At 36.2% G+C, this 70,800-nt stretch overlaps 7 protein-coding genes and 2 long non-coding RNA genes across 23 annotated transcripts; 3 read left to right on the top strand and 6 right to left on the bottom strand.

The window, feature by feature from the left end:
• Window positions 1-6,860: 6,860 nt before the first annotated feature.
• On the bottom strand, window positions 6,861-9,552 carry LOC112274644 (2-dehydro-3-deoxyphosphooctonate aldolase 1). Of its 2 annotated transcripts, none has more exons than XM_024504298.3 (2): window positions 7,366-9,552; window positions 6,861-6,972 (listed from the first exon to the last, which is right to left on the bottom strand). In XM_024504298.3, exon 1 carries the CDS (start codon window positions 8,449-8,451, stop codon window positions 7,567-7,569), a length of 885 nt encoding a protein of 294 aa, XP_024360066.1. In that variant the 5' UTR covers window positions 8,452-9,552; the 3' UTR covers window positions 6,861-6,972; window positions 7,366-7,566. The 2 variants fall into 2 exon arrangements, with proteins under 2 accessions (XP_024360066.1, XP_024360065.1); XM_024504297.3 differs by lacking the exon at window positions 6,861-6,972 and adding an exon at window positions 7,050-7,191.
• A 576-nt stretch (window positions 9,553-10,128) lies between these two features.
• Window positions 10,129-11,057, bottom strand: LOC112274645 (ribulose bisphosphate carboxylase small subunit, chloroplastic). Its single transcript, XM_024504299.2, has 2 exons — window positions 10,691-11,057; window positions 10,129-10,471 (listed from the first exon to the last, which is right to left on the bottom strand). Exons 1-2 carry the CDS (start codon window positions 11,009-11,011, stop codon window positions 10,244-10,246), a joined length of 549 nt encoding a protein of 182 aa, XP_024360067.1. The 5' UTR covers window positions 11,012-11,057; the 3' UTR covers window positions 10,129-10,243.
• Window positions 11,058-13,764: 2,707 nt separating this feature from the next.
• On the bottom strand, window positions 13,765-14,462 carry LOC112274646 (uncharacterized). Its single transcript, XM_024504300.3, has one exon. The coding sequence runs from the start codon at window positions 14,280-14,282 to the stop codon at window positions 14,076-14,078; it is 207 nt and encodes a 68-aa protein (XP_024360068.1). The 5' UTR covers window positions 14,283-14,462; the 3' UTR covers window positions 13,765-14,075.
• A 4,180-nt stretch (window positions 14,463-18,642) lies between these two features.
• On the bottom strand, window positions 18,643-20,693 carry LOC112275172 (uncharacterized). Its single transcript, XM_024505287.3, has one exon. It carries the CDS (start codon window positions 20,538-20,540, stop codon window positions 19,164-19,166), a length of 1,377 nt encoding a protein of 458 aa, XP_024361055.1. The 5' UTR covers window positions 20,541-20,693; the 3' UTR covers window positions 18,643-19,163.
• Window positions 20,694-20,754: 61 nt separating this feature from the next.
• On the top strand, window positions 20,755-28,322 carry LOC112275171 (DNA repair protein RAD4). Its single transcript, XM_024505286.3, has 17 exons — window positions 20,755-20,929; window positions 21,644-21,694; window positions 21,858-21,932; window positions 22,112-22,212; window positions 22,348-22,506; window positions 22,778-22,981; window positions 23,265-23,357; window positions 23,712-23,804; window positions 23,966-24,091; window positions 24,336-24,385; window positions 24,652-25,443; window positions 25,688-25,822; window positions 26,023-26,299; window positions 26,451-26,645; window positions 26,767-26,925; window positions 27,138-27,347; window positions 27,620-28,322. Exons 2-17 carry the CDS (start codon window positions 21,652-21,654, stop codon window positions 28,010-28,012), a joined length of 3,105 nt encoding a protein of 1,034 aa, XP_024361054.1. The 5' UTR covers window positions 20,755-20,929; window positions 21,644-21,651; the 3' UTR covers window positions 28,013-28,322.
• Window positions 28,323-29,577: 1,255 nt separating this feature from the next.
• LOC149986614 (uncharacterized) lies at window positions 29,578-30,129 on the bottom strand. Its single transcript, XR_016500126.1, has 2 exons — window positions 29,971-30,129; window positions 29,578-29,710 (listed from the first exon to the last, which is right to left on the bottom strand). It is a non-coding gene; the product is annotated as an uncharacterized LOC149986614 (long non-coding RNA).
• On the top strand, window positions 30,072-34,214 carry LOC112275327 (uncharacterized). 3 transcript variants are annotated; one of them, XM_090246284.1, is made up of 6 exons: window positions 30,072-30,249; window positions 30,651-30,736; window positions 31,117-31,894; window positions 32,123-32,942; window positions 33,048-33,658; window positions 33,773-34,214. In XM_090246284.1, the coding sequence occupies exons 3-6, from the start codon at window positions 31,306-31,308 to the stop codon at window positions 33,874-33,876; spliced, it is 2,124 nt and encodes a 707-aa protein (XP_090102410.1). In that variant the 5' UTR covers window positions 30,072-30,249; window positions 30,651-30,736; window positions 31,117-31,305; the 3' UTR covers window positions 33,877-34,214. The 3 variants fall into 3 exon arrangements, with proteins under 3 accessions (XP_090102410.1, XP_024361377.1, XP_090102411.1); XM_024505609.3 differs by having other exon boundaries at window positions 30,117-30,301; XM_090246285.1 differs by lacking the exon at window positions 30,072-30,249 and having other exon boundaries at window positions 30,421-30,736.
• Window positions 34,215-36,297: 2,083 nt separating this feature from the next.
• Window positions 36,298-38,897, bottom strand: LOC112274900 (uncharacterized). The gene is made up of 3 exons (XR_002967559.3): window positions 37,934-38,897; window positions 37,621-37,709; window positions 36,298-37,461 (listed from the first exon to the last, which is right to left on the bottom strand). It is a non-coding gene; the product is annotated as an uncharacterized LOC112274900 (long non-coding RNA).
• Window positions 38,898-39,165: 268 nt separating this feature from the next.
• Window positions 39,166-47,327, top strand: LOC112274897 (RNA-binding protein BRN1). Of its 12 annotated transcripts, none has more exons than XR_016500125.1 (14): window positions 39,166-39,546; window positions 40,834-41,007; window positions 41,579-41,661; window positions 42,016-42,067; window positions 42,387-42,512; window positions 42,912-42,991; window positions 43,182-43,364; window positions 43,587-43,866; window positions 44,174-44,317; window positions 44,666-44,925; window positions 45,719-45,820; window positions 46,109-46,222; window positions 46,538-46,589; window positions 46,760-47,327. XR_016500125.1 is itself a non-coding variant. In XM_090246287.1 (11 exons), exons 3-11 carry the CDS (start codon window positions 40,836-40,838, stop codon window positions 44,791-44,793), a joined length of 1,248 nt encoding a protein of 415 aa, XP_090102413.1. In that variant the 5' UTR covers window positions 39,166-39,546; window positions 40,117-40,617; window positions 40,834-40,835; the 3' UTR covers window positions 44,794-45,235. The 12 variants fall into 12 exon arrangements, 2 of the variants coding, with proteins under 2 accessions (XP_090102413.1, XP_073386234.1); XR_016500118.1 differs by having other exon boundaries at window positions 46,538-46,629; XR_016500123.1 differs by having other exon boundaries at window positions 46,507-46,629.
• Window positions 47,328-70,800: the final 23,473 nt, after the last annotated feature.

Genomic DNA, 70,800 nt, shown 5'->3' with positions numbered 1-70,800 from the left:
CCTCAAAATTTTGATCTTGTTCTATCAAACTTCTCAGGCATACTAATCCTTATCTCTGCCATATTTGTAGAAGCAAAACTCCCTAGATTTGGTTGTGAGGTTGATCTACTTGCTTCCTTCAATTGCACAATTTCTTGTCACAGACTCTAAACTTCTTCCATAGGCTTAGGCATAGCACCTTCATAATTCATATTAGAAGTACGTGAGATTTCTACTCTAAGAGTATTCAGAAGTTTGTGATGATCTACAATAGCTACAAATCTATTCTCACTTCTGCTTGGAATAGCATCTATAATCTTTTCTTTTATAAGCAACTAAAACAAATCCAAATAGTTAAATTAAAAGAGGGTAATGTACAACCTCTAATAAAAATTTGCACAAAGAAGGATAATCTACTGTCTTTAAAGAAAGATCAGTGTTAAAAAATAAGATTTTTTTTTTGTTTAAAAGGTGGATAATTTGTAACCTTTAAAATATAATAATAGAAGTAACATAATTCATTTACTTCTAAAATAAGACAAAAATAGTATATTAACACTCTTATCAAACTGTCAGGGATATGAATCTCAAAGAAAGAGAATCTTCAATATACTCTTGTCTCAGTGAAGAGAACTAAAAAGTCACTCAAAAGGTAATGTAATATTAACTAGAATGGCTATTGTCAAAAATATAAAGACTTGAAAGTCTTGAAAGAAGTATAGTGATTAGAACATTGACAAAAATGAAGAAGGCTTTACTTTTGCTTCTATATGTACTCTTAACTAGGAGCTATGTTGCGATGTCATATAGGACCTCCAAAACGTATTAACTTTGTTAGGCACATGTCTTAACTTGCAAGGAAAATTATCTATGTATGTACTACATGGTTAGTTTGTTCCACAAGCTATTATATAGAGTTAACTTGTTCTACAAGCTACTATACAGAGTTAACTTGTTCCACAAGCTGCCAGCACATGATTAACTTGTTGGCTAAGTTTTTAACTTACAAACACATTTAAAGTCAAAAGTGCATCTATTAAGATTCTAAGAAGCTTGTCTAGAAGATTTTATGAAATTAAGTTATATTTACCTAATTCTACTTAATCATATGAATAATTATTGAGGTAAATATACATGTCCAAGATAGGATATTATGAATGAAGATGACTACATACTTGTCCAAAAGGTCTCGAAACAATCTGTTCATCTGACCCATGAAAGAGGTTGGAACATTGGTGAGGCCAAAAGATAAATCCAGTCATTCAAAATGTCCATAGTGCATATGAAATGCCATCTTTTTCACATCTTTTCATGCAATAGGTGTTTGCCAATATCTACTCTAAAGATCTAATTTACTAAAGGTGGTTGCATTTCAAAGTTGATCAAAAAGATCATCCACACAAACAAGTGGATATGCATTTTTAACAGTCTGCTTATTGAGACCTCGATAGTTGATGCAAAGGCAAAGTCTACCATCTTTCTTAGGTGCAAAGAGTATAGGTGCTCTCTATGGTGATGTACTTTCTTAAATGAGGCCTTTTTCTAAGAGTTTGTCTAATGTCTTTTACAGCTCTTCAAGTTCTTTTGGTGCTAGTTAATAAATTGATTGACTTGCTGGTTTCACTCCAAGCAATAGTTCTATTTGAAAGAAGGCACCTCGATAAAGAGGTATGCTACTATGTAGGTTGATTAAAAAGACATCTAAATATTCTCATATAAGTTGCTCCATCCATTCTTCCCTTTCAGTTATCTTTTCCACTATTGATGCAAAATTTGGAACTACCATGTATACTTATTGCTCATGTTGTAGTTGCTTCTTCATTAAGATCATCCCTTCAAGTAAGTATTTTATTACAAATTGTCTTTCTTCTTTATTTGATGTGGACGTGCAAAGAATCACCTTGCATCTTCCATTTTTAAAAGAGATTGTCCTTGCTATACAATCACTTGCTTATTTTCCATCTCTAGTCATGGCATACTAAGGGTAACAACATACCTTAGCTTTGTTACCTTGAATCTTTCTCTTAAAATGTAGGTGTCTATCAATCTCAAGGTTTTTTCTTCACATCTCTCACTCAATATGTTCTTTCGCTCATTTACAAGATATATACTTCTTTTTTTGATTTCATTAGTTGTAATTCCAAGCCAGTTGGTAATTTTACTTGAGATGTAATTTTTTGTAGAACCACAATCTACAAGCACTCGACATGGTTGTCCTCTTGATAGTTCTGTTAAAAGTACTAGTCGACTCTTTTTATAGTTATCTGAGGCTATGTCATTTGTCTCTAAAAGACAATAGCTATCCTCAATACTTGTCTCTAGCATCTTTATTAAGGAGCCTCATTTTCTTACTTTCATTCATTATTAACTTGATGAATTTTGAGACTATGAACTCACCTTATGTTGCTAATACTTGCAATTTGACATTTTAGACAACCTCCAATTTGATGGCCTTGCTCTCAACAACAGAAATATAATCCTTTTTATACCAATATTTGTCATTTTTGTGATGTTAATAATCCTTGTAAGGCATCAATCTCCATTGGCATTGGTTGTTGTGCCATAATATTAGATAGTGGCATAAGACTTTGTACTATAGGTTGTGCTCCACAATTTTTGAAATTTATAGCATCGATCTTCTCTGTAATCTGAATTGCTTCTTCAAATGTTTGTGGATCTTTTAGTTCCACCTCTCATTGGACTCCATGTTTCAAACCTTGTAAGAATTAATCCATCATCTTCGCCTCCAAAACATTACCAATTTTGAGATATAAAGACTTGAATTGGAAGACAGAATCTTGCACTGATCTAGCTTCAATAAGATTTGTCAAGTGATCACGTGCTATCTTCTCCACATTGATGGGCCAAAATTAATTCCTAAATTTGGTCTCAAATTCCTCCCAATCACAAAATCCACCTTGAGCTTCATAACTTTGAACTTGATATCGCTGCTAAAAGGTTGTCACATCTCTCAAATAGTTGGTTGCTTAAGTAATTCCTTCAATGGTATTGGCCTCAGATAGTTGGAGGTATTTTTGCATATTGAAAAACCATTGACATACATCTTCTTGTCTTGAAGTTCCAGAGTATGTAATAGGCTTACTCAATTTAAACTTAATAGATGTCGACTCTCTTGTCGTCAAGGCTTTTATTTGTCTTTGCAAAGTAGCTATCTAGCCTAAGAGATATAGTATTTGAGCCTCCATCTGGGATTGCTCTGCCATATCTCTCATACTATAATTTCTCTATTAGACTCCATTATTGTAATGCCTTTCCATCTCCCAATTTATTTTTTAAGAGTAGCTTGTGATAGCCTCAACACAGTACCTAGTATGACCACAACAACTAACCTTGGACTAAATTATGACTATTGACATGCTACCAAAAGTAGACATTCTAATACTCGCTCTGATACCAATAAAACAAGACTAGACTAACTCAAAAAATCCAAGATCCTTCCAATCTAGAACAACATAAAGCCTCCTTACAAAATAAGACAAAACAAACCAAAACAAAACTAAAAAAAACTAAATAGAATAGGACATGAAAGACAAAATTGAGCAAACAAAAACAAAATAGAATAGATTTGAATAGAAAGATGCAAAACCAAACTTTATTAAGAAAAAGGATCCAAAGCCATATTTGACTAGATGTCCCAAAAGGCCCTAGTTAGTCCTATTTATACCTTGTTCTATCATCCTAAACTTTCTAGAATGTTCTAGGTGGTGGGCTCTATCTAAATAACCACCTTAAATTCTTATTTTAGAAGGTTTTATGGTGGACCTCACCTAAATAACCACCCCAAATCTTTTCTAGAATGTTCTATGGTAGATCCTACCTAGTTCACTAATCTAATCCTAATTCTAGAAACTTCCATAGTTGTAATTATTTATATAATTATCTTATCCATACCATGTTATAGATATATTGTTATATTTACAAGAAGCCAAATTATATGACAAAAGATTGCAAGTTCAAGAAGTTACCTCCAATTAGTAATAACTTTTCAGCAAGTATTATTATAAAAAATAATAATTCATTTAATTTTGAACAAAAAAAAATTAAAAATAAAAGTTAAACTTATCGAAATAATTAAGGAAAGAAAAAATTAATCCAAATGGCATTTCAAGACTAAAGCTTCATAATATGTGACAAGCAACAAGTTAACACTAAATTGCTTCAAACCAAGAAGCCAAATTCATAAGATAAGAATAGTAGGTCGAAAATCACATGTTGCAACTAAATAAGAAGAAATTCATATAAAAAATAATAATAAAAAATTAAAGAAAATAAGTAATATTCTATTTGTATTATTCATAAAAAAGAATTCATAATTAATTGATTTATTTGTAGACAAAAGAAACATAGTTATTTTTTCAATTGACAAATACTAGATCATTGATTAGAAAGAAAAGCAAAATATAATTACCACAAGATCTTAAGATCCAAATAATAGACTATTTTGTATAAATTAATATACATCAAAAGTTAATTCTATTGTTATAAAAAAGATTAAGCTATATCATTAAAGATTTGAACACCTTACTTAAATTAGTTTAAAACAACTTCATACAAATTTATTTTCTATTGAAAATATACTTAAAGAAATTTGTGGAGCATACAATATAAATCAATAATATAGAATTATTATTTTTTAAAATAAAGCATTAACAAATCAAATAAGTTATTCCAATTGATACATACAAAATATGTTGGACCAATTTCAAAATCCTTGTTAAGCAGAACCATGTAATTTACATTTTTTATTCATGATTTTTTTCAAAATAATTGAATTATCTTCTAAAAATGAAGGAAGAAAATTTTTCTAAGTTCTGCATATTCAAAAATCAAATAGAAAATGAAACAAGTGAAAAATTACTTATGTTAAGAATAAATAAAAGATGTGATTTTTTATTTGAAGAATTTGAAGAATTTTGTCATAACATGGAATAGCTAGGCAATTGACACAATTGTTAATTTCTCAATAAAGTAGAATGGCAAAAAATATAATAGAATAATAGTCAAGAAATCAAGCAGCATGATTTATTAAAAATAAATTATTTAGCTTATGGCCTTTAAGCTTATGGCTAGAAGCAATAAGTACAAAAAACTATTTGATAAATATATATTCAGCTAATGCCAATAATGAAAAGACTTTTGTAGAATTTTACTATAAAAGAAAACTAGAAGTGCAACATCTAAGAATATTTGGATGTATAACTATTTACATGTGTTAAAGAAGTAATAATTAAAATTTGATAGTAAAACAAGAAAGTGCATCTTTGTTGAATACCAACAACAAAGCCTATTGTATTTATAAATATATAAGAAAAAGAATAATTATAAGTAGTGATGTTATCTTTGATGAAACTAAGATAAATAATTGCTTACACTTGTAAGTCCCACTAATGCATCTTAATTAGTGGATTAATTTAAAACATAGTTTTAAATAATTTTATTATATAAATAATAAGATTATAGAGTCTTTTTGATTATTTAATTATTTATGAGAATTTAGAAGCATTTATAAATTATAAAAGTCTTATTGAAAGAAAAGTCATAAAAATAGAATCTTAATAAGTCTTTGAAGCAATTATCTTAGTTAGTTTAATATTTTTATTTATTATTAAATATTAAGAATTAGTTATTGAGACCAATGTCTTCATTGGCCTCCTATTTATAATTATTACTTATAAAAATCCTACCAAAGATTAGTTAGTAGTTACAAGAAGCATGAAGAGAACTTCATATCTTTTTAGTTAATTATATAAAAAATAAGATTTTTAATAGATGTAAATTAATTTTATTAATATAAAAAATAAAAAAGATAAAAATGGCTTTAAATAGATATTATCATTATGAAAATATTTGGAATTTATTTAGAATTTTTTAGGAGTTTTTATAGAAGATTTCAAGACCTTGATAAAATTGAGTTTTATCAACTTGGGAACCATTATGAAGAAATGAAGCAAGATTTAGAAGTCATACTAAGTTTCTAGGTTAATAACGTGTTTTTAAATACTATCGTGAAGTCAAAAATGTAAAAAAGTAAATAAATAAAGTTTTACTAGTAGAAATCATCTCCACCTCCTCCACTGAACAAGTCAACTCCTCCTCCATACGTGAAGAGCTCCCCTCCTCCTCCTCCAGTGTACAAGTCTCCACCTCCATCTTATTAGAAGAAATCCCCGCCTCCTCCAGCGCCCATGTCATCTCCTCCACCGTACGTGAAGTCGTTACCACTAACTTATTGATTTCGAGACGAATGCAAAGTCGAGACGAATGCAAAGTCGAGACGAATGCAAAGTCGAGACAAATGCGAGTAAGGATGTCTTGCCCATAATCTCATGCTCCATTTAGAATGTTGCAATTCTGTTCACTGGAAGAAGCAACGAGTTGGCCATCAGTTTTCGATTAGTCCATCGGAGTGTCTGATTTCATCGTCACTCTGAACGCTGACAGTATCTATCGGAAAATGAACTGTCTTCGAATGTGAGCATGTGACTTGTTTTTTGAGAGATGGGCTGTTGGTGTAGAATTTTTAGAACAAGGTCGGTGTGTTGTAGTAATTGGCCTGTACATGGTCAGTTGGCTAGAGTGCACATGTAGCTTGATCTGTTGCCACTACTAATCGGTTGAAGCATCTGTGCATTCAGGTTGAAGGACTTTGGGCTCGACGAAATGCATGCTCAGCGTCTGTGGAAGAGTGATGCCATTTCCAAAGTGGATCGCGCATAGAAATGTTCGACATTTCCGTTTGTGTAGGGTGCATTTACGATTATTTTCCGAAGGACTGAACTGGATGCTTCGGTGGTTTCAACTGAGAGATACGTACAGGAGATTTTGTGGCGTAGCTGCAGCTTACAAATACACTGTTCAAGTGCCTCAAAGGGACTTGCTAGAATTGTTCCTTGATTGATTTTTATCCAATAAAGACATGTATGATGATTTTCATCATGCACCTTCTCGTCCTTTCCGAAGCTCAATAGTCACCTGCTTACGATTTCGGAGAGCAGCGTATTACACTCATGAGACAAAAACAGTTCACTCATTCGATTTGGGCATGGAAGTAAACATTATCGCACGCACATCTATTCTTGTGAACTGTTTTCATGGCTACTGACAGTGAACTTCCAGATAGTTGCGCTAAAGATGGTGTTTTGGGTGAAGTTGATACAACAATGTGAGCAGTCGCTTCCAATGCAGACGATTCTGACAACCTCACGTTGAAGCAAAAGTTAGGACTATAATTTACCGTCTAATAGAGAGCTCTCAGAAGAAATAACTTCGGACTAGATTGTAGAAGTAACTCAATGTAACAAGTTCAGTTTCTCTTGACTGATGTAAACAGAAGTCTGAAGGGAAAGTAAGGTGAGGAGATGATACCACGCTACGTTCCGAAGTCTTTGAACCTGAGGGCAGGGGATGTGCAGCAACAACCCTAATTCGTCGCAAAATTCTGCAGATGTTGCTCAATGGCTGCACTCAAGACTCCAAATCGAGTGGAATGCATATGTGGAGTAAACCTTGCAAGTGCCACCTCCAAGTGTGATTGCAAAGCTGAGAACTCAATTGGGTTCGTAGAAGCTAGAAGTCTTCGTCGACAGGAGTGAGGTCAATCGCCATCCTCTCCTTCCCCTTGGTAACCTTGGCGATAGCGATGAGCTCCTCCAGCAGGTTCTTAAGGTTACGCAAGGGCCATTGCGTAGGGCCATCGCAGGGCGCCTGCCTGGGGTTGTCGTGCACCTCCATGAAGATGCCGTCTACTCCTACGGCCACACAAGCCCGGGCAATGCAGGGGATGAGCTCGCGCAGGCCACCGCTCGCAACGCCTCCTCCCTCCAGCTGTTGCCCAGCCGGCTGTTGTAGAGAATGAGTGATATCTGCAACAACGGGAGCACCCGCTTCTCGCATCCACTCCAAGTTCCGGGGATCCACAATTAGGTCATTGTAGCCGAACATGGTGCCTCTCTCGCACACCATTACATTGGGGTTTCCTGCGAGCCGAACCTTGTCGGCAGAGTTTCGCATCACAGAGGAAGCACAAAACTGGCCCTTCTTTATGTTGATGACTTTCCCGGTCTTGGCAGCTGCTACCAAGAGGTCCGTCTGCCGGCACAGAAATGCAGGAATCTGGATGATGTCCGCCACTTTAGCCACCGTCTCGCACTGACTCGGATCGTGCACGTCCGTCAAAACAGGAACGCCACAGGTCTCCTTCACCAGCTGCAAAACCTTCAGCCCTTCCTCCATCCCCGGCCCTCGAAACGACTTCGCCGAGGTCCGATTAGCCTTGTCGAAGCTAGACTTGAAAATCAGCTTCAATCCCAGCTCGTCTGTCACAGTTTTGATCTGGCGCGCCATCTTCAAACAGTGCTCCGCTGACTCTATCACATTCGGCCCTGCCATCACGAAGAACGGCTCGGACGACTGCAGCTCCATGAAGAAGGCAGAATAAGTTGAAGCCGCCATAGCTCCAACTTCTACCCACAACAAACTCTTTAAATCTAAGACTAGCCACTAAACTTCGACACCCAGTTCGCACACAACATTTTTCCAAGTGCGCTCAAATACGAAAAACCTCGCAGAGCACTCCCTGTCCCCCACAATCTGCAAGGGAGTGTCAGTTACAAAAGACAATTCAAAGCATCAAGCTGGAGAAACGACTCGAGGCAGGAAAAAGAGTCACAGAGAAGTACATTTCATCAGTACAGTGCAATCTATGGACTCCATCCACTGAGTAGGTAAAAAAACTGGCGTCTATTTCGCACTAAGTTACAAGACAAGGTCTCAAGTGGCACAACACGTCGATACTGAGTAGCACTAAGTAATAAGCAGCGCATCTCATTCTTTCATTGTTCCAGACCTAATTGTTCATCACACTGCAATGCTTCTGTAAATTGCGTCACCATTTGTGAAACTGTTGCCTGCATTTGTTGCAGGAAATTCGTTCTTTACGCGTATGATACCTGGAATTTTTCCAGTTCCAGACCCAAATTTTGAGCCTGTCCTAGTCAGTTCTTCGCTTGAAGATTTCCATTTTCGAGTTAGTTGTCCAGAAAATGAGGGTATACATAAACGACACTTTCAAGCAACTTATGAAAACGTTTATTAACGTAGAATTGGTTAAGCAAGAAAAAGAAAAGGAAATGTAATGCAATAATATCGCTGCGAAGGGTTCGTGAATTTATCCAATAAACTGGTGTGAGAGAACCTATGACAATAACGAGCAAAATCTGAAATTTCCTCAGAACATTTGCGGACATGGACAGCATAAGTAATACCGATCAACATTCTCGTCTTATAATATCACTGTAAATGCACATCATGCGTAATCAAATCATACTCACAAATACCAATCGCTTCTTGCACACCTGTCAACATCATCCTTGACAATCGGACAATGCAGACTGTAATGCCCACATTCACACGGTGAAAACTTCGGTAACATCCTCAGAAGCAAAATTGCGAAGAACGATTGCATCAGACATCTCACGAAATGTGAGGAGATGAGAGGGCAGAGAACTTCTCCTTTTGAAAGGATCATGTTCATCGATGGATATGACAATGTTCTCTGAGAACACCGCTGATTTAACTATGTGGAGAGGTTGAAGGTATGTCAGAAGAGCCGTTGTGAACAAGTGATCTTATTGTCACGGTGATGAGTCCATACTATGATGCCACATTGCTTCGGTAGCAGTTGCGTTTGGATGTGATGCACTACCACTGGGAATTGAGTAGAGGTTTTTTTTCTTTCTTTTAGACAATTATGACCATGTACCTGTCCAGAAATTGTTTTTTCATCACGGATGATAGAGGTAGAAATTGCAAGCTAATCAGTGTAATTATAAAGAAAGTGTTCCCGATCTGGACTGCCAACATCGGCGCTGCTGCAAAATTCACATCTTTCTTCGACTGTCTCACATATGGGAATAATGCGCGGTAGCTTCACACGTGCTGACACTACCCTCATGGACTGGATTGATTTCGGTGTCTCTATGATTCAGTCACATTCTACAGGCTCACGGCACACCATGACAATCGAGAGAGATACATTGGCCGATATATACACATTGACTGGATCTGTAAAACAAAGTGCACCCGATTCTCCCCAAAACAGTAACCACAGTTTAGCAAGAAGGCCCTGTATGAACTTGATGAAGCACAATTTCGTATTTCAAGGCCAATGGCTTATTATACAACACGATTCACCGGAACCCCAGTTGACGAACTGAACCTACGATTGAAAATTTCGGTGAATAACTTAGTTGGGCCTGGCAACCAAGAACCCGCAGATCTGCACCTGCTTCACGTTGTCGAAGCCCAACACGCGCACGAAGCAGCCCGGGAAGGTTTTCTTGCACTCCTCGATCTCCCTCAACACCTGGGCGGAGTCCTGGCACCCGAACATGGGCAACTTCCACATGGTCCAGTAACGACCATCGTAGTACCCTGGGGATGAGTTGTTGGTGCGGGACACACCGTTGGCGTTCTGTTCTCCAACATGGCCACTCGTCAGGAAAATGGTTCCACGATTTCCTCCTCTTGAGGCAATTACCATAACATCTACTCCACACTCTACAAAAGCGACATAGAAACCAAATCCTAGAAGTCCAGTTGTCCACACACTTCCCTAAGTCTGAGACATATCTCAAAAGTCGTATATGGCAGCTAACGAAATCAGGGAGGGTTCACAAAGCAGGAAGCTTACCACGTCGAATTCCAGGCAGGGGATGAGCTTCTGCTGAATCATGTACTCCACCTGCTTGGCGATGGCGTCGTCGGATAGAGGGGGCAAGTAGGAGAAAGTCTCGAACTTGGTCATGCCAATGGGGTTCCACACCTGCATGCACTGCACGCGGCTGCCATTCTGGACGGAGCTCGAGTTCTGGGCCTTGCCGGAGAATACAGTGGCGCTCTTGAGACCAGAGAAAGCCTTGACGGTGGTCGACCCGGAGGTAGACGCAGCGGGTGAGGCAGCGGCGAATGCAGTTGGTGCCACAACGGCGGATGCAGCGACGGTGGAAGCCATAGCTAAAGTTTGGTCCCGACACAATAACAACACAAAGCCTCTGATAGTACGCTGTGAGTGTGTCCGAGAGCCGTGAAGTGGTGCTTTTGTAGGAAACGATGCGGACCACGGAAGCCACAGATTTGCTTGCAGGGAGATAGGCGAGAGTCACAGAAGATGGCCATTGAATTCTATCCACAAATCCCGTTTGGGCATCTGATCTTGCCATGAATGGCGATGGCACCACAGAGGGTGTATGTGGGTGGTCTTCCTCCCCCCCCCCCCCCCCTTCGCTCTCTTTTTTACTTTCAGAACTTTTGTTTCCGATGTTTGCTGACCTTTCCTAAATCTTTCGGTAGATGATACTGATGGAACACATGATTTCGCCTCTTCGTCAGTGTTTGTCAAGGTGAAGACGAATTGCGGCGAAACTGTGAATTTTCATGCAGTGATGTGCAGGAAAGGGCATTTTAATTCTTCGAAATTGCGCATGTAGGCGATGAATTGAACTTTTGGTTGATAGAAGAATGAATAAATGAAACTAGGCAAATGTGAACGAAGAACAATTCGTCTCACAGCAAATTGATTGATCACTTCTAGTGTTGTGCAAATTTGTGGGGAATCGTGAAATTTTAGTTTTTACATGATTAGATGTAGTCGTTTTGAAATAGGATTGTACAGAACATTGTGTTGAATCGTTTTTATTGTAGAAATATGTACCTTGAGAAAAAAGGAAATGAGAAAGCACCAATCATCACAAAAGTGATAGCCTATGAACTAATGGTGTAGCGGATCAAATCGTTTATTATAATGAATGTTTGTAAAAGTTTAAGAGAAATACAATACAGGTGTTATCAGTGTTTAGAATGTAGAGTAGTTCATGATGTGATTTTTTTTTGAGTTATATGATCATGATCATGTTATTTACTGGAAGAATTTTGATGGCTTTCAATACTTTCTTATCAATCTAAATTTACTCCAATTTTTATTATCCAACTCCAGTGTGCACATTAAACAACTTTGTACATAACTAATGACATGATTTCAGCGGAAATTGATGGTAAATCTCTTGGTGAGCAGTGTTATCGTGCTTATAAGAAGCTGGGGGAGATGTACCGTGTACAAATATTGCATTTGGTTGCAAGCCAGTACATACGAAGTGGTTAGCCAGACTGGATCATGATCTAACACAAAACATTCCGCTTATAGTACTGAAGTAGGAAATCTAAACTTCATTTTTTTGGAATTCTTCCATTCATTATTATATATATACAGTGAAGACCATGTATTACAGCTGAAGCAGCGTCGACATACGTATCGGCACTTATTTCAACATGTCAGCAACAAAACGTTCTAAGACACGTTGTCTAGAACGTATTTTTGAGTAGGTAAGGGATTTGTGCCAGGTTGTGGTGGATTGAGGATGGTAATTTTTTTTTCTCAAAGATGTAAGAAATATTTCTGATACACTGATATGTAACATCTAGAGGTGAAATAACGTCACTTGAAGTCACAGTAAATGATATTATTATCGTGAGCACAAGTATAACCACGGGATTCTCGAGGGCAAACTGCAATGCGCATTTCATCATCAAAAGATAGACACAGATGGCATCAGCACAAATCATGTAGTGTCGTCGTATGAATGTGCCATTTGTAAATGTTTCTTAGCCATGTGCAATGAGTTAACGAAATAGTAGAAACAAGCTTCAATCGAATTAAGGAATCCACAATTCTCACAATCAGACCAAGATCCCAAGCTGAAGAGCCAAACGATTTTCTTCACTTGAGAATCGTGGGTAAGCATACTCCTACCGAATCAACTTCGATTGATGGATTGATAAGCGAAGAGAAATCTACATGTCTTCTTTTCTTTTTCTAAATAGGCTGCACAGGTTACTGTATGAGTTAATCATTACCGAGGTACTGATCCAATTCTACAGATCCTCAATTGTTTGTTTTAGAACACGGGTGTGCAAGATACTTGAAGAGCCATGAACCTGCCATGATCAGTAAATGCACCTCCCTAGGAATATTCGTCAACATCTCCACTGCAGGTGGACCAAGAAATGAAAGTTGTGGAGCCTGTAAACGACATTTCACAACCTGGACAACAATGTTTTTCAATAATCAACCCAGTCGGTAGATTTGTAACCTAGAGCATACACGTGCGATACACTACAGCACATTTACTAAGTACTGAATATCGAAAGATTCTGTTCATGCAGTATCTACCATAGCCACAATCAGCGCGTTTGAAAACAGTAAGTATGCTCTGAAGGGCAGTTTTACACAGATCCACATTCTACAGAGTTCGCAAACTACTTCCCGGTACAGTTAGCGACGAGATTTTCCATTTCTAGAGATTTTTTTTTAGCATTTCCACTGCACGCATTGGTTACACATCAATCAAAGGTCGTTTTGACGGACAACAGAAATAAAATCTCACTTACTTGTAACATCTCCAAGAGCAAATGCCATTTTTCACATCAGCAACTACTCACAGATTAAGCACATGTGCCACGAAGAAGCGCAATAAGCAACCGATTTCCACAAAGTTCAGCAGAATGATAAGTATATATCATTGTTAGTCATTCCCAGAGAATGAGATCACGTCTGTGTTGATCAACTGCAAAAACTAGTAAAATTACGCCAGTCCTTGAACTCAATTCTCCATAATCCGCTAGGACAAACATAAATTATGATCAACAGAGCCTCTCGAGTCCCCAGAGTCTCGCAGACACATCACCTCCCACGACATATTACAACTCACATAGAACAAGGCACAACTTGAGAAACGTGACGTGGGAGAAAGATACCCATCCAATCACGCACACTCAGTCCACTTTTATAAAGAAAACCAGTTCAGCGTCACAAATAAATTACCATAAAGAAGTATCAACCTTAGATCGAAAGCATCGAAATGTACAAGAGCCTCGCGCCAGCACCTCAGCAATGTGATACAAACGATCGATCACTCCGACGGAACCCTCTACTGCCATGCCGTGAGGGTCCCCTCAAGGACGGTCCAGAGAACTGATACATCCGTATGTTCTACGCTACCCAGTGAACCGTTCGCGCGCGCTCAAGCCATGCCGCCGCTAGTGGCAGTCCTGAAGATCTGAATAATGGAAGACCCAACAACGACGAAGACAAACAAGCCGAGAACCATCGGTCCGACGGGGTACTGGTTCTTCTTCTTCAACGTCGTCTCGGGCACGTTGCCCCTCCTGTGCACGTTCTTCTGGAACTTGGCACTCTTCTTCTCTGCGAGCCTCTTGGAAGTCGTCATCTCCGATGGAATCAATCACACCCCAAATCCTCGCAAACCTGTGCCACCTCCCACAACTTCTTTCTACACCCAAAGCTCCACAACACGCTTCAAGCGAACACAGAACGACGCTTGGTAGACCAACAAGCGTCACACAGATGGCCGACGTAGCGACCCACCGCAACGCCGCTGTGTAAACAAACCAATGGACACACCGAGCGAATGCAGGCAAGGGGGCTGATATAACAAGTGCGGGGATGACGACGACGTGAAGCAAGCGATGCCGCGTGCCGCATTGCACGAGGACGATTTAAGGACGTGCAGCTGAAACCGACGTGGCCAAGCCAATCAGTTGGGGTCTTGACGAATCAGGAGAAGGTGGCCAATGGCACGAGATTCATGCTTTAGTTACGGCATTCATCCTGGCGACAATTCTGCGCGCTACAGGTCCTCCTGCGACGAGCCTCGCGTCCACACGCGTATTGCGTTGCTAGGTTCCACCTGGGCCTGATTTTTGTCACCCCGTCCGCACACCTACCGACAAATTGTGCTCACGACGCGATCCGCTCTACCATCCCGACATTTATCTAATACATGCACCCGGAAATTTGCATCTGGGGCTTGTGTGCTCAGGTAGAATGGAGAATCTGGCGCAGTGGACCATAACCCACGAGATGGATGCTGTTCAATAGAAATCGGGTTCATCCGCAGTGCGAGTTGGCGTTGTGATTTCGCCATGGGCTCATCCTTGCTTGCTTGCCCCTTGTTGCGTCACGGATTGTATTTGACGCCATCGCCAAGGCTTGGCAACTAAACTCGACGCACAGTCTTGTATTGCGGTGTCGCGTAGTCTTGTGGTTGCTCTTACAACAGCCTTGTGCCGGAATGATGGAAAGTTGGTGGTGGGTGGATCGATTAGCAATGGATGAAAAATGGTTCAATTTCATGTGGTTTTATTAAATTTGTGATTTAGAAGACTTTTTGAAGAATATTTGGTGGTGCCAATGCTTTGGTTGTGATGTTATGCATTTGTGATGGACTACACAAAGGTTGGATGTTTTTAGGGTTTTGAATTTTAGATGATGTGCTCAAAAAAAATAAAAATAAAAATAAAAATGTTAGATACTACTATTTTTAAAACCTTTGGGTTGTATTTTTAAATGGTTTTAAAATTGAAATGCTTAAGGTGCCTTGTTTTGTAATATAGTGTGTGTTGGTAATATTGTAAAAAAATCACTTTGTATGTAAAAAAAAATTAAAAATAATAGCAATAATTTTGATCATTGGATGAATTTATGACACTATTTTTATTAATTTTATTTCATGGAGTGTGTTAGCTATTGTGTGATTGTAAAACAGATTCAATTTTTTTATATTCTATGATTCAAAATTTTAGATTTTATTTGCAAATTGGAATATCTCTTATGAATTCATGTAGACTTATAAAGCTGTACAAAAATTGTAAAATAAGATCTAATATGTACATTTACTCCAACTTCATAGATATAAATTAAAATGTATAGACAAATACAATAAGAATTATATAAAACTATTCATGTATTTTCCCAAAATAAATTGTATTGAATACAATTGAAATAGTTAAGTTTTATGATAGCACACAAAACAACATACAATTATATCTATGAATAATAATATAAATAAATAAATAAATAAACAACTTTCAGATTTGGAATTTTTCAAATATATATATAGGAAATTGTTAATGCTACATCCCTAATTGATATTGCAACACCCTAATTAATACTTACCACAATTGCAAGGGGAGCTATGCCCCTCCTCCCTCCCTTGAAGTGTTCAAGCTAATCGATCAATGGACAGGGTCGAGAGACATCAACTCTGCAGGAATCTCCAAGCAACTCAAAAATAGGTCTTGGGAATTGGCCTTCCTAACATGGTGAGAAAAACATATAGGGAAGTGAAAAAAAAAAAACAAATAATGTGTAAGAGACAATTCTGGAGACTAGGGTTACAAAAATTAAAATTAAAAAAATTAAAACCACCTCAATTCAAAATAAAGTTTTACAAAAAGTCCAAAAATAATTTCTTTTAAGGGGCTCCACCCTTAGAGAACCATTCAAAGCTTGCAATTGTGGTAGGTATTAATTAGGGCATAGCAACATCAATAAGGGATGTAGCATTAACAATTCTCTTTAAATATAATATGTTTTATGCTTGGGAATCTCTTACACAAGTTTCTTAATACATTACTACACAAATTGTAATTATTTTAAAAAATATAAATGGTATTAAAAAAAACCTAAATATTTATTGATCTATGTTAGAATTCAAAAAAATAAAATAAATTATGATATTTATTTCTTCTCCTTTTTATTTCTTATATTTTATTATTATTGAAAATTTTGACATGCCAACATTGGATACTTGCAAATTACTACTAGAAGATGTATTCAGTTTTCATTGAATAATTTAGTAACAGAAAAAGCAAAAACTTACCAAAAAAAAAAAAAAAAAAAACTAAAACTAAAAACTAAAAACTAAAAAAAAAACTAAATAGTAGTATAATTATACACAATAGATATACTGTGTAAAGACAGCATGTTCAGAAGTATTCACCGACAATTTGTTATTTTTTAGAAACATAATACATTAGAAAGCAGTAAAAATCCATATTTGGTGTATTTCCAAGACATAGATTTAAAAACTGATAACTGCAAAACATTTTTAAAAAGTACACCTAAAAAACCACATGCTCTTACTTAACTCTTTTTAATAAAATTACATCAGTTTTTTTTTCAAAGTATCGCAAAATTTCAAAATTTGTTTGAAAGATAATTAGATTTAACTTTTAACGTTACTTGTAATAGTTTGTAATATATATATATATATATTTATATTTATATTTAAATATACACATTGTATGGATAATTATTTTTATAAGTAAAATATTTACATGAAAAAATGAACTCAATTTGAAGAAAATAAAATGATATTAGAACTTTATAATGGATATCCAAGTCAATTGCAATGTATCATAGCTATTACTTGTATGTGTGTATGTATGTGTGTATATACATATTGTTTGTGTTTGCAATATACTTCAGAAGTTACAACATTATATAAAAATACATAAATATCACAAAACATATAATATTAATTAGTTATTATTATTATTATTATTTTATTTCAGAATAATTGATACAGTTTGTAGCAAAGATAATTGAGTGATATTAACTTAAAAAAATGAAATTTAGAAAAAGTGAATGTTGATTTTAAATATTGTTTAACCCAAGCTATTTGTTCATTGAAAATTTGAAGATTGCTTTTCCTATAAAATTCCAACATCATTTATCAATAGTTTTAAACCTTCTTACTTTTCTAAATTTGAAGCAATTAGATTTGAGTTTTTCAAATTTGCAAAGAGTCATGTCAATAACGAGCGCTGCAATTAGAATCAGATTACGTTTCTGATAAACTCGATAGGAAATACTAACTATCTTCAACTTATTGAAATATAATACTAATTTCAAAGAAATATAAAATTTACTAAGAATTCATGTGTTATCAGAATTAATGCGTATCATTGACAGAAATGTATTATAACCAAGTATTGGTTTGTATTCGTCTGATAGCTCAAAAAAATTGTTCACAAATGCTTAAAAACAGTTCAAATTTTAAAACATATATTCTAAAATATGATACAAATTCATCTATTTATTTGACCTTCCTTCTTACTATTGTTATTAATCTCAATATTTGACAATTAGACTCAGTTTTTTCTTGTGTTTGTGTCTTAGGCAAGGATTTTCATACTTCATTCTTCTTATTCAACAAGATAGCAGCAGAAATAATAGTAATAAGATAGTAACAATTTCTTGATAACATTAGCTTTGTTTGGAGAGTATTTTACATAAATTATTTATTACAGCAATAATGTTTGTTATTAAATATTGGGAGAAAATAGATCATCATCACCTAACGACCATTTCATCATGCCTCAGAGGCCTACACTACATTCAAATAATTTACTAAATTACTATTACTAATAGTATTATTTTCAATCAATCACTGTAAACATATGCCTCGTCCTAGTTCATAATTTAGTTCATTCTCTTGATTGGAATTTATATCGAATGCTCACATCTTTTATCCAATTTAAGAGCCCTTTGTTTCTTTTTCTTCCTCTCCACTAAGTAAACTTCGTTTGAAACTGCCCAACCAACCAGAAGCATTGATCATGGAAGATGTCTGGCACACGAGACAATCAAACTATCATACTCCCTCATGGATCAAAATATAAAGATGGTCAGATTTCAAGTTCCAATGAGCAATGAATATATATATATATATATACATGTCCATCCATCCTATTAATGTTGTTCGAGTTACGAGTGCAAGCGAATGATACAAATCCATTTGGTTTTAACTGAACATCACTGCACAATGTGGATTCCATATCCATTTCTACAGCTTCAGAAACTACATTCAGCATCATCGCTACATATTTCCATGTTCCTGCACCTATGCTGCCTTCATCCTGCTGAATCCCACATCATTGAAGCCTAACCAAAGGCGATGCAGAGACATAAATAACAGTACTGTGTCATTCCTTTACTGATACCACAGAAAGGCAAATGGGAGAACAATTGTGAAGCTGTAATTTTGCAACGTACCCAATCTTGCTGGATTTTGATGCAGCTCCCAAGAACTGGTTTCATGGTCTGTAGAATTGTAATCACTCGTCAACTCCTCCGTGGTCCGGAGAGTAAGTGCTTCAAACAGCAAGAGATCTGTCCCAACTGCATTCTCTAACTCGCTATCCATAAGAATGAACTTCAAGGTATTTCAAGGCTTTGATGAAATAGACTCAGCCTTGTGAAGGATACTTATCAGTGAGTAAAACAGCTCGATTGATTTCGAACCTCATGAGACGGCCAGCTGCACCCATGCAAACTCTTCCACATAACCTTCACATGTAGAGTCTGACTTGTTGCAAGATGCAGCACACGAATAGACAGCAATAGTGGCCCAGTCCAGAGAGTCATTGTCCGTCTCGTTCTGCACTTGCAGAAAATAGAGCAACTGCGGCAGCAACTGAAACTCAAATATTCGAGGTCCTCCACAGTTGAAACAAGGGGTTATGTCACTTTGCTTGGGCTGGCCTTCAAGTGAGGGCCACAAGGGCTTGGCACCCTGCGCTCGGCAGTATCTCAACACTTGGTCGGGTGCTCCAGCCAGCCGTGCCTGAAAAGCTGCCCAATTTTGTTGCTCGCGAGAAGACTCCTCCACATCTTCCATGTCAGTAGCAGTGAATTCTTCACCGTTGTTTTCTCTTCGAATTTCGTAATCCTGTAGCAATTGCTGCGGGTTCCTTGACGTATTGATGGCATCACTAGGCATGCTGTCTTCTTCTTCTCCTACGATGAGCTCCACCTCGGGCCATATCTTGTCACTGATGGCATTAGCGATGCCGGATTTCAGCAGCGTGTCTGTAACCCTAGTAATCACACCCTGGACCATGGTTCGTACAGCGTCTGTCGTGGAATTCTCTGGGTTCTGCACAAACTTGAGTTCGGATTCTTGTTTATTTGATGCTAATTCTGCTTGCACAACACGACAAAACGAATCGTGGCCTCCACGCCAATGCGCAAGCTGGTGCACTCGGGAACAATACCTAGCCTGCTTACACCCTCCACACACGCTAGTCGCTTTCCAGGCACCACACCAAGTGCACACAGGCACTGCTTCGGTTGCTGGTGAGCTGTCTCTACTAGGAGGATCGTAATCGTAAAACCTATTGGTACGGGGGAGCTGCGACCGAAACACCTTAACACTTCTGCAAGGTCTCTCCGGGCTTTTCTTGAGTTGATGATGCTGGTCTTGCTGCAAGCATGCCATGTTGGGACAAACGAAGAGAAAGAGGCTTCTGTGAAACACTTCTTCTCTGTAACCAACGTCGTCAATCCCAATGGGCGCGTACACTTGCATGAGAAATCCTAAAGGATTGTCACAAATTCCACATTGAGTGTTGTCTCCCTCAGGTATGTTGATAGGATCCAGCCAGGCCGGCGTTCCACCAATCTTACACGGGAAATGCTGCCTTGCCATCTTCCATGGCTCCTCCACCGCCTGCACGAACCCAAGAGTCACCATCAACTCCTCATCGTCACTGTCGTCCTCTACATCCTCTTCTACACCATCAGAGCCCAATTCGAAATCCTCCCTCTCGGAGTCATCTCCCAAGCTCATAGCAAACACCTCTGCAGACAAATGTACCGCACTATTACGATCGTCTGCCATCTTTCCCAACTCACAGAAAAACCTGGAAAACCCCAACTCTGCATAATTCCTCCACAAGCTCTCCAAGAGTGCGGAGTAATGTGATCTAAAACCCTAAACCCAGGAAAACGGACGAGACAATTTTTTCGTTCATTGAACGAGAATTGTCGACGTCGCCTCCTCGGTTGTGACACCTGAGAAAAGCGGTGCAGCAGTTCCAAGCACTGCGCTGGGCACTCAACTTGGAGCCTCGCCCCCATCACGGGAGCTTCATCTTCACGCTTGAGCTGGGGGACTTTAGAGCATTGGCGAGTCCGCAATTCGAGTCTTCTCGTTTGCTTCCGGTGGTACACAGTTGGCTCTGCAGGAATTTGGCAAAAACTGAAGACGAACCAGTGGCAATCAAGCAGGTGAGTTCACCTGTGGGATTCATGGTTGAAGGGGTTTTGCAAAAATTTCGTTCTGAGCGTCCATGGCATTCTGTAGTAACACGTTGTTGGGAATTACGCGACTTGTGAGGGTTCGATAGAAATATTTCTTGGATCTTCTCTCTGGAGAAACTATATTGATCAGACAAGCTCTGAAGAATTGTATGAAAGATGTGTAAACCCACAGCTACAGTGTTCGAAGAGGTTTCTTTTCATTGTGCAAGAATACATGGTTATTGAATCGAACGTTTCAGGACTATGAAGGAGATGACAAAGAGCAGCTTGAAGGATCCAGATGGTGTTTTGAAGTGAAATATGCTAATTAGGCTCTATATGGGATTCAATTTAGGCTATTGCATACCCTGTCGAGCTACTCTTTCCATGCTTGTTGTTGCAAGGATATACATTACGTTTTTCACTTATTAAAGACGTCTTGAGCGCATCGGTTTCATCTTTTCAACTTGCAGAACGTGCTACCTTTTTCAAACTCAATCTGACGTCATGTGCTCCTGTAATGCGATGAGCATTGTGTATTAGGACGCAAATACCTATAGTACTTTTTTCTCAATGATAGTTGTGAAAGTATTTGCATCTCCACGTTGGGCTTCTGTTTGAGTGATGCGGATCGTATACTTCATTTGCTTTTGCAACTCTTTACGAGTGACTAGCTTCCTGATTGTGAATGATGACAAGTAGGCCAATTGATGCGGACTCGACGGAGCAAAAAATCTCAGGAAGGAGATTCTGGTGAGTGCATTCAAGCGCATTTCGTTCTAGATTTCATAGAATTACTAACGTGAAGAAATCCTTTCTTGGTAACAGATCTGCAAGAAAATGTTTTACTTTGTGGGTAACATTCTTCATGGTTGTCGCGCATGAAAATGGTTGTGCAACTTGCTGGACTTTGCAGGCTTAGATAGCCTCCTCAGGAGCTTGCATGAAGATGACGCTTCAGCTCGCGGTGGAGATGGCACCGCTGCCCCAGGTGCTGGTTATCGTGTACACAGTTAAACTTAAGTTTTGCACTAATAAATGCAGGACTTGGTACACGCAACTTATTCTTCTATTTCTTGTTTATTATTGTGTTCTTCAAGAGTTCATACCTTTAGACATTGCTGTATTTCTGGGTCAGGGTTTTAATTGGTGGAAGCTATAATTTTGTAGATACTTTGGCGGATGCGTCGCGTCATACTGTGGATCAACTGCTGGATCGGGTTGGATCTAAACGGAAAAAGCGGGTTGGAGTTTCATCCAGGGCCATCATTGTGAGTCCTTTAATCGTTTCCTCATTACTGAGCAAATTTTTTTGTACTGTTATCTAGGATCTTAGCTTTTTGTACGTATCTCAATTTATGACACGGAACAGTACTGAATGAAAAGAATGCAACTTACTATGGCAGGATTTACCTGATGGACGGGGTTCTCAGAGGAATACTCCCAAAGTAGTTTGTGGAATGCGTGCACGGACAACTCAAGAGCTTGAATCAAGCCAGCGAAATTCTGAACCGAGCACGTCTGAGCCGGCAAGCGCCAGTCTTTCTCAACCAGTTGAAAGACAGGTTTGCTCTTTATGGCAGATCATCCACATCAATTCTGCAGTAATTGAGGACAATTTGTCATTAAGATAATTTATGAAGGAGGTGGACAAACGGTTGCTACATATTATGAAGATGTCGTGAGGAGTGATTGCGAAAAGTTTGTAATCGTGTGTCTCTTGTAAGTGCAAGATGTCGTTTAAGTTTAGAAGCCAAGTCGTATTAGATTTACCCCCAATCGTTTCCTTGTGGCTGAGGAACAAGACATTGATAGTGTGGACATTTTCGTTATCAGGAGGATAACGACAGCCATGTTCCATGTGATGAGGACTTCGATTGGGAAGACGGTGATGATGGGACCCGAATTGAAGGAGCTGATGATACTATTCAGAAAGGATGGTCTGGAAAAATTACCTTCGACGTTGATAACAGTCCTGGAGAGGAATCGGAAAAGAGATCGAAGAAGTTCAATCTTCGAAGGGCTAATGCCAATGACAAGGTGTGTTATTTTACAAAATTATTACTTGCAGTCGGACTATTTCTTTGGACGAATTTGGAAGAATTTTCCATTTCACAAAGCAGAGGATCACCGGTTAATTTATCATTCTGGTCTTTCCAGGTGATTAGTGATGATATCAACTTGAAATGGTTATGACGTAGTTAAAGTTAGTTTCATCGCAAGTATTTGACCTTCGTCCTACCGGGAGCAGAGATGGGTCGGATATGTGGGGTTTGTTTAGACCCAGATGTCCAGACTGACCAGTACTCATCAATGGTGACAGGAATTTGCTGCCCAAGTACATATGGCACATTTGCTGTGTTTGTTAGCTCGAGGAAGGATAGTATCTCAATCAAGTGATGATTCGCTACTCCAGGTCAGTATCGCAGGTGTTGAAATTGCATATATTTTTATGTCAACTGCATGCTACGACCGCATCGTGGAAGTTTAGAGAGGAAAAATTCATGAGTTACGAGTATTGTGTTATTGTTATTGCGAACGAATTTGAGCAGGAGGATACCATGATTATGCGTGACAATTAGCAGCAATCGTGTTAAGAGTATGCGGTTTAATGTGTAAAATTCATTTGTCGAACCATTGAACAGGTGACTGATTGAGTTTTGCATTGGTCAAGTTTTGTGATCTGGAGTTCTGTTCTTCAGCATGATTCAAAATGCAAGTATATCAAGTCGATAGTTGTAACACTAATGGAAATACTGGATTTTGGCAGGCTGCTCTTGTTTCTTTATTGCCCCCCCGTCTTCTTCCATCTGCTGATGCGGACAGAGTAACAATTGGACGCGTAGAGCATCTAGTTAGCTGGGTGAGTGATTCGATGTCTCATGCTGTGAATTAGCGCTCTTGATGTCCCACAATCTGCAACAGATTTTGCAAATAGCTCAATGGATACTGGATTCTGTTTTGAGTTTTGTGTAGCTTTCATTGTTTTTCAAACATAATTATAACCCCAGACCTACTTTGCAGTTTAAAAACCAATTCCGATTGCTGACGCCTGATGAAGGTCCATCAAGACTCCACAAAGAGGATGCTGAAGCATTGGAATCACGTTTGCAAGAAGTTCTTCAGAAGCAGTGTGGCTCAGCAGAAGAGGTATATGTAAAGAGAGGGAGGGAGCGAGAGTTGAAGACAGACTATTCTTCCTTGACTTTTAAAATCTTCTCTGGTGTTTACCTAGGATGTTTTACCTGCTCTGAGACATTTCTGCACGCAATGTGGCGGGATTGAGCGTCGCACATGATTTTCTAGGTTTTCTCTTGTTCGCTTGTGAAGTATACAGAATTACTTATTTATCCTTAAAGTATCCCTGATGACCCGTTTATTGATTGTTTGTCAGCTTGCAGCACTTTCGGTTGCAATGTTCCGAGGGCTGGGTTACATTTGTAGGTACGTCTCTTAGGGACTTGTCATGTAAATCTTAAGTCCATCATAAGACTACAGAATTGTGAAGCTTGTATTAGCCTTTTCGTGTATTATTCCTAAACCAATCGTTGGCATGTGAGCTGGATATTTAAAACCTTGTGGTACACGTTGGCACATGCAATCTTATTCACATCGAGTTGGTAGTCACTTTCAGTGAAGAGAAGTTACTGTTATTTACCCCGGAATGATCTCTTTTTGAAATCGACAACTAAGCTACACTTTGTCTTCAGGTACGTGACGATACTGGATGTTGCCTCCATTAAACCTGATGCCGAAAGTCTTGAAGCGTCTGTTGATTGGGATCCCAGTGCTCCGTTCTGCCATTCACGAATCGGGCCTCAGTTTCAGTTTGAGTTGAGGCAGCAGGTTGCAGAGCTTAGCAAGGTTTTAGCTCGTCCTGGACCTCAAGTATCAACAAACACTTCTAGTCCAATGGGTGAGATTCTGGCGATGCCATCTGGAGATACTGGTAGAAGAAACAGTGGAGGCTCCACAGCTAGTACTCCACCTGGAGAGAGGGGCCTTGATGGTTCTGGTCGCGGCGGTGGTCGAGGTCGAGGTCGAGGCCGAGGTCGTGGCAAAGGGAAAAATATTGATGACGAGTCTCCACTAGGGGCAGGTGCAATTAGTAAGACCACACCAGCTAAAAAGGGACGACGACGCACAAAAGCAGATAATAATGTTAAACAGGAAGAAAGTCCTCAGACTGTAAGGCGAAATTCGAAAAGGAAAGGGGATGAAGAGTTCGAAGCACAGCTAGCCATGGCACTTGCTGCCACTGCTGCAGCTGCAAAGGCAGAGGCCACACAGACCAGTCCAGCCAGCAATGGGAAAGAGGAGAGCAGCGTCAAGGAGCTTTGTTGGTCACAACGACGGGACAGTACCGAAAGCAATGGAGGAAAGTCCAAATTATTTGAATTTGGGGCAAAAGGTGTTAGTAGTGGGTCTGTATGGTCCTGGAAGATGGGTCCCGTGTTGCACTGGGCAGAAATCTACTGTGGAGGCGAAGGCAGCACTGGAAGGTGAGCACACAACTTGATCAACAGCGAAGCTTTCGAACTTGTTCCTGTAACCGTGATTTTCTAATGTGTGAAAGTTACGTGCATTTATAGAATGTTAATTGGCAAGTCTGTCTGGGAGGATATTGTTGTGGGGCACACGATTGCTTTGATGAATGCCGACGTTTGGCTTCTGAATAAATCACTAATCCTCTGAGCCAAGTTGGCTGTATTTACGCTTTGATCAGAAACTGACTCATCACTACAGGTGGGTACACGTGGACGCCACTAGAGGGATTGTAGATGGAGCTGCACAAGTGGAAGGGCAAACAGCTGCGTGTCGATCACCATTGCGTTATGTTGTTGCTTTCGCTGGTGCTGGAGCTAAAGATGTGACACGCAGGTAATGTCCTCGTGATTGCAATAACTTAAGTCCTATCAACGATATTCCTCAAGCTGGGTATCAGTTGGCAGAATTAATGTGAAAGGAAACAGTAACATTGTGCTTTCTAAATGAAAATTGTGATGTTTACATGTCTTCTGAATTAGATGAAGCATTTACAATCTTGCTAAATTTAGCATGTATTGGGTGGTGGTTTGCAGGTACGTGAGCTTGTGGTCATCTGTAGAACCTCTCAGGGTGGATTCAGAATGGTGGGAGTCGACCATGCTTCCTCTTAAACAACTGGAAGCAGCTGCAACTTCTGGACCTTCAGTGATACTTCCATCCTCAATGTCCTCGCAATCTACCTTGGGAAAAAAGTCAGAAATCAGCGATAAATCTGCTGGAAATTTGCCTCAGTGGACTCCTCGCGCTGATCGAGAGGATATGGAATTGGACACAAAGCTTTTTACGGAACCTCTGCCAACTAATCAGCAGGTCAATTTAAACCAAGTTACAATTAGTTTCCTGAGTATTTTATTCTCTTCTTTTTCATATCTCGTGAGATGTTTTATCTGGACAAAATGATATTAATACGATGTTTCTGCCAGTGATATCTGTGATTCATGTGCAATTTTCTAGTGTATAGGCTTACAAAACTCATCACATTTACGTGCTGGAGAGGTGGCTTAAGAAGTATGAAATCATATATCCAAAAGGTCCAGTGCTGGGATACTGTGCTGGGCAACCAGTCTTCCGGCGGAGTTGTGTGCAGACGTTGCATACCAGTGACAGATGGCTTCGAGAAGGTCGCAAAGTTAAACCGGGGGAGTTGCCTGCTAAGGTGTGTGATGTTAGAATTTTTTTATTGCCCTAGCTTCATTTTCTTATGTGCATGTGTTTCTAGGTTTGTTTGTGCAACAGTGCTTGTTCTGGTACTAAACTCACTGTGGAATGGATTATAGATAGTTAAATCGCGAGCCACACCAAAACAGAGCACTGGCGATGCTGAGGACTCAACACAGGAGGAAGGCAAAAAGGAACCCATCATGGCCGAGTTGTTCGGGGAATGGCAAACTGAAGAGTTTCAGCTTCCTCAAGCAGTTGGTGGGATTGTACCGAGGGTAAGTTTTATTTTTAACAATAAAAATTATCATCGATTGCAGATGTATCAATTGTAACTTAATAAAATTACCTTTATATTGTCTACTAGACACACCGAAAGATGTCATAATATCGTGATAAACTGATTTTGGTGGTAACACAGGAATCCAGTGATTATCTTACACTAAGTGTCTACCTGGAGTGTTACTGAAGAGCTCTTGTCTTGTTTCAGAATGAACGGGGGCAGGTGGATGTATGGTCGGAAAAGTGCTTGCCACCCGGCACTGTACACTTGCGGTTTCCTCGACTGGTTCCTGTGTGTCAACGTTTAGGAGTTGATTTTGCACCTGCTATGGTAGGCTTTGAAATTCGCAGAGGGCATTCGGTACCAGTGTTTGAAGGACTGGTGGTATGCGAAGAATTCAAAGACGCAATAATGGCGGTAGGTTACGAATGCCAAAGTATGGAAGACGTGTCTTCCGTGATTGTTCGTTGTCATGTCTCTGATGGTGTTTCTGAAAAATCATTTTGATGTGGGATCTAATAAGGTCATGTTGTTGACTTGAGTGTGATGTCACTTAAGTCACCAGAACTATAGTTGGCTGTTATCTCCAACATGATGCACACCATTCACCAGTACAGCACTGTTTTTTCTATTTTCGTTGTTTTGACTCATAGAACTTTGCATTGATTACATTCTGAGACTTTCCACAGGCGTATGCTGAATACGAGGATCAACGAGCCATACAGCTTCTGAAGAAAAGAGAGGAGCGAGCAACGATCCGATGGCGCCAGCTTCTGCTCTCAATCGCCACTCGGAAACGTCTGCGAGAAACGTACCAAGGGGACCCTTCAGAAGAAGCTGCAGCTGTCACCACAAAGCAGAAAATTTCTCCCGAACCTGCATCAAATACAGTCCAAGGTGAGAGTGTTACTAACTTGTCTACTTCGCCTTCCAAGGAAGACACCAGTTCCCAAGCAGCCGAGGCTGCAAACTCTGCACATAAGCATCACTACCTGGAGGATAATGAAAGTCACAATGCAGAGACTGGCATCACAACAAAGCGGTGTCGATGTGGATCTATGATCCAAGTAGAGCAGATGTAGGAACTGAAGATTTAGAATCCTTAATCTTCATCAATCCTAGGCAGATTCTTTGTAGCTTAGATCTCTAGCATTGAAGAAAAACTCTTGGTGATTGGCAATCTCCAAGTCAGTGTTTCTTTATACAATCTCCTCACAGCTATTTTTATTGACAGCTACTGTGTGGGGGGTGGGGGGGGGATGAGGGAAATCGTCCTGTTTTCCTTCACAATTCTTTTGTTCTCATGTGATTGAATATCGGCAAATGTTTGTAATTGCCACATTCAAGTCAAAGTTTGTCATTCTTCCTCATGTGGAGGTGTTCAGGCTTGAATTCATTGATTTTCCATGAATTGATAAAAGCGAGGATGATGCCAGTCTTGCCTTCACTTAGGCATATGCAAAACTAAGAAGCTTAGACAAAATTATTAAATTGTTGAACTTGAAGATTAACTTCTAAGCTAAATCACGGCTTATGTAAACTTATAGGTTCTGGAAACACCTGAAAGTTAGTTGTTGTAACACATGCTATATATATACAAAAGCACATAAAACTTTTTGTGTTCAATTTTTGCATCCCAAAATTAGCAAAATGCTCTGTAGAATCTCAATGGTCTGCAATTTGTGCATCCCAAAATTTACTATTGATAACATTTAATTGTAATTTCTAAATAAACTCATTAATAAATTCATATAAATTAATACAAATCTATTGTTTTCAAGTATAAAAATTAGTTGATCATAGTATAAAATATAAATAAATAAATAAATAAATAACATCTAAGATTTAGATACATTAGTGATAATATTAATTTCTCTTGTAAGTCATCTTGAGTGTTAGTAAAATACTTTTTCTATTTTATAATTTTGTCAATTCAATACAATGATTGCGTATTAGTAATACATGAGAATACATAGATCTTGCTTGAAACTTTACTAAACAATGAATTATTTTAAAAGTCAACTATTTCTAAAAAAAGTAGTAATAATTGAAGCATCTGATGTATAAATTTTACTTTCTTAATAAAAATTTAATATACATAGAAACTGATATAATAAAAAAATCAAAATACAACTTTTTACTAAAATTCAATCAACACATGAAAATTCCTCTTAGAAGTTATTCAACAACTTAAGAAATTACAATTAGAATATATATATATATATATATATATATACAATGCTAGTAATTCTTTAATCAATGTTCTAAAAAATAGGAATGGACACATCATATCAAAACGGCTTTATGTTATATACTATTCTGTCAGTTAGAAATTCATTTTTGTGCATACGTTTTTGAACAGCTTTACTTGTGAAAGAGTATTTGTGTAGACAACGTTTTTGAATCTTTAGGTGCCAAAAATCACTCACTGTGGTCAATACATTTTTTCAAAAAAATTAAAATAATGTAACCTACAAACAAAGTACTCCATAAATAAATGCCAAATAAATTTGTGCTATAAATCATGGTTTACATCTCATGGAACGTAATACTTTCTTTAGCAATATCATATACAGTAGCTGTACACACACACACACACACACAAATATATATATATATATATATATATATTCAAAATATATTTATATATTAATGTAGTTGCATATTTTAGACATTTATTTATTTGTTTATTTATGATTCAGTCTTATTATGTTTTAATAAATACCCTTATTATGGATTGGAAATTTTGGGCCGCCCGAGAGGTAAGCATCTCATCCGTCCTACGTGGCTATCACAAGAATCAAAACCCATCTAACAATAACAATAACAATATCCAAACACGTCAAAGGGATGAATGAATGAATATAAGAACCCAACAGAGGAATGGGATATCCATCCCTCTTCACATAGAGCCCGGACGGACGGAGAAGCAACGAAGCACCAACCATATCCTTGTCGACGATATCGACCCAGACTCCGTCGTTCAGAACGAGCGAACAATGCAACGAACGAACGAAAGAACCAATGGGAATCACCTTACCGGCCAGCGATGGAATCGGAGACGACGACGACGACGACGACGATGGCGGTGCAGAGAAGAGTAGCAGGAACTGGGATGGTGGCATTGCTGGACCCGTGACTCGGGAACTGCAAATTCTTCATCTTCTTCGCCGTCTTCTCCATCTTCTTGAATCTCCATCTCATCAATCTTCAAATCCTGCCTTCACCATCATCATGCACTCCAAATAAACTGGCCTCACGTGGCTCTCCACGCCATTGCTATGTCAATTCCCCTCGGCACCCTTGTCATCACATCTCGGTGATCTGTCTATTGAATTCCTTCTCTCTGCCCCATGAATGAATTCTATGCAGTAAGTTAGCTGATTGGGCGAGGATTTTTTTTTTTTTTTTTTTTTTTTTTTGTGTGTTTTTTTTTTGTGACGTGGAAGATGATGTGATTTGGGTGCTGCTGCACTGTAATTTGAATACTGGGTTGTGTTAGTTCGTGTTCAAGAATGGTTGCTGATGTTCGTGTGATTTAGCACCTGCAGAGCTTTAGGGTTTGAGAGTAAGAGGGGACTGTGTGGGGGCGGGACAAATAGGTTGCGTTTTTGTGCTTTTTGCGGTTTAGGTTAATGGAATTTGAAATTTTCATGTGGAAACAATGCGGGGTGTTTTTTCTTGAAGAAAGCTGAGCTGGAGGTGGTAATATTATTGCAGGAAATGAGAGCGATCTTGGCCTTTGCGCTTAGAAATTCTTCATAAATCTGATGTGAGAGGCGAATTAGCTAATGCTTCCCAATTTGGTATTCTACTCTGCCCTTTTCTTTTGCTAGGTCCATTGCATTGGTGACTGTGAGTTGTTTCGAAGCTTGATCGCTTTCATTTATGGTAGGATTCTGGCAAATCTGCGTTGATCTGGGTTCTTGAAGAATTTTCCTATCTGCGTGTTGTGGTTGCGCTTGCATTTCTTCAGATAGTTTTCTTCATTGTGGTGCTCCTTGTAATATCGATGCTTTTTAGCTTTCTGAAGCACGAAATCTCTGCTATAATAACATCTGGGGAATGAAGATGGAAGTACTATTGGCTTCATGCAGTAAGGGATGGGTGGACAGGAGTGTGACTTTACATAAACGACGTATCATGTGGCTAATTAAAACTAGGGTTTCTGGTTTTTCCAATGCAGCATTAGCTATCATGAGTGAGATTGATTCTGAATCTCAATAATGCCTGCGAACTACGATTGCTGGTGAAGTTGGAGTTGTAGGGGAACGTACAAAGGAACGTGTGTGCACAAGTCTCTGATACGTCTGTCGATCTACCAGCAGTTGGGTGCGAATTCACATCTGGTTTGTGTTTGGGCATTGGGCCTAGTATGCGTGGAGAAGACAAGGAAATCAATGCCCAGCCAATGTCGCCAGCTGGGAAAAAGAGGCAACTCGTGGAGAGCGGTGGAGGCGCACGAAAGAAGGCTGTGAACAGTCCTAGCCTCGAGAACTCCTGTAGTGTAAGGAGCTTCTTGAAACCAATGGATGGAGGGACAGCGGCAGACACAGTCTTTGAGTTCAAATCTGGAGATGATGCTTCAGCACAACACGTCGAGCTAAACTATGACGAACAGACGGGCACTGTCGCTCTGGATGATAGTGCTGATGAGTCCGATCCCATTTGCCTCAAGCGGAAGAGGTCTTTGAGAGTGACTACTTTGAACCATTTACGCTCCGGAAGAGAGCAATCGATCAGGGCAAACACAAGGGGTTGTAGTAAAAAAAGCAGAGCCGATGCACAGAAGAAGATTAGTGAGCAAAATAGGGAGCCATCAGTTATTCTTGCATGGAAGCACCGGTGCATGTATGAAAATGATGGAGAGGAAATCGATACACTGGTTAATAAACGGGATGAACGTCGGAGGTTGGAAAGACAAAATGATCTTCAACATCAGGATCACAAGCAGGAGGATGCAGGTAATAGCACTTTGAATTTTAGACATTATGTTTTGTGCCTTATCTCTTATTCGTTTCTTCGTCACAATCGATTACCAAATTTAAGCACAAACATAATCACTGTGAACTTTACTCAAATTATCAAAGTCGAGATAAGCTAGAATGATCAAATTTATCCTTCTTTCTTCTTACAGGCTTTCTTTTTTAGTTTCTTTCAAGCTAACAGCTTTTTCATGTGGGTGTTATCAGCTGACAGCACCGAAATTGAGGCCTCAGAAAACGTAATGTCGTCGCGCAATGAAGCTGAAGCTACTTCTGAGCAGGTCACAGAGCTCAGAGATGAGTCTCAAACATTAGGGCTACCTGTAGTGACCGAAAGTAGTGCCTCACACGTGGACAAAAGGAGGTTGTCACCAGGAGACCTCCAATCCCTGACTGGAAGTGAAGATCGGCCTGTGCACGCTGTCAGTGGAGAAGGAGCTGAAGGTAGCAACACACCTGCTGAAATCGACAGCAAGCCTAGGAAGTCGCCTGCTAGACAGAGAACTAGTGATAGCGGCATTGAAATTGCAAGTGGATCTATTCCCACGGTTGCCCATCTTGGTGTGAGCGGCCTGCTTGGTGGCGATGCAGGCATTCAGTCTAGGGCTGGCAGCACCCAGGCTTTTATAATTGGAGACCAACATACAGACCCGTCTTTCTTTTCAGCTCAAGAGCACTCCATGGTCCTTGACGGTATTGCCGAAGGTGTTACAACAAATTCCATTGCTGCAAGAACATCTAATGAATCAATTTCTCAATCGACCCTCAATGATATTTGCACTAAGCCAAAGGCCCATGGAGCAGACAAAAAGAAATACATTCATCAAAGCGGCACATCATATTTTGAGAGGCATGGAGATGACTTGATAGTTGATCTTGATCAGCAAGAAGATGGAACAAATGGCGTGGAACCCGCAGTAGAACAGCTTGGTGTCGGTGATTCAGCAGGATGTGGAGTACCTGACAGTTTTCCAGAGAGCTCTAACCAGCCCTACGGCAGCTACCCAACGGCTCGATGCTGTGGCACGTATGTTGATCCGATGAATATGCTTCTATGATCCGCTTTTGTTCATAAGATACATGTTTCTTTCTGCAGCGTTGTTTTTGACTCGATTGGGGTGGGCTCCTGCAGGAGTGAACAGGATTGGGGCCAGTCAAGTGGATCAGTAGTGCCTGTTGTTGCAACTTACTTGGAGCTTGAAGTGTGCGAGGAGCAGGGTGAAAGCATAGGTGTTCAAAATGAAGTTGCTCATCGAAGAGGGAAGCAGAAAGTGTTCGAGTTGAGCGACGAGGAAGGAGACAGTAATAGAGTGAGTATCGGGCGGCGGGGGATTTCTGGGCAACACAGTTCTTATGGACTTAAAGACCGGGTTAGGTCGTACGGAAATGGAGGTGGTTCCACTATTAGTGGAGCGGAGATCAGCAGTGTTCATGTAGGAACAAGATTTGCAGGTGCAGGACGCCACATTACCTCGCCAGAGTACCCCAGGCTTGTGGATTATGATGACACAGATGGGGGTACTGTGGAAAGCAATGCTCCATTTCAAGCCAGTGCTGGATTAGATGCTGATTTTGAGGAGCAACTTAAAACCTACCGTAGACGCCGAACTCGTAACCAAGGCAAAGCCATTGCGGGAGAAGACAGCGGTGAAGAGGTTCGAGGTCCAACAACCAGGCGAGATGGGGAGTCTAGCGATGTGGACAGTCATGAAGGACAACTGGGTGGAGAAGTACGACGGGAGGGTATTACTTGCTAACCAAGCTCGTTTGCAAGCTTGTATATTTTTGAAACATTCAATCGTCATGCACGTTTTTGGAAGCAAAGTTCTTATTTTCGCATGTGGCTCTGTGATGCAGTTTTCATCCCCATCTACTGCCCAGTTTGCAATGAGGAGCTTGAAGCACACATTTCAAATAACAGAATCAATGATCATATTGACAAGTGTCTCGGCTGGTTTTAGAGTACATATTGCGCTTCCACCTCACTCTTGGTAGCCTTGGCTTCCAGGCTTAAGATAATTAAGACCAAGTCCTTTGTCTTGGGCCAGCGGCATTGACTTGAAGAAGGGGTTTGAACATGGATGCATCTGCGCGTTCAGTTTTTGTCCATGTGTAACTGTACTTAGCCAGATCATTCTCATGTTTCGTAGCTTCTGCAGAGTGCTTTTTGCATTTTGCCAGTTTGTCAGATAGTTGGTGGAAGTTGCTTATCCTGACGGCATATTAGCTCTCTCCCGACATTGTTCCTTTTTCTGTGTACAGTTGATTGAAATGGATTGGCATGCCATGTTTGATATTATGTGCAATGCTGCCATAGAGATTATTTGAACAGGTGATAGGCGGTCTTACATGGGTCTATTTTAGCTGCGGTGGGACGAAAATCATGACTCAGACGTGTGTGAACGCACGCTGTTGCTTATGCAGGTCATTGAAAACCCATCCATAGTGGAAACTCTTTCATGGAACTGTTGCAAAGTTGTGACTTAACATTCTGTCAGTATGCGAAACAACGATGAAAAGCTTTGCTGACAGCAGACACTCCTGGAAATGACAATAAACTAGGATTTCAACACAGTACATCAGTAACTCCGGGAATTCTTAGTACTGTAGCAACAGTGACAACAGTGACAGTAACAATCTTACTTTATCACTGCTGTCGAAACTGAAACAACAAATGCTTTTGAACTCACAATCAAGCATCACACGGTTTCCTTTCACATTGGGATAAGAATTCTTACATGCCATAGCCCATAATCCTCGGTATTGAGATCATTGTTTTGGAGACTAACTTCACTTTTATTGCAAACTTTAATGTTATTGTCTTGAGAGCATTGAAGTTAAGTTCGATTTCCTATGATGTGTGTCCGAGAATTCCCTAGAATAAACCTTTTAATATGTATTCTTCGTTGTTTCTAAAGCCTAATGTTTTAATATGATCACTAGTAATTCCTGTGATAGTACTAAAAATTTATAGTAACCTCAAGGTGTTTTTTCTGTGTATTACATGTGTAAGTTCTGTATAACAAATAAGAATGTGTGAATTTTGGATAAATATTGATAACTCTTGTTTTAATTTAAAAAATACTTTAATTCTAACCAAACTGTCTTTTCCATTAATTTTGTAATTATAACTATTAGAAGATGGAAAACAAAAACAAACTAAAGTTTATGTTTCATTATTGCAAAACATACACGTGTGTATATATGTATGTATGTATGTATGTATATTCATATGTGATGCAAATGGGTTGTTAGTGATAAATTTTAAATATTCGTTTCATGAATAGTATAATGCCTTGAATTTATTTGTCAACAATCTTGATTCAAGTTAATTTTCATTTTTTTAAAATGTGTTACTGCATTTTCACTTGTTTTTATTTTCAGTACTTTTGTTGATGATTCAAAAAAATGGATAATTATTTATTTGATTAATTATTACCTTTAATAATAACTATTGACTTATTAATAATTGAAAAATATTTTATTTTCTATTTTTCGTTTTTATAGTATCATTATTCAATCAATTAATCTTCAAAACATGGTTCAAAACAAATGCTAACACCAATAATCTCTAAATCATTCAAAAATACAATATGTAATTTCTAAATCATTCAGAAATACAACATGTCCACTGGAAAAATAATAATAATAATAATAATAATAATTAGAAATAGTAGTCATGCTGAAGACAATGCTCGTATAATAACAAAAAAAAATCAGACCATACTTCATTGTACGATGTTTCCAAACATCGTACCCTTTCACTATTAATAATATCACTATTATTATTGTTACGATCATCATCATCATCATCAGTACAAATTAATTTATTAGGTTTCAATTGGGGAAGCAGTTTCATGCATTCGAGAACAAGACTGGAGTGAAAGGAAAGGCTTGTGCGCAATCACGTCACAAAGCATGTGATTTTCCGCAGCTCGCACCCAGCAGCAGGGCTTTGCAAGAGAAAAAAGAAAAAAGGCAGTATTCGAAGTGTCGTGGCGGAGAAGACAACAACTGCAAGGAATGAATCCCGAGATAGGGAAAGAAACAACAATTTTGCAGTGGGGTTGCGGACAACAGACTTGCGTGCACAGGAATGGAGGCTGTGATTCAGTGGGGTGCTGTAGCAGGATGAGGTGAGGTGCGGGACCCAGTTGCTCGAGAATCGCGCACTGGATCCACCTCTGCCGTGCACTCACCATGCGGCTTCATCCGGATCACGAGGCCCTGAGTGATGGTTTCCTTCCTACGACTCTCCTTTGTGGACGCTTGTCGCTGTTTTGTTGCAACCGAGCTTGTGGGTACTGTTGGTGTGATCGAGGCAGGGGGCAGGAGTCAGTTGCCGAATCCTACGAGAGCCAACGGTTTTTCGCGACGCATGGATGGCATGAGCATCGGAGTGCGGGGTGCTTGGAATTCGACTGCAACCAATCAAGCTGTACGGATTCAGTTGACGTTACTCTTGCTGCCGAAACGCCGGAGTTTTAAAATAAGAGCAACCCATTTTCTTTGTTGGGGTTTAGGAGCCTCGGAGCAGCTGTAGGAAGGTCTTACGGTTTTGTATCTACATTGGTCCTGTGCTGGGATATCGAATTGAAGACAACCCTAAATCTTTCAGCATTGCGTGGGGGGGATAGTTTTCTCAGGTTGCAGTTGCTTGGACCAAAGAAGTTGCGAGGTTAAGTTATTGCAAGGCGACCTTGCCCTGCCATATTCGTCCCGTCGAGGGATGTGTAATTGGTGACTGACGATCTCACTACCGAACAGCAAATTCTCCCATCGCAGCAATCTCTTTATATGAAGCTTCATTCGATCAGTCAGCGGACATGTGACAGTTCGGTGTACTCTTCGCCCAGGGCCCCATCATTTATGAAAACCTCATTCAGCGGTACAGCCCTGATCTGCTGAAGCAGTTCGTCGTCATCATCATCATTTTATCCGGGTGTGTGAGCTCTTTTCCTTTTGTCTGGATTCGCTGCACTTATTCTTAATACAGTATGGGATGTACTGCACCCCAGTTCAATTCCAGGTGCAGCAAAGTCCAACCACATTGAGCGAGTCCGGAAATAATACTTTTTTTAGAGTAAAACTGATGATATAATGTAATACAATATAATTCTGTAATTCAGAAGTGAATATCAAACTACTGGATGCTTTGTTCACAACAAGTGGAGCTGTGATGGTAATGTCTGATGATTTCGTGTGGCACACTCAAAAGGCTGGCAGCACAAGCAAGGAGAGCTGTGTGAAGAGAATCTTCTTCACCATGGTGTTGAATGTTATGCTTGGCAATCTAACTGGGGTCCTGCACCCTGCTGCTGCTGCTGCTGCTCCTGTTGCTCCTGCTCCTGTTGGATCGTGGTGAAATTCTGCTGTTGTTTTGCTCATGCTCATGCTGCAGCTTGCCTGCCATACCTCTGCACTTGCATTCTGAAGCACAGCAGTAGCAGGGCTGCATATGCTTGCCTCTCTGGTTGATCATGCTAGATCCTGGCCATTCTTGTCCAAATCTTTTCCACTTTTTTGCTCTTTTACAACCTTTACAACTGGGTAATTTATGGGGTTTTGTCAAATACTTTATTGCTGTGTATATGTTGTTTATTTTTAAATGAATACTGCAACAATACTATGTTTTATTTGTAATTAAAGTAATAAAATATTAAAAAATCCATTCTGCATATTTGTATTGAGTTGAAGAACTTTACAATTTAATTGTTTTTCTGTAAATAATGGACACATTCATGCAAGTCATGTTCATGTCTAAAAGAAGGTAAGAAGGACTTCAACGAGATGCCTGATAACAATAAAAAAGAATGATAAAAATCACAGTAAAAAACAACGGAAATATACGTAAGCATACATATCACAGAACAGCTTCTTAAATATAATATGCAAAAAAAAAATTATAACACATTATGTGTGGTTATAACTTCAGACATCAAAGTGGTATGTTTCTTCTAGAAGAATAATAAATAGATGAATAAAGAGAAGATTATAATATTTACTGAATTTTCGTACAACGAGCAAATTCTTGATTGGCATGTTTTCAACAAGTGATGATACAGTTGTTGAGTATTTGATGTTGTATCTCATGAAATATGACTATGAAATGTTTTAAACATATAGAAATAGTAGTGGATTGTCTTCTGAAAAACAGTAGGTATCAGAACCTTTACAACATTTAGAATGGAGGTAGCCTATCAAAAACCTTGTTCGTTCTTGTAAAATGAATTTTCTCTAGTAACACACATATCAAAAATGACCACGAAGTATCTAAAACAATCGTACAATGATATAACTAGTGTTGGAATCTAATTATTGATGACTTTCATATTTATAAACAAAAGAGGTGGCATGATCATATGAGAGAATATTGACTTTGAATAAGTGATAACCACTGTTGTACTATAGATAACCAAAGGTTGATGAAAAAAAAAAAAAAAAAAAAAAAAACCAGATATTTTTGTTAAAGGTTATTTTATGCAAATGTAGAACAAGGTAGAATTATCTATTCACCTTACATGCAAGTAAATTCTCACATCTAACAGAAAGTAAATCAACTAGTGGTGTCATGCAATCAAATGCTCAAAACGATTCCAATGTTCGTATATTATAATGAAATTTATGATGAAATACTGACTCGGTAGATCTACATTGCGTGTAAAAGCAATGAAACATAAAATAGCTAAAATAACTGAAGCAAACAAAGAAAACGAAAAAAGAAAGGAATTCAAATACAAAAACGGAAGTGAAAAACAGAAACATTTGTGCAGAAGAGTTGACGAAGCAAGAAAGGAAGTGGAGAAGGGACGACAGAAGAGGCCCCGGTGGGAGAACTGGCAAAATGAGGCCCTCCCCCATCCCTCTCACTGCCGTCGTCGCCGATGGGGGGGGCCTCATTTGGGCATACTGGAAGTGAACACAACAACGAACGAACTCAGACTCACAGAGACACACCCAGAGAGACAGACTAAGGGTCAAATTAGGGCATGGTCCAGGGCCGGGCCGGGCCAGGCGAGGCGAGAGACTCATTCACACCCATGGACCCGTCCAGCGGGGCACCCGTCACACACGTCCTAGCTGTCTCGCCTCTGCCAGCCCAATAACCGCACAATCCCCACGCGCTCCCCGGGCCGCTCCCATCGCGCTCCCGCGGAGTTCGCAATGAACATGGAGAGGGAACGGCATGGGGGAAGAGGAGGAGGGTAAGGGGGACGAAGTCAGCTGAGCCCTAAAATCTGTCGTCCGACGGAGGACGCCAACGCCACTTGCTCACGGAACTCGGAGGAAGAGCGCGACAGAGCAGCTCCCCTGCCTGGCTCCTCTTCCTCGTCTCTGTTGTTACCTCTCTCTCCCTCCCCTGTTTCTGACCTCTTCATCGTGCTCGTCGGGGCTCCACCTCGCCCGCCCGTCCGTCCGCCCGCCCGCCCGTCCTACTCTTCTCCCTTCCTACCTCGGCAGTCAGTCGTCGGGACAGCTGTGCTCGATCCCCGCTTCCTCACTTCCCCTGCTGCTGCCGATTTACTTGCTGCTGCTTCGTTTCTTCTTCTTCTAGCGTTGCCTGTGCTTTATTTCGTCGCGCCATCTGCATTGAGCGCGTGAGAGCGTGAGAGGCGGGCATCTTCTTCCAGGCATGTTGCGTTGCGTTGCCTTTTTTTTTTTTTTTTTTTTTTTGATTCTCTCTGTTGTAGTTGGGATTTTCCCGTGGTTATGCTGGTCTGTTTCAGTTTGGTGTTTGTAGAGGGTGAATCTAGAGCAGTGGTCATGTTGAGACTGCTTCGTTACTGGTTTCTATTGGCTGGGATGTGATGTATTTGCTTAAAGGTGCTCGGGTCCTTGGTTTTCAATTCTAGTGCTCTTTTCTGTATTACGGTAGGAGATTCTCTTGGTGACTTTTCCAGCTGATAGCTTCAAGTGGGAGTTGATGAGGAGGGAGAGAGTAATGCTGGTCTTTAAATCATCATCTGTGAGGGCATTTGGAGTGGGCGTCTTAGAATGCAGAGATTTGATGATTTCCATCCGGACGAAGTGTGTATTTGGCGTCTGTACGGTACTGGAGTGGTTTCCTTGCAGACAACTGCTCGTGTAGTGTAATGACGCAGTTTTTTCTTTTCTTCCCTTCTCTCTCCCCCCCCCCATCTTTCCCACATGCAATCCAGAAGTAATGATATCTGTGGCGTGATTGACGCTGCAGGATACAGGTTAGTGAACCGCACGAGAATAAGCGTCCTTTTTTTAGTCTGCACATGGACATGGCTGATAGAAAGCATGGGAGCTGGAATTTGATCACAAGCTGTGAAGTGCATAGGTCATGTGGGAGACCTATGGCCGAAGTTGAGAGGAGCGTGTCTGTATTTTTTGGATGTCGTGTAGAGGACGCTTCGGTGACACTTAGCTCAAGTGGTTGGGAGGAGATGGTGTGTGAGAGTTAGAGAGAGAGAGAGAGAGAGAGAGAGAGAGAGCGAGAAAGAGATATCTTTACAGAGTCTGATGGTGATCGCTTTTCGATCTATTCAGTCTGCTCACATGTAAAATGGAATCGTGGACTTTGTTGTAAAGGTTGGAGTGACCGGAAGTTCTATTTGTCTTCTGGATTTCATGTTTTATTTTTCACTTCGAGTAGGATAGATGCATCTTTCATTTGTGTACCATGTTTGACTAGCGTCAGATCTTTGCTGCTTCATACGTTGGATACTAAAACGGTAAGCAGTATCTATTGCCATCGCCTCTTTCCTGGTTTTGTGATTCTTGGAACAAGTGTCGAAGTTGTGCACATGAAAGTTTCGACTCTTTTATTTAAAAAAGTATTATCCCGACTTTCGGATTTTATCTGAATTTTTAGGGTCGTGTATTTGGTTGTTCTGTCGAAGTCATGCCATTTGTTCTTTTTTTATTTATTGTCGTTGTGTGATTTGCAGGCATGGAGGGTGTTGTGGAAAATGGAGTGAGTCGGACAGTGGATTCTGTCAAGCTTTTCGTGGGGCAGCTGCCTAAGCAGATGTCTGAGCAGCAGTTAGTGGAGGTCTTTTCAGAAGCAGGAACTGTTCATGAGATTAACATTATCAAGGACAAGCTTACTAAGCAGTCCCGAGGTACCTGCTCTGCCCAAGAGTCCCGATTTGTGTCCCTAGTTTCATTCTACCATGTTCTTCTGTAGCTGCTGTTTCTTAATGCTTAATAGCCCGATTTCTTCTTTTTTAAACCATGCCCAGTCGTTGAATATTCCGTTGACATATAGAAAGTGGAATTGTACTCGTCACTCATTTACGTTCTTTTGAGGAATACGTGTCCAGTACATTCCAGTTCTTTAAGATCTATCTAGAGGGTGCAGCTAGATATACACCTCCGTCGGAGCTCACACATTCTAGCACTTTTGACCGTGCGATAGTCTCTGAAAGAGTGGTGGTTAATTGGATTAATGTCTTGCTAAACCTGACATACCTTAACTTATAAAATGCTGGTCTTTTTTTCTTCTAAAATTTTCAGATTTTTTATTAATTAATTTATTTTTATATAATTTAAAAAACCTATATTGAAATATCCGCTTCAGTTTGTGTCTACCTTCTGGTTCAACTTGTTTTTATTCAGTTCCTATTTCTGACAGTCACCTCTTTGAGGATTATGAAATGGACTTATTCATGACTCTATGTGCTGCTATTATAGGCTGCTGTTTCCTCACGTACACCACCAGGCAGGAGGCTGATAAAGCTATTGAGATCTTCCACAATAAACGCACTCTTCAGCCAGTTACGCGCTTCTCCAGTTCTCTGGTCGTCGTTGTTTGTAGATTATGTACAAAGTTTAGTTGAGTATGTTTGGTGACCTATCTCTGACACACGTGGCAGGTGTTACACTTCCAGCCAATAACCATATGTTCTCTAAGATTCTGTTTTGTAGGTTTCCCTGATGCAGTCACCTGCATCCGTGGATGGGCAGCCGCTCAGAACGTCTTGCTTAGGTTTAATATTATTATGGGATATCTTAAAGTCTTGAGAGGTGGAAAGTCCATGCATGTTTAATGTTTGCAGCTTACCTTCCATATATTCACCAATTGGAGACCCGTAAAATTCTGATTTACTGATACATTTCTGGAATGATAGGTAGCCAGTCCCTTGCAAGTGAAGTATGCTGATGGCGAGATGGAACGATTAGGTGTGCGACGCTTCTTCAATTTATATCTTTTATTGTAGAGGTCTAGGACACTTTGTGATTGTGGGTCGTCTGGGTTGTATGTGAGAAATTATTGATATTTCTCTGTTCAGTATTTTCGTATCTCTTATCTGTCTGTGGATCAGGTTGCTAGATTTGCAAGTCGAGTCAACTTTGATGTTAAGTTTTCTTGCGGGGTACTTGGGCAGAGGAAAGACACACACCCACACCCACACACACACTGACATCTACATATACGTAATTTTCCGATTAGACTGAATTGAGTGTTTCCTTTTCTTTTGTCATGAGTTACTTTTTACAGAACACAAGCTTTTTATTGGGATGCTTCCTAAAGGAGCATCTAAAGCAGATGTGATGGCAGTGTTTTCGCCATATGGATCCATCAAAGAACTATCTGTCATCAAAGGCTCCCAGCCAACCAGCAAAGGTGAACTTCACCTCTTCTGTCTGCCCCATGAATTTATCGTTTTTCGACTTATCCTAGTTAAGCTGTCCGTGAATGAGATTCCTATGCCAGAGTCGCATTGCATGTCATCAAGATAGGTGTGTTGCTATTCTGTGGGATCTTGTCTTATTTTTTATATGGTAATGACATTTTAAAGGTACACTCAACTGGATAAATCATATTTAATTACGAGTTTTAATAATTTAATGTTTAACGACGTCGTTATGTTCAGCTTGATTGACTGGGTAGGAGTGTAAGATACATGCTATTAAAGTTGGTCGGATTTGCAAGTGTAACTATACTTCTTAGTATGTATTGGTTAGAATCTATTTTTTTGCATCAATCAGCAGCGAGCTTTATAACCAAACTTGTTTTTTGCAGGATGCGCTTTTTTAAAATATGAAACTAAGGAACAAGCTATTGCTGCTATTGAAGCTCTTAATGGAGTCCACAGAATGGAGGTATATGCTTTCTCTATCTTTGATTCTAAGGATAGAGTACGTCTGTTTTACGGCTTTCAACATTCATTGTTGTTCTTGGTTAGTCTTCTAGGTAGGAAGTACTGCGTTCTAAAGGGTTGTGAAATGCGTTCTTGGAACAAATAAGTGCCGCAGTGGTTCATACTGAGCACTGACGACTTATGTTTTGTAGGGCTCACCATCTGCGTTGGTGGTTAAGTGGGCCGACACTGAGAAAGAAAGGCAGGCGCGTAAAGTGCAGAAGGCTCAATCAGTTTCTTCCCCTCCTATACCCGGTCAGCAACCATCTATTTTTGGTGCTGTACCAATGGGCTATGTAACGGCTCCTCCCCCTTACAATGGTTACCCTTACCAGGTGATAATTTAATCTTGTCCTATCAGATTTTAATTAATGCAAATTTTGGGTTCCTTCTTTAAGTTTATTTACGTAATGAGAGGATCAGTATTCATCTTAACTCTCGAAGGTTACATCTTTAACCACTGGTATAGCATCTCGATCCTAGTTTCCTTTTCTGTTTGGTTGAATGCTATATGTATTTTTCATGTTTGATCACTGATATAAAAGCCTTTGGTGCAGCCAATTAGCAACTATGCTATCGCATACCCGCAACAGCCTGGAATGGTCGGCTTACCAACTGCTATTCCAGGTTCTCAATCAGACCTTACAGCATATGCTCCTATGCAACCGGCAACATATCCTTTTGCTGGACAGCAATACCCAGTTCCTTATCAAGGCCAAATTATAGGACATCAAGGCCAGTCGTATCCCTCTCCTCTGCCTCCCTCTCTTATTGGGATGAATACCGCGCAAGTAGCTGCTGCCGCTGTTAGGACTAGTGTGGGCCCCCAGACCGAAGGTATGATATCTTTGCTTAAACAGAATTTTTTACAGTTTTACCAAAGGCAATTAACTCTTATTCAAACTCCGTATTTAAACATGAAAGATTTAATGTTCTGGCTGGAAGTTCTTATGCTATGCAAATTTTATTACACCGTGCAACAAAGTACCGTTGTAAATTTATGACCGTGTATAGTTACACTGCTATATAATTTTCTGATATATGAGGCAAGAATGCGTCCTTTCTAGATTGTCTTCAGATCAGATCGTTCATTTTGTTCAATTCCCTACATCCGTACAAGCTGTGTGCGTGCTCTATCTTGCAGGTCCAGCGGGCGCTAATTTATTTATTTATCACATACCACCCGAATTTGGTGATCAGGAGCTATCTACCGCCTTTTCATCTTTTGGAAATGTCATTAGTGCCAAAGTTTTTGTAGACAAGACAACTGGAGCCAGCAAATGCTTTGGTATGTTCTGTGCAATTTTCTTTTTTCTTTTTTTCTCGACACTATATGCAATGTTAATCCTTCAGAATGACGCTTGGTTCTAAATTTTTTGTCTTTCTTTCTTTTGATGTTCATAAATTATTCTGCTTGCCTTTCTTCTGTCAGCGTGCTCGTTTCTTTCGTTTGATAATTCGAACTCAAAAAAGTCTACTTTTGAATATTGATCAATTGTTTTAACTTAAGAGAGAATAAGTATCTATGTTTCGTTTTTAGAAGTGCAGTTGGTTTATGATTAAGAATCTTTTAATGCAATTATTTGAATTCTTACGTTCCTTGTGTTGAACTGTTGGGTATTGGTGGGTGGTTCAGGATTTGTTAGTTACGACACTCCTGAAGCAGCTCAGGCCGCTATAAATGTAATGAATGGATTCCAGCTGAGTGGGAAAAGGTTGAAGGTTCAGCTCAAGCGCGATACCAAACAAAGAAAACCGTACTGAAAAATACTGAGAAACAGGGGCTGTCTGCCACAATGAGTAGGGATGCACATTAGACAGTGCATGCGGGGAAATAGTTGGGCTGGGACTCTAATTGAACCGCTGAGCGGGCGCCAACACCAATCATATTTGCAGGTGGGGTAAAGTGCTTTTTCCAAGTCAAGCAAGCTTGTTTGCTTTATTGTACTCTGCGGTGCAAGCTAGTGCCCCCCCCCCCCCCTTTTGGTGAAATGTACCATTTATTGCCAATTTAGGAAGTTCATGTTGAGTATCCGTTCTGCAGTTTCTATTCTGTGTAAAGGTTGAAGTAATTATTCTCTGGAAGAAGCGTGCTCGGGGTATGTGCAAGTTCCTGTTCGTCTAGGCTCGAGTGTGGACTTCGTGCTACCCTGCTCGTCAATTGTGTTCCTAGATAGCCATCTGCTATATATGTATTATTCTCCTAGCTTCTATTGTCTTCTTGTATATTTGGGATGTAGCTGCATCCTTTTTGTTCTTTTTAAGCTGACATACTGACAGGCTTCGATGTCTTTAAAGAGACAGGAATATACGTAGGCTAACTACATTTTTTTCTTCTAGATTCAGTAGTAGTCGTAATGTTTTCCTTCATTGTATGATTAACTTTACTTGTTGGTTGTTCATGGTATTTTATGTGTAATCGTGTATTTATCTATGGGAAGTTCCCGGTTTTTTTTTAATCTCAGCAGTATCCCTAGCATTCACTGCAATCAGGCACGGATGTGTTCTGCCTTTCTGCCGTGTCTTCATTTTGTTCCTTATCATGTTTTGTGTTTCTGTCTTTCAGTTGTTTCCTGATCGCACAGATGCACTAGATACACTGTTGTGCCAGGGTGCTTGGACGTGTGTAGCCTTCTAGCCTTTGGGAATGGGCAGTGGTCCATGATATGTGTGGTTTTCCCTGCAAAAGTGTAACAGGGTTTGTTCAGCTGTAATGATGATGTCCACGTATCGTTCCTTTTGTCCCTCTGTTGGGGAGACCCGTTTTTGGTGGCCGTTTCGGATGTGTCAGGTACTGAGTGCTACGTACCTGCAGTGGGGTCTGAGGGTTATCTACCATTATGTTCGTTTTGTGCATTTTACAAATTTTGTTGTATTTTGTATATTTGGGCATGGGGTGGTGTTTTATCTTTTTTTGGTACCTTTGACTCCCCTGTAGTTTCTTCGGAAGTAAAATGTTGATCAAAACACTCCAGCTAACGACACCAGTGTTTAGGACCTTAAGGTACAGGGGTTAGTTTATATTTTTCATACTTAAGGCCCATGATTTTTACGAGACAATGTCTTGTCTATGCTGTAGGACGACGTTTGTCTTAAGTCCTCTCAGCCTTGACTGTCCTCGAGGGTCTCTTCTGGAGGTAAAATCTGGGGCCTGCAGAAATAATCAAATCGTTTCCAATCTTTTTGTCATCAGGTATGTTAACTTATCGTTTATTCCATTATCGGGTCTTAGGTGATTCAAAGTCGGGAGTCGCTTTTCGGTGCTTTAAGTCAATCTATTATTTGTTCATTGAACAACTCGGTTGTACAAGGAGACCAGTGAAAAGCATGTTTCATATTCTCACTAGTGTGCGCAAAAAAGGTTCATTCTGATTGTTGGTTTGATCCTTTGTTTGTGTCGTCATTTGCTTTCTGCAGAGGTGCAGAACATTATGTGTCTAATAAAATCTCACGTGTGTCATCCTTCACTTATCTCAGATGTTGGCATCCTTGATGTATGCTGCAACAGGACGCATACGCTGTCACACATCCTCTGCACGTGGACCTTGGTGTGAGGGAAGGTAGCTCTGCTGCTGCTGCTGCTGCCGCTCATTTTACTGGGTAGCTAGCTCTATTTTCAGAACTTGTTTTTAATACATTCTGCTTTTGATGTTGAAGTTTTTCTCTGCAAATTCTTTCCTTAGAGTATTGTGCATGCATTGAAAGTGTTCTCATTTCTACGCAACCACAGAAATCAACGAACTTTTCATCGAGGTTATTGAAGCATAATGTCGGGTGTCAGCAAGAGGTGAAGGTGGGTTCTTTCTTTTACCCCAGTATTGGTTTGATATGAAATTAGATCTTTGTTTGACGAGAGAATACATGAGAATTACCTATTGTCCATAAGAAGGGTTAGTTGGTGCTTTTCTATTCCTCAACTTTTCTACCCTGTCCTGCATTTCATTGGAGTTGAACATCTTGAGGGCTTTGTTAATTACTGGGGGTGATTACAGTCTTGATAATTACAGTCTTTCTTTTACTTATTTTAATCATCCTCGTTCAAATCTGATTTCTGGATTAGGCACTGTTTCCTCATGTTTGATTGTTTGCAAGTAGAGTCCCTGCTTTGGTTGTAGTCACATTCATTACATTTCCCTGCCTTATCGGGAAACCAGAAAGATTCCTTAAGGTTATGTTTAAGCTTGGTATGTGTTATCTAATATATTTACGTAAGAAAAATCTGATACTGGTTAGCCGCACAATGCAGTGCAATTTGTTTTTCCTTCGGATCCTTTTTCAATATATAGATCTTCAAAGCCCTTTCCAGACTATGTTCTGGTTGCATGACAGCGTGTGTTACATCACCTGTCGAACTGACAACTCGTGTCCCCAAAAGTAAAAGGTCAATCGTATTGACCTGCTTTGCTTTGGACCAATGGTTTCCAGTTGACAGAGATCATACTTCAATTCCTACCGGCCATTAGTGTCGCAACCGTCTGAACAATATAATATAGCGTTCGAGTACATCATGATAAACATGATTGAAATTCACTGACACCAAGCTCCCAACTGAATCTACATTGATGTGTTGCAACAGAGTCACCTTCCTTCAAAATCTTCAAATCATTCAGACTCACTCTTCTACCATTTAAATTGAATTTCATATGCATATGATACAAATTTCAGCTTTATCAGTGATGCTTTTGCATTCTCAATTTGCTTCTCACCATTGGCAATTCCTTGTTTCACATTGTCCTCACTCTCTTGCTCCCTCATTTTTGCCTTAATTTTTTTACCGTGAATCCAAAATACCACATTGAAAACTGTCAATCACATGCTGTTGAGCCCTAAGAAAGACTATCAAATCGACAAAATTGTGACCTGAGGGTTCTTAGCTTGTAACAACCTTGCATATGCAAGGTTGGCCCAATAATGGTGCAAGTACATGTCTGCAGTGTTATACGATTACAAGGTACTGCTGCGTATACATTCTTCTGGTTCATGGTCGTCGATTGCAATCCTACAGAATGAATGTGACAGCAATTTTGTTCTGTTTTTTTCCTTGTAAATTGACTCTTATTATTGTTTCTATTTATACAGTTTTTATTTCACCCTTTGTCGTTCTGGAAGATATACATGCTCTTTGACTCGCGATGCTTTTGTTTTGCTTGCGTTGTCTAGGTGAGGGATCAGCAAAGAAGTGAACAAGGGCCCTGAAACATAGATCACATGAGTGAGTGCGACCAGTGATGTCATGCATGTGTTGCCTAGGAATTCCACTCCATTATGAAGTTTGCCAACCTAGCAATGTCCTCCTCAACAGCCAATGTCAAATTGCTTGCTGGCTGGACCTTACAGTACCTTTGGAGGGCATGGTGCACGCAACAACAATAGACAGGAAGGGTAGTTTTTATTTCTTCCTCGTAATGAGAGAAAAATAAACTCCTCTGAATCCAACGTTTTCTAGGCAACTCGAATCCCTATTGGGATGAGGAAGCAGTTCCAACTGCTGAGAGTTTTCTGAGTGGGGGCACTAAACAGAAAACGTTCATCTTCTCACACCGTTGAGAATGACCATGCAAGTACTTGCCAGGAATAATCACTTCAGTATGTACAATGTGAATACCTTATAGTATTTAGTATTGGGCTCTAAAATTCACGTCATTGTGGTGCAATGAATTGGGGGATGCTGGTCTCATTTGTTTTAAGTGGGCTCATGAGACTCATGAGTATTATCCGAAGTCTAAAACGTTCAAATAACTGGATTCATTTGGAGGCTGCTTATCTGAAAGATTACATTCAGAATAACTATAACAAGTAAATTAGGATTTTGTAGAAAAGGGAGTTGAGGGGGAATGGATATGGTCACAGGCACGGAGAAATGGTGCGGCCTGGTTACCCTTAGACCCCACCAGGTAAACCACGAGTCGAATCTCAACCTGGCAATTATGGCATCTGGCAAAAGCTCAGGTATCTATCCACCTTTTGCTCAATACCCAGTTTCTTAGTCCTGTAGCTACACCACACAAACTGCAAATTCACATTCTTCGTGGTCGCATGGAATTGAGTATGAGAGAGAGAGAGAGTCTGGTGGGAGCAACTCATTTTTTATGTTCCATTTTTTTATTGAACATTGTAAACGTTTTATGTCCCGCAAACTTGTGAGTGTAGATTAGCAGTCTTTCCACCCAATGTGATTCAGTCGAAGACTTAAATCAGAATCTAAGAAAATCAACAAAAAGGGGGAGGGTGGGGGGTGGGACTCAAGGCATCGGCAGGACTGAGTCAACTCCGCTTTGGGGTGGGGGGTGCAGAGAGCATGGGAAGAAGAGATGGGCACGGTTGAAGGGGGTGGTGAGTGAGTGAGTGAGATGGAGAGTGTGTGTGTGCTCAGCCTTGACTCTGCCATCTGGTCCGCGCTCCTCTCGATCTCTCGTTTCCTCTTTCCTCTTTCCTTTTCCCACCCTGGGTGGCCTCGTAAGCCTGCCTTCTGCGGTTGCTGTGGCAGCGTCATGCAAGGAGACCCCACCTGATCGACAGAGCATCCTCGCCACACATCCTCCACCACGATGGAGAGATGAGAGATGGGAGATGAGAGGGAAGGGGGCCTCGGGGAATGGACCGATCGCTGCAGAGCAACGAAGACGATAGATGAAGAAGAGCGAGCATGGACTCGAGGGACGGAGGGAGACTGAGACTGATACTGAAACTACTTTGCTCCTCCTCCTCCTCCACTGGGTGGGTGGGACCCCGGCGTTCCTTCTGTCACGCACTGTATTGCAGTAGCATCACCAGCACCATCTTCGCTCGGCTGCTTTGAGCCTTCCCTCGTCCTCCCTCCCTCCCTTCACTGGAGCTCATAACTTGTCCCCGGCCCCACCCACTCACTCACTCACTCACTCACACCCCCACATACTACCAGCAGCAGCAGCAATAGCAAATCGCTCGGAAGTGTGTGCCCTGAGCTGTGCGCATTCAATGCAACCATTGCAGGCCGCTTGTGCTGGTGAATCTGGAAGCCTCTGTTCTGCTTGTCTGGAATGCTGCAGAAGTTTTTCTCCTTCTTCTTCTTTTCTTCTGCTTCTGCATCTTCTTCAGACAAAGCACCACAACAGCAACAACATCATCATCCAACTCTACTCTACTCTCCTAGTTTCCTTCTGGACCCACATCACATGCTGCACACACTTACACACAGGCACACTTCACTCCACCATTACTAAGACTTCTCCTCGTGGCTCTTTATTACAAATTGCTTCACCATGTTGTGTTGTGTTACCTTGTGGGCTATTTTCCTATGCTGTGGATAAGCTACTTGACATTGCCTGATCCTACTGAAATGCGAGATGTTGTGTAATTGAATTGAAATGCTTGTCATTTCCCAATACTGTTGGAAAATTTTGATTATATGTTACTGTGATTGTGTTGCATAAGGTGAATCTTTGTGGCATGTGTTGTAACTTTTGTACATGAAAATTGTGATTTTGGAATATGTGATTATGAATATGGATGTTGTTTGTCTGCAACATACACACAAATTAGAATAACAAAAGAAATTAGGAAAAGGTACCCACACTGAAGGGTTTAAACAACTCAAGTTTTTAGTTCCAAGTGAGTTGTTAACACACCCTAAAGGTGGTCCTTTTTATAATTCACACTTACATTTATTTACAAAACTCTTTCACCTAAACAATTCCTTGATTAATAGCTCTAACCTAATTTTTGATCTTTTGTAGAGACATTGTGCTTTCCACCAGTAGAAGCTACAGAAATGTGTTATTGAAATCTGTACTATTTACTTCAAATTCTTTCAAAAACACATGTTATTTTTTTTTCTCTATATTTTTTAATGTAATGTTTTGCTACAATATTATTTTTAGAACATCAATTGAAAACAAACTTTACAAACTAATAATTATTTCTGAAACTTAATAATGATGTGACAATCATATATATATATATATATATATATATATACTTTATTATTTCTTTAAAATTAATGTAACTCATTAACTAGAGATGCATCATATGATTTTTAATATATATATTAAAAGGGGGCCCTAGAAGCATCAAGTTAAAGAAGATGCCAGAGTGATAACAATCAAATTTTGCAATTAATTATAATTTTACAAGTAAAGTCAACATAGCCATTAAAATTTAAAATTTCAAAAAATATGCCAACTCTTTTAGATAAATTTTCTTAAAAAAGAAATCGACCACAATATTATTTAACTTGGAATTTCTTATAACTTTTGTAAAGTAAATTAAAGCTTTAAAGAAAAAACACTAAAAATGTTTTGAAAAGAGATGAATACATATGACCTTACATTATTGAAAATCCTGGGAGTAAAACCTATCTCATATTAACTCATATTTTAAACATCAACTTTAAGTAGCAAGCTTTGAAATTGTTGTGTAGTTCATCTAAACATTGAACTCTAAACATAACAATAAAATTTCTTTTTATCAAAAATCATTTATTAAGATCAGAACGTCGGTAGGAAATCATATGATATGTTTGTGTTGAAAACGTCTATTTTGTTATTTTCTTGTTACATTACATCATTTTTTTTTTTTCCAAATGTAAATGAAAATTTCCTTCAAAATACTCTAGATTTTGGAATTGATTATCTTGGGTTTATCCTTTCAGAAAATATTAAAATGATAATATTAAAAAATCTTATTTTCAACATAGTATTTTGATCCAAATATTGAAGCCATTTGTTTTCTTTTATAAGTGGAAAAAATTGTGTGTTGCAAAATCACATTCAAACAATAGTCCAAATAACTGAGATATGTTTATTGCACTTTTTATGAATTTAAAGATAAAAAAATGCTAGAAAAATAAGAAATAATTTCATATATTCAAAAATTTTAAACCAGCCATTTAAAATTTTCCTTTCTAGATTGAGTTATTCCAATTGATTATATATATATATATATATATATACATATATATTCGTATTTTGATTAAAAACTATCTCAAACTTCCTCCATGCACAGCATATATTTTTTTCATCAAACTATTTTACCAAAATTCGATAATTTTTTTATTATTTGGATTATTTTTCAATGTACTACAACTACCTAGACAGAATTGGGAACACACGAAAATAAATTAACTTTCTGCCTAGTTTTCAAAAATGAAAGGATCATGTTGTAATCTATTTTTCTAAGATTCTTGAAGATATCAATTCTTTGCAAGTTAACCAAAGACTTTAAAAGTAAAGGTCAAATACTGGTTGTAGACAACAAATGCTCACATCCTGATAAGAAAAGATTTAATATATATATATATATATATATATATAGAAAAAATACATATTAATTTAAATGATACTAATGAAAGTTTTGAGTTAAAAAAAAAAAAAAAAAAAAAAAAAAAAGAAAGAAAAAAAAAGGGATCATTTCTTGGTAGATTTATATTTTAAGGAGAGAAAAAATCAAAGATTAATATATTCTCATTACAAAGCCACCTTAAGAGCCCCTACGTCAAAAAAAAAAAGGGTTTTTAAATTGATACATCTTACCAAAGAATACTACCATAAAAATCAACTTTGTGTTCATTTTTAGGATTTGATGTGGTCTAAAATAAAGTAAAAAATTAAATTAAATTTAGTGTTTGCAATGTCAAATAAGTTGTCATACTTTTCTCCTTCTGAAAAACAGTAAATACCTTATATGTGTAACTCCAATCCTTTAAACTTGGTTTTACAGCATCCAAAATTAAAATAAATAGTGATTTTCAAGAAGACCACTAAAAAATAAAATAAAAAAAAATGGTTACTAAAATCATATATGAAAATGTTTCCAAAGCTTTTTAAAGATAAATATAGGTCCTCTAGTTTAATTTAATCATAAATTGCATAAAAAAGAGGTTTAAATTGAATAAGTTTTAGATTAAATTGAATAGAAATTTAAAATTGAATCTTGGATTTCTATAATCATTTCCTGTTATAAACCAGTTGGTAATATTTTATGACGGTTCATGAGAAAATGCAAAAAGATTTTTAAATGATATTTTGAGACACGGTTAATATAAGTTTAAAAATTGGTTGTCAGTTTCTCAAATGTGTTCAATTGTGATCTCAATACACACACACACACACACACACACACACATATATATATATATATATATAACAGAGTTCATGAAGGCTATGTTCTAAGAATTGTTTTGGTCAATCAAGTTAAGAAAGAAACAATGTATCAATTTAAAATAAAAAATTAATTGTTTCATTGAAAGAAACTCAAGAAATTATCACAGCTATTATCTATGTTGAAAAAATAATATTGCCTTTGAAAAATCATGTCAAAATAAAATTTAAAAATCATCGAATAACAAGGCAAAGAAGATAAAAATAAAAATAAAAATAAAATGTTTTTTAAAAAATTAACAGACTATACAAAAATAAGGTTAATTTGCATTGATTATTTTTCTGAATTATTCAGATAAATTCTCTTTGAGTTTTACTAATTCGATGCCAATTTTCTTGTAAATATCTATTTAGAATCTTCTTCACAAGTAGATTCTCAAATAGTGGCACAAGAAGAAAAAACAGAGGTTAAATAACAATGCTAGTGTATGTTTTTGTTTTGTATTTCTTATTTCAACGACGTTTGTCCAAGGTAGGTGAGAATTTTTTAATTGGAACTCAAACCACAAATATTACTGATGCAAATATTGCTATACATTTTTTGTTCCCATATTTTATTTATTTTTTTGTTGCCTCTCATCCCTATGTAGGATGAAGGTTAACAATGTGTGAATAAGCATTAAAATAAATTCTATATTTGTTTTAGAAGAATATGAAATTAACCCATCTAAATCTTAAATTGATCCACCACATGACTTTTGAATAACAACTATGCCAATTGCCTCACACCTCACTTTTACCTTAGTCATATTTACTTTTTTCTATTTTTAATTGTACAACGATTTATTCTAAACCAAATAATCATTTTGCACAAGTTGGTTGCATTACACCTTAACTTAGTTTCAACCTTCTTCAACTTCTTCTACCTTTAGGCATTTGGATCAATTAACATAGACAAGGTCCTCATACAACATAGCAATGGATTAATTCCCTTTCCATATTAATTGATAATACCTTATAGTAAATTACACTTCCTTCAATGCAAAAAGGACATTCAGCCTAAGCTCAGCACAGCTCATGGTTGGGTCCCATTCACACGGGCGAGGACACCCACAAGTGCCACGCTGGACTCAGATGATGACGTGGTCAGCGCCACGACAGAGAGTTCGTTCCCACTGGTCTCGGGGGAACGTACTCCAGCATAAATAATTGGGGCACACGTTCCCAGAGCGTCGTCCAACATGTGCCAGGGTGGCAGGCAGGGAAGTGAAGGAGGGAGGTGCCATCTCCCTTCCCTCGCCAGCTGGGCGCGACGCCATTGGCCTTGCCCCTCAGCATCCCTGTTGGCGTCCTTCCCGTCAGATTCGCGGTGATTAGGGCACATAAGCACGTGGCAGGAAGGGTGCCCACCCCCATCCCAAGACCGAGAGAGCGTGAGCGTGAGAGCCTTCTTTTTGTGTAGGCTTCTGGAAGCTTCTAATAGTGGTGCCTCTAACGACCCCCAATGCCCCCCCCCCCTCTTTTTTCTTTTTTCTTTTTTTTTTTTTTTTTTTTTGAGGAAATGGTGTTTCGTATAATGCAAATAATAATATCATTATTAAAAATAATTGTGGAAATTAATAAAACCTAGTATGGGCATGCATCCTTTGCATACAAGAATCATGAAAAGGACATGAAAAAGGATTCTTCTTTATAAAAAATATTGTATTTTTGCCATTGGCTTGGTGGTAATTATGTCTTTTTTTTGTGTTTAATTGAATATAATTTACTTGTCCATCATATACAATGCCTTCATGGAGATTTGAAATAAGTGCATGGGCATAATTCTTATAGCATAGTGCACATTCAATTTCGTATAAATTTAGAATATCTTGTAGATAATCTTTAAAAAATTTATGAGCTCAAGTGCTTTATTTAATATAACCAAAATTTTGTATTTATTTTTTAAAATAAAATTTATATAAAAACAACTACATTATATATATATATATATATATATATATATATTTTGTGTATTGTTAATGCCATCACAATTTTTTCTACTTCCACTACAAATAACCACTTACTCAACATATATTTTATAGGTTTTTTCATACTAATTAAAAAATTTACTCAATCAAATGGTTTAAAGATATTCAACAAAAAACAAATAAAAAATAAAAATTGAAAGATATTAAATGAAGATAGCATATACTAAATGGATGGTTATTATAGTAGGAAATTTTTTGGTAGCATTAACAATACCATATATATAGAAGAATTTTAAATTAATCCCATCAATTATTAAATCAATCCATCTATCATTAGAATCATTAAAAAAATAGATTATCACCAACTTCAATTTTCTAATGTTGGATCCACAATCAATAAAAAAAATGTTGGATTATTTTTATCATAGTAATAATCATGGAATTTTTTTATTGTGGCTAAATTCATAAAAACCATAAAACATGAATAAGGGTACTTGTCCTTGGATGTTTTACCAATGCTACAACTAGCTTTGTGACTAGGTTTAAGATAAGTAAGTATCTTCTTGAGACAAGATGAAGGACTATCTATCACTCAAATTCTATGCAAATATTTTTTTAGTAGATAATCTTAGCATAAAAAATAATTAGAAAAAAATATTATAAAAATACATGTGTGTATTATGCGCTATTAATTGTGCCAACAATTAATAACCAAGGAACCAAATTATTCCTTCACTTGTATGACTATGCACTCTTGTGCATTATATGTTACAAGCAAGTATTTTTTGTGTGAGTTGTGGTAGACTTGTTGATGTGGCATGAAGCTAATATGTGCCACAATAAAGCCTAAATGCAACGAGTTCATTTTTTTGATGCACAAAAGACTAGTTGTAAGCTTTGCTTCTCACATCAATCTATTATACTTAGTAAATCACTTTAGATAGAAATACGATGAATTGGAACAAATTTGAGCTTGAATTCAGCTCTATATGGTCTATCATTGATTTGCAACTCAACCAATGAATAGAAGTGAATCTAATAACACATTGACTATGTCTAATATCTATATTGAAAATGACAACAAAACACATGTTCTTGCAACCTCCAACCTCAATGAATCACAGCTATTAATTTATGAATTTCAAGAATTGCAACATAAATTACAAATAAAAATTAATAGTAAAATATTGTCTCCATAAATTGTAGGATTTGCACATTGCTGGACTCAATTCAAGTACTCAATTCCACATTCAATACTTATATCCACAAGACTAGACATTAAATGTAAAAATATAAAATAGTCTGAATAAGCTCAAATTTAATAATAATAACATAATTACAAGCTTTAATATAAGTATTCTAAAATAAAAAATAAAAAATAAACTCACTAAAAAAACCTTGTACAAGCACATTAAAAAAGATACAAGCTCTAAAAATAGCATTGAATTAAGTTGAGTATAGCATCAATTCAAAGATGTAAATTAGAATTTCATTCAAAATTTCATATGAGTTTGGGCAAAGCCATAGCATCAAAGTAGACATTGATGTCTACAACTTAACTGAAGTGATTTTACTTTGATATTCATGATTCAATCAAAGTGATTTTATCTTAATATCTACAATTCAATCAATATCTATAATATCCACAATTCAAACAATTCAAAACAATTATAAGATTTCAGACTTAATCAGATGAAAAGATGGATGAAGAATGGTGGAGAATTAAAAGCTTTATTTTATTTTATTTTATTTTAATTTTTTTTTTATCCTAAATATAATTTTAGATATAAAAAAGAAGAAGAAAATTTATTTTTAATATCTTTGAGTGAAAATGAGACAATCAATAGAAGACATAAGATTTTAAGATCCTCCTTAAAACTTTAATTGTTGCTTTTGTTATTTGTCATGCCACAATATGTGTTAATTCAAAAGCATGCTTTTTCTGGATTTTTTTAATTTTTTTTAATTTTTTTATACTCATAATTATTATTGGCTGAGCAATAGTAGAACCTCTGCCGTGCACGCTATTGAAGAGTCTCAAAATATAGATGATATACAACATGATGTTAGTACAACTGACAAATTTGAAGTTTGAACTCAATAAAATATCCAAATAGGGAGAATTATACCAACTCAATAAATATGCATGTACCTCTCTTATAAGAGACAATGAAGCATTGACTTTTTTATAGGAGGAAATGAAGTAACATTGCACAAGATATAACCAACAAGAGGGCTTGTCAAGCTCAGCCAAGTAAACAACATCATGATTACATACAATCCTAAAGATAGAACCAAGTGTAGACATATACTACATAATTTGTATTTGTAGTGGTTGGACTTTTGGAATCTAAGGTTCTTCACTCAATTTTCTATTTATCAACATGACTCCTAAAGTAGAAATTCATAGCTATGTAAGTAGAAGTGATCCTTCACCTTGTCAAAAGTTTATTTTTACAATTTAGATTTGTGAATTTGAAGGATTTTTTTTATTGTTTTTAAACTCTTTTATTTTTAGTTATATTTTATTTTTAGTTAATTCTAATATTAATAATAATTATGAAATAAAATATATAATTTAGATATTAATATCAAAGTAGTATTCTTATAGAAGTTTGTTTTATATCAAGTTTTGGTTACCATGTAATGTGCCATTACGACTATGTTTACTAGAGTTTTGAATCTCTAAGAGCATATATATATATATATATATATATATTTTTAGAATATAGTTTCACTAGTTTGTACTTATATATGTGATCTATCTCTCTAAAATTGGTTTGGTGGATGCTATAATTTACTTGAAAATTAAACAATACAAAGTTGATCATGCCAATACATTTAAATCTTCTATTGAGGCGTTGGCATATCTTATAAATGTTTGGATATGTTTTTATTTGCTAATCCATTAAAGAACAAATCTAATAAGTCTTGTGTATGAAGTTTTTTTTTTTTTTTTTTTTTTTTTTTTTTTTGTATTTTGATAAATATGACAATCAAATAAACATATCACATTTTAATACTATTGCAAGTAGAAGTAGCTATAAATATTTTTAAAATAAAAGAATTCACATGTTACTTGGAGCTTACTATTATCATCTAAATATTATGCTAATGGCAAGCAAAGGACATTAAGGCAAAAAAAGGCTTATGCAGTTGGCAATCTAGTATGTTGTGAGACATTGCAAATTATATCTATAAAGCATTGAATTAATTTGTTTTTGCATACTATATGAAAGTTATGGTCATTTTTTTAGACAAAAAATGCATGTACTTGTGGCATTGGATGCAATGACTTGAAGAATTGATGTAAAAGATATTACAAATATGACCAACTATAATAATTTTATATGTACAAAGATATTTTTGTTAATGATCATGGATATCAAGCAATGTGATGTGAAGATGAAGGAATCATAGTAGCTTGCATAAGCACTATAAGATTAATATTTATGTACATAACTACAAAGCATATTAGCTTGCATAAGTGTATAAGCTTTCATAAGTAAATAAGCACAAATTATATTATATTAATTTGATGGAGCAGTACTTTAATTTCAACTTATATTCAAATTACTTTGCTAGTAGATGTTTACAAATCCAAATCTTAATGAAATAAGGTCACAAAATTCCTATAATAGACTATGATCAATTGACATTGAATCCAAGTCAATTGATAATTCAACTACAAAAGATTGTGAAGTATGAATATAATGCAACATATTATTTCTAATACCTTTGTAATTTTATAATGATACACTCTTGTACTTATATTTTACAATGTGGATTTGACATATTTGTTGTGTCATACAAACAATCTTTTAGATGATTTTTTCAAAGATTCTTCAAATCTGTGAATATTGTTGTTACTTCCAAGATACTTACATATACCTTCTAGACTTGATAGTATGTAATAGGCTTATAATTTTTTTATTAAAATTTTTAAAGATAAAGTTCAATTTCAAGGAAGTAGAAAATTTCCTTGTAGTAGATGTAGCCATTAAAAGTAGCAAATTCACCAAGTGATATTGACTATAAAATATACTTGTGTATTGACTATTCTTAATATCCAATAGGATTAAAGCAAACTAAAGCTACTCAAATACAAGAATGAGAGTATATATTGGAATCTTCATGATAATATCTTTAAAATAAATCATATTATAATAATAGTATATACATATGTATTTAGAGCTTTTTTGTACTTTAATTCTCTAATAATATTATTAAAATAGTAAAATAAAAAAAATATATTTTTCAAAGATTTTTAGTAGAGACTTTAACATCTAATTTTAAGACAAAATATTGACTTTGTGCATATGATATATTTAAACATCTAGTGGAGAGAGTACTATTTGTCTAAGATTTTACAAATTTTTTCTTATGAAGAATTTGAGTTTTTTGAAGTTTTGTAATAATATCATTAGTAGAAACAAAAGAAAATGTGGTTCATAAGTTCATCTATTCTATGTCAAAATTCTCTTTTCAAGATAAATACATTACTTTGGATGCAATTATCAAGGATAAGAACATGATAAAGACAAATAAAAAAGTGTGACTTCTCTCAAAGAAAGATGATAAAATATAAATAACTTGATATGTATATTAAGAAAGAAATTGGAATGGCTATTGCCAAAAGCCAAGAAAACTAGAGATCCTTGAAACTAGACTGAAAGCAAGAAAAGAATTGACAAAAGTGAAGAAGACTTCACTCTTGTCTCTATATATACTATCTAACTAAGAGCTACGTGGCGATGTTCTATAGGACCTCCAACATGTGTTGACTTTGTAGGACACATGCCTTGACTTACAAGGCAAGTTTTTCTACATGTGGGCCAAATAGTTAGCTTGGTCTTCAAGCTAACAACATGTGTGGTACATAGCTAACTTGTAGACCACATTTCTAATCCTAAAAAGTCAATTAAAGACACCTATGAAGTCAAAGCGGCATCTATAAGTTAATTCTATAGTATTTGCTATGGACTATGAATTATAGCAAATACTATAGAATTAACTTACTTTTACCTACTTTTACTTACTTCTATATATTTATATATGTAATTACTGGCTTACATGGATATGTCTGTGACAGCAATGTGCAATAGAATGTCTTATTAGTGGCATAGAAGAACTATGATTATGACTTTTTTTTTAAACTAATAAGTTTTAGTGTTTGTTTGTATGCAATCAAAATACATGTAGTTGAAATGTGGTTGAGCTATAATGATGAAATAAGTTAGCATTAGGCCTACTATAAGTGCAACCTCTATCACACTTAAAGACAATGTGGCTATTGTTAGAGCAACATCAACAAACATCATAACTTTGAGCATGCATTAATACATCTAAGCTTCTTTTTATATCTTTAAATGTGTCAAATGATCCCTCTAGTGGAAAGTCCATATTAAGAAGGTTTTTTATTTCAAATTAAAAGAATTCCAATGTGAACAATGCTCATCTTTCCCTCTTTATATAATAGATAGTACATTAGAAAATTATAAAATTTATACTATTAAAGAGTAACTAGATAGAAGAAAGTTAAACAATATAAAACTACAATAAAGTGGATAATATGAAGATTATATAGACATAATTCTACATTGTTATTATTTATTATAGGTATCTATTTTGAAGTTCTTTTATCAATTGTATTTCCATGATTGTACTATTTATATACACTTAATAATCATAATTGTTCCAATAAATCTTCTAATGTTGGTTATAATCAGAAAATATATCTATATAATCTATTTAATTTTTTTTAATAATAAGTAGATCAATTTAACAATTGTTGGAATTGATTTAAGATTTCCTATAAAAAAAGAGAAAGAAACAAAAAGAGAGATAAAATATTAATGTTGCATCCATTATTAATATTTTTAAATTACATGTGACCTTCTTGTAGATAACTAACTAATAATATACATCTTTTCTTTACGCATTTTTTTCCTTTGCTTTTTAAAAATGAGGTTGTTAAAAGAGTAATATTAAATATTATATATAAAAACAGGTTGCATTTTTTTAAAGTACCATTTGAAAATTTTATTTAATTAATAATTTTTTATATTTATATTTTTTAATTTGATTGTCAAAGACACAAAAAAAACCTTTTTTAAAATTTTAGTTATGTAGAATGTAGCAATATCAATTAAGATTATAGCATTAATATATATATATATATATATATATATCTGTGTGTGTGTGTGTGTGTAATTTTGTGTATGATATTGAATGTACTAAACATTTCAAAAGTAATTACAATAATTTATTGGTTATAGAATAAATAATATATATAAAAGCAAGTGTAATATATATATATATATATATATATATATATATATACACATACATAAAAATGATATTTGATTTGGATAATTTTTTACTAAAATATCTTTAAAACACATAGAAAAATCTACAGTAATAATAATGAGACATTTGTAAATTTTTAAAATTAAATGAATTTTATAAGAATAGATTCTTTCTATGAAATTTGCTAATACATTATTCGTAATGAAATAAAATAAAATACTTTCTGATGTAGTTAATTTTATTTTACATAAATTTAAATAATTTTCCACGTGTTAAAATACACAAGAATCAAGCAGTATAGATATTAGAATATTTCCAACAGGAAGTATTTCAAAAATTTATGTTTATTAAAAATTATATAATTCCAAAAAAATAATTTGATTTAAAATTTTGTGATAAGAATAATTTGGGAACTTTATTTCTTTTCACAATATTATAAAATATACATTTCACAGATTTTTTTTCTGTTTATGCTACATAATTATTTAAGATTTTTTAAAGTATACTTCCGAGGACATAATATTTTAAAATTAGAAAATATGTAAAATTTTAAATCTAATTTTCATTTAAAGAATTTACTAGTATAATGTTAAACATAAAATAAAGTTTTAAAAAGCATATAAATTAAACTAAATTCTCATAGAACAAGTACATATGGTACATACGTAATGAAAACACTTATTTACCATCAAGTTTACTTAAATATGTTTTAGATTTTAACCAATAGCATATCATTCTAAATATTTCAATATATTTATATATATTTATTAATTTTTTATCTATGTACGTACATACAATGATATATTGTCTAACAAAATTATTATTTTATGTATTTTATGAAACAAGATTTTATAATATTTTATCATGAATAGAAAATATCATTAATTTAAAAATAAATTATATATATATATATATATATATATATATATATAAGTCATGAAAGACAAAATGTAAGATAAAATTCTTTAATTAATTATTTCAGAATTTATATTGTTTGTTTTCTCTCTCTCTCTCTCTCTCTCTCTCTCTCTATATATATATATATATATATATATTAGTATTTATACAAATCTATTGTCCAACATCTATTTTTTATATAAATTACTAAAAAAATATTTTACATTCTAATTTTAGTATATATTCTCTTTTTGGCTAACTTGTATACTGTATTAATAAAAATATTTCAATATGATATTCTTTTATTCTAAAATTCAATTTCATATAATAATAATATTATATTTATTATATATATTTATATTTTTCTTATTGGAAAATTATTTATTTTTAATTCAATAATTATTATTTTTAAATTGGTACTTTTTTTAGCACTTCTTATTAATAAATGCAATCCAGACTACAATAGTATAAATAATTCTGGTAAGTAAATTTTAGTATATATATATATATATATATATATGTTGATAGATAAGAATAGGTACATTATGTTATAGCTTTTTTCAACCTTGTTGTTGGCTTTTTAATTAAAAAATACGATGGATCATATATATATATATATATATATATATATATTGATTTTTTTTCATAATAAGTTTTTATTTATTTATTATTTTTTAATGAAAGATGAGAAAATCTACATTTTTCTTTAATTTTTTATATTTTGGAGTAGACATGCTACTTTATTGTTCAATTTAATTTTAATTTATTGATTTAATTTTTTATTGATATTGATAATTAAATAATAATAATTTTAAGATTTTTAATATATACTCTTCAAAAAAGATTGTCTTGATGATTAAATACCAACCATTATACAGAAGATATTTTCAAAGTAGTATTGAATTTGCTTTATTTCAAATATAATTATGCTTGATAGAAAGACCAAATATAAATTTTCTTAGTTAGCTTGCTGTAGACCAAAATGAGATTTGTATATCCTTTTAAAGTCTTTTAGTAGCAAGTATTATATTTTTGTAATACATATTGTTTTGTTTGGAAATGCACCTGCACTTGGCTGTGGAAGGTGAAGTTGTATTTTACAAATATTCAAGAAATCCTACTAGATTTCATCCGTATAAAAAGAATGTAATTCAAATTTTAATTCAAAAGTCCTTAAAGCTAATTCAAAGTGCTCAAAAATACTCTTCTTCAACCATATATAAACTCCAATTGCCTTATTACTTTCATAATTAGGCAATTTTGCTTTCTCTTTGCAAGTCCTAATTCTAGTTAATGAGCTTTGGTAAGTTGTAACTTCTCCACTGATTTTCTATTCAATACAAAATTTTGCATGCAAATGCCACTATAAGTCTTCTATATGCTTAGAAAACTACAGATTAATCTAGCTTATTGGTTGTAAAAAATAGTCAAAAAACTGCACTAATGCCACTTGGCTGCTATCTTAAAAGAAGATACAAATGTTCCAGTAGCAATTTCTCCTTCTTCAATTATTAACTTCAACTCAAAATTGGTTTATAGCTTGATCTTAAACTCTCCTAACATCATGCCAAATTTCACCTTGATCCAACTAGTAGATCTTTAGATATCATAGAAATCCTATATGACTCGAAATTGCCAACTTCTCATACCCTCATGTACCAAAACCAAGATATCTCCTAATTGGATTATTAGATTAATACAAAAAAATTTAAACACTTAGTACACCCAATCAGCCAAGTATTTTAAATTTTGAACTCTAAATCTAATATCAATTGCACAAACTAGCTGAGAGTGTTAGCCCTAATTGTATTGCATAAATTCCAATTCACCAATACAAATGTTGACTTTGAACAATAATTGCAAAGTCATTCTATATCCTATGAAGACAAGCCTTATATCTTTGAATTGAGCTTAAAGCTAGCTCACAAATTCTAGTTACCAACCTTTGAATGATTTCTATTGTCCTAGGCGGCTATTTTAGTGGCTAGGGGTCTAATTTTGATTGTGTCTCAGAAATGGTCGACATCCGAGTATCAATCCAACCTATCCTAAGGATTTTTTTAGCTCAACCCTATCCTCAACTTAATTCTAATATCAACCAAACTAATTATTTATCTCTTCTATCTTATTTATATCAATTTATGGCCTTTTTAAAGTACTAAAATAGTTATACAATCTAAAAAGTAAAATTATTAAACAACCTTTAATCTACTAGCTATTAAGATAAAAATAAAAAAAACCAAGAAGCTTTTATAAAAGCTTTTATAAAAGCCATTTTTTAATGTCTTGAATTACTATTAAATCAAGATGATTAAATATTAATTAAAATTTTATTTTTAATTATATTTTCACCATACAGTTGTGTTACAACACGACAACATTCCATGCCCAATTAAATTTTGCAATGTTGACATCATGCATTGTATTTTACTTCGTGATTAAAAAACTTTAGTTGATAATTACCATGTTAATTTAAAATAATTTTTTATTAATGAAACTTATTTGTCTTGATTATTTTTAATTAGTAAAAATATCAATAAAAATACCATGAATATTTTTATTTATTTTTTAAATACCATGAATTTATTATAATCCATCAAATATTAATAATTTCATTCTTTTATGGAAAAATGACATCTTGAATGGGATATTTATGCACTACATGAATGTGGACTGGACACATTACAATCCATTCTTGAAGTATAATTGATATGAACAAACCAACATAAAGCCCAAAGGATTCTTTCTCTTGTTACTTCTGTGAGAGTTAGGCAATTATTATTCTTTGAGTACTGAGAAAGCTGTTTTATGGTGTGTGTGTCTATATATATATATATATATATATGTAGAAAGATTGAAGAAATTTCAAATTGACTCCAGTGGTTAAAAGTATGTTTTTTCTCATGTTTTGACTTATTTAACTATGTATATATATATATTGTTAAATATGTATATATATATATATATATATATATATATACATACATATATATGTATGTATGTATATATGTGTGTTTTATTATATGATTTTATATTATTATTTTAGAGTTCACATTGGTATATGAACTGTGAGTTTTGTATAATGATCATCATTTTATTTTATTTTATTTATTTATTTATTCTAAGTTGCCTTCCTCCAGTTTATAAATTGGCTTGATCCATTTATATGTTGGCATCTTCTGCTACCACAAAACCAACAAACAAATAAATAAATCTGTTCATTCTTAATACATGTCACATAGTCTTAAATAGGTTCAAGTGATTTTTTTCTTCAAAATGATTATCATGATAACTTCAACCTATTTAAGACTTAAATTTAAACTTTTATTGATTTATATGCAATATTTCTTTGAAATTTATTAAATTTTATAATTGCGTTATTGTTTTTTAATTTTGTTTCTTCTTTTTTATAAACCTGTTTGTTTTATCAGCGGTGTGTGCATGAAAATAATTCCAAACTCTAGATACAAGGTTTCTGCAACTAATTAAAAAGACTATTATTCCTTAGAAAATATTGGTTTGTTCAGTTTTGAAGTAATTATTTTGATATATAAGAACTTATTGCAAAATATCTATAATCAATAGAATTCTTCAAAAAATTATTATCATTATTATTACTATTACTATCATTATTATATATATATATATATATGCATATATCAATTTTTCATTAAAAAAATAAATTACAATAATGTACTGAACGATTGGCAAATTTTAGATTTGTATATATAGGCATTATGTTTAGTATTGGGTTTTTTTCCAGAATTTTTTTTTTGAGCTCTTTTTACTTATTATATGTTTTAAGTGGAGATATTTCATCTGAAAAATACTCCTATATCAAATGTAGAGTCATTTTGATATTAAAGATTTACTAGAATTTTTTTGTCAGTTGGCACCATCCCCTCAACTCTCTCTTTTATAAACCTAGTTTATTAGAAAAATATTAAATCAAGTTGTGTTTGTTTTAGAAGTCGTGACATGAGATTGTAATATCATTGCCAATTTTTTTTTTCTTTGTACTAATAAAATGTCAAAAAAGTTGTATTAATTTTAAAAAATTGGCACACCTTGTAGTTTTTTTTTATACTTTTTAAAAATATTTATTCACCACCACCTTTGCCTAATTACAACTTCATATACAATTATTAATCATTATTAATTTTATCATTATCATCATTAAACTTGATTTTTTTTAAATTTTTTTTCAAACATTCTCAAACACTTTCTTCATGAAAGAGTTTTAGGTACTTTGATGAAGTCCTTGAATAAGTCTTATAAAACTCAAGTTTTCCCCCTAACCCAACTTTTCCTTCTTCTTCTGCTTTTTCCATTCTTTTTTGCTTTCTTTCTTCACTTTTCTTCCAACACCACATATGGGAAATTAGGGATTGAGATACCAAGGCAAGGATGGGATTTGAAGACCAATTCTTTGAAGGGCCATACTTTAGCTCCATGGGGAGAGGGAGGGGGTCTTGGCAAAGCCATTCAGTGGTCGGCAGGCAGAGTGGATCCCCCCCCACCCCTGTTCACAGACTGAGTCTTTTTTGCACCCAGTCCTCCTCTCCTGTCCCCCACCCCCTGCACAGGAAGTCTTGTTTTCTGTCATGGGCCCCAGTCAGTCTTGGAAAGCAAGACTCAAGTAAGTCCATAAGGACATGTTCTTCTGCCCCCCATCCATCCATCTGCATGTACTTCAAATTACAACTGTGGGATTGCTCTTTTGAGCTTCTAAAGCAATGGTTGCAATTTCCCTTTTGGCCTTTTTCCCATTCAAACTCTGTATGTATATATATGTATGTATGTATGTATTTATTGGAAATCATTCTTGTATTTGTGTTTTCATGTAAGGTTTGCTAGTACCTCACTCAAATAATAGATATGATGTGAATTCAACACACCAAGTTTGTAGTGTGTGATAGTTTCCAACATCATATTGTTGAGTTTGCATCTATATATGTTTGGTTTTTCTGTGGCTTTTATTTAGGGTCTTGGTAACACAATTTTAGCTATTCCCACCACAACCCACCATAAGCTCAACATATTTCTTTGGGGTTGTTTTTTTGGATCCTTATATATATATATATATATATATATGTGTGTGTGTGTGTGTGTGTGTATGTGTGTTTTATTTTAGTATTTCTAAAATTTCATTTTTTCAAATTATAAAAATATATTTAATTTATTTAAAATTAATTAATAAAATTAACAAAAATAAAATGTGGTGACAGTCACAAAATTTGTAATGGCATGTGATAAATGACAATTTGTGGCGATGACAACAAATACTGTGGTGATATTAAAAGAAACCTTTCATTCATATATATATATATATATATATATATATATAAATGTTATAATCTTTTTTTGCATGTTTGTTTGACTTTTCTTTTTCTTTTTCTAATGTGAAGGGATTGTGATCTATTGAAGAACTAGTTTTGCTATGGAAAAATAAAGTTTTCATTGTTGAAGGTTGGGCGTCAGAAATCACATCACACTGTTTACTATTGAAAAAACATGTGTGAGTATATTTAGAAATTGATTGCAAGAAAAAATGTTTTAATATTAGTGCCCTTTTTAGAATTCTCCATATCTTTTCTTCTGAAAAGAAAACAGTGTTAATAATATTAACTCATTCCACCAATCAAGATTTGGTTTAAATTATAATCCCTAATTTTCAAAATGTTACTACTTCAAACGTCTAGATTTAAGAAAAGTAAAAGTATTCATTTCATGGTGCGAAGTCTCTTCCAGATAACAAAAGAAAAGAAAAAGAAAAGAAAAAGCAAAGTTTTACTCTCGTGATCCGAATCATTAAAAGTCAGTTTTAAAGGAGACTTGCAAAAAGGCAAAGTCAATGAAGGGGCCCCAATAATCAGCAGTGACCTTTTGCAGTGCACCTCTCTCTGTAGCATTTACACAGACAGGCTGGTAGGTCAGTAACACTCCCCCACCTACCCATCCATCCATCCATCCATCCAATCAGAAAAATTAGTTCTCATTTCCCCACTTCAAAGAGCCTGTCTTCAAAACATTTCTCCATTTACTCTTTTTTAACGAATAAACACAAAAGAATAGTAGAAATAATAAATGAAAAGAGAAAAATTTCAACGGGGGCAAGGAAGCCCCCAACTACACACCCCCTCCCTCCTGTATGACTTTCCACTTTTATGTTTGCTTTTACGTTATATTGACCAGCGGAGTCGTCGCGGTCAGCCCTTGCCAGGGTAATCATGCGGGGAGTGAGTGCGAACCGGACCAGGCCGGGTTGGGCTGGGCCGGGCCAAGGAGAGTGGTGGAGGTGTGCCCTGGGTAGGCGACAAATGCCCCAGAACTCTGCAGAGACATCATTCTTATCTCTCCACTGCACTCTCCTCCTCGGGAGGGGGCATCCATCCTTACCACCACGTGGGCAAGCATCCATCCCCATGCATGCAACCACGACCACCGTAAGCCTCCATCATCATACACTCCCCCCCCCCCCCACCTTCCCACCACCATCATGACCAACCCCCCATGCGCTACTCCCTTCATTCCTTCCATTTGTTCTCTATTCATCGATTTATAGGATATCATCCACTCTGACGATGAATATGTCCGAGAGGAACATGCTGGAATTTGGATCGTCGTGTGAACAGCGCCCTTTTCTGATCCGTATGGTGGCTGGTGGCATTCATGCGGAGATATTGACGCTGTTCCCACTCGTTGATGGATGAAATGTGGATGGATGAATTTAGTGGATGAAACATGGATGGGTGACAGTGACACTAATTGACCTTTAGGGTTGTCCTGTTCCTTTGAGGATTGTGTGTGTGTGTGTGTGTGTTTTCATGTATTTATATATTTAAAGGGTTTTTTTGAAGTTTGTTTTAGAGTGTTGTAGATTTCAAAAATTATGTCTTCGTGGTCATTTGATCAGAGTTTTTTGATTTGTGTTGTGTGTGTTTATAATAATGCTTTAGAATTCCAATTTGCATGGTAAATTTATCATGTTTTGTGCATTGGTCTTGGTTATGTTATGGATGAGAATATAAGTATGATATTAAGCCAGTTTTTTCATCTATCATATATAGATCTATAGAAAAAACATGATAAAAAGACAACAAAAAAATATTACATGGAATATATATATATATATATATATATATATAGTACAATTTGACATTAGTATTAATCTTTTCATTTATCAATTTTTGAAAAAATTTCAATTTTAAAAAATGGTGATTTTTTAGGAATTTAGGATCTTTCTTAATTGATTGAGAAAATCTACATGACTATATAAATGATAAATTTGAGACTAAGTAAGGATTTGTTTCACTTTGATTTTTTTCATACATGTCATAAGAAATTTTTTTTTTGAAATTTATTGATGAAAATAAATATCTAAATTTGTAAAAAAATAAAACATATATGTCCTTTGTGATACATTTACAATAACCTAATTTTTTTTTGACATCTACAATGGGTGTTGTTTTAGCCAATTTGTTTCCAAAGATAACCATGTTGAATACAATGAATAGAATTTATCACAACCGTTTTATTTTTTGATATTAAAAGACCTACCTTGGTGATTATAGATAGTTTTATAGTAATGGTATAGTTTTATTTATGTAATAAGATTTTTTATGAAAAAAAAATAGTTAATTATTTTTTTATATTATTAATTTTAATTATAAATTTTAATATTAGAATGAAATTTTATATAAAATTTATTTAGGCACTAATTTATTTTATTTTATTTAAAATTAATTTACTATATATTAATAAACTTAAAGCTAATTTTAATAATATTTTTTATTTATTTTTAAATTAATAATATAGCTATATATATTATTTTTAATTTTTTAAAATATTTATATTTTTTAAAATCTCAAATTAAAAATATGATATATAATTTTAAGTTTTTATTGCTTTGTATTTTTAAATTCATAACTATTAAATAAAAACCTCTAGATATTAAATTTTATAAATAAAATAGTATTTTTAGAAGAAGCTTCAATAATAGATGTTTTTATTTTAGGTTGAATTTATATAATTAATATAACATTCATTGTCACTTATCTCTAATCTCAATCTTCTCTATCTCTTGTTTCTAGTCTCTATTTTCTCTATCCTTGTGTTCTTTCTCTAGTCTCTTGTTGTCAACCCTTGTCATCCATTTCAACCTCATCTTCTTTCTCTCATCTTAAACTATTTTTTTCCTGATTTCCTATCTATTATGCTTCATTCCTAGTACATGTTTTTCATATTTAATTTCTATCTTGAAACCCATCCATTCCCATTTCTTGTGCCCTATTTATCTTTCTTGGTTCTCATCTCCTTTATCTCTAATATTTGTTTCTAGTTTCTGCTTTTTAACCATTGTCTTTTGTCTTAATTCTATATTTAGTCCTCTATTTTAATTCCATCCTCTATCATGACTCCCTTACTTATTCTGATTTTGTCTTTTATTTTAAACCAACCCATCCTTATTTTTTGTCTCTTATAATTGTTCATTATTCATAGTTCTTATTCTTACTTCT

Source organism: Physcomitrium patens, chromosome 22 (assembly GCF_059467195.1).
Source record: "Physcomitrium patens ecotype Gransden chromosome 22, ASM5946719v1, whole genome shotgun sequence".
Taxonomy (NCBI): Eukaryota; Viridiplantae; Streptophyta; class Bryopsida; order Funariales; family Funariaceae; genus Physcomitrium; species Physcomitrium patens.
Note: the sequence above shows the minus strand (reverse complement) of the source record. Positions and strands in the feature narration are given on the sequence as shown.

Coding starts and splice junctions, on each gene's coding strand:
- LOC112274644 (XM_024504298.3), bottom strand. CDS start 8,451: ATGGCGGCTTCAACTTATTCTGCCTTCTTCATGGAGCTGCAGTCGTCC.
- LOC112274897 (XM_073530133.2), top strand. CDS start 40,836: ATGGAGGGTGTTGTGGAAAATGGAGTGAGTCGGACAGTGGATTCTGTC. Junction 42,992..43,181: donor ATGGAGTCCACAGAATGGAG/GTATATGCTTTC, acceptor TATGTTTTGTAG/GGCTCACCATCTGCGTTGGT. Junction 43,867..44,173: donor TGTGGGCCCCCAGACCGAAG/GTATGATATCTT, acceptor TCTATCTTGCAG/GTCCAGCGGGCGCTAATTTA.
- LOC112275172 (XM_024505287.3), bottom strand. CDS start 20,540: ATGGCAGACGATCGTAATAGTGCGGTACATTTGTCTGCAGAGGTGTTT.
- LOC112274645 (XM_024504299.2), bottom strand. CDS start 11,011: ATGGCTTCCACCGTCGCTGCATCCGCCGTTGTGGCACCAACTGCATTC. Junction 10,472..10,690: donor CCTGCCTGGAATTCGACGTG/GTAAGCTTCCTG, acceptor GTTGGAGAACAG/AACGCCAACGGTGTGTCCCG.
- LOC112274646 (XM_024504300.3), bottom strand. CDS start 14,282: ATGACGACTTCCAAGAGGCTCGCAGAGAAGAAGAGTGCCAAGTTCCAG.
- LOC112275171 (XM_024505286.3), top strand. CDS start 21,652: ATGCGGACTCGACGGAGCAAAAAATCTCAGGAAGGAGATTCTG. Junction 23,358..23,711: donor GTGATGATTCGCTACTCCAG/GTCAGTATCGCA, acceptor GGATTTTGGCAG/GCTGCTCTTGTTTCTTTATT. Junction 26,300..26,450: donor CTCTGCCAACTAATCAGCAG/GTCAATTTAAAC, acceptor TCTAGTGTATAG/GCTTACAAAACTCATCACAT.
- LOC112275327 (XM_090246284.1), top strand. CDS start 31,306: ATGCGTGGAGAAGACAAGGAAATCAATGCCCAGCCAATGTCGCCAGCT. Junction 31,895..32,122: donor TCACAAGCAGGAGGATGCAG/GTAATAGCACTT, acceptor GGGTGTTATCAG/CTGACAGCACCGAAATTGAG. Junction 33,659..33,772: donor TGGAGAAGTACGACGGGAGG/GTATTACTTGCT, acceptor TCTGTGATGCAG/TTTTCATCCCCATCTACTGC.